The sequence below is a fragment of the Silene latifolia genome, chromosome 9 (genome assembly GCF_048544455.1).
Source record: "Silene latifolia isolate original U9 population chromosome 9, ASM4854445v1, whole genome shotgun sequence".
NCBI classification, from domain to species: Eukaryota; Viridiplantae; Streptophyta; class Magnoliopsida; order Caryophyllales; family Caryophyllaceae; genus Silene; species Silene latifolia.
In genome coordinates, this window is record NC_133534.1 from 55,651,396 (window position 1) to 55,723,484 (window position 72,089).

A 72,089-nucleotide genomic window follows, 5' to 3' on the forward strand; every position below is an offset into this window, starting at 1 on the left:
TGCTGCTCCGACGCCGGTGATGCCGCCGCCGATGCACCGACGCAGCTACTCCACACTGTTATTGCTCCGATGTTGGAAATTCCTTTGCCTGAATACCTTGTTTTCCCACTTACCCAAACACTTTTCCTTCGGCCACCACTTTATTTTGTCGGCGACTTACTCCATTCTATGCTCGCTGTCTAATTCCGACTTTCTTGCGCGTCTTCCTTCTCTAACGATTTATTTATTCCTAACTTCTAAAAAAAACTGTGATTTCGATTCTAGATCTACTACAATGAAGTGAAATTCGAAAAAAAAATAAGCATATTAACAATGAAGTCGCTATATTTTGAGTCAAAAAAGTGCTTGGTCGGCCGTATTTGAGTCCACTGGTGGCGGTGAAGGGAAACCAATGGTCGTGGGTGTTGTGGTGTTCGTGGGTGGTAGATTTGGAGTCAGGTAATGTGCTCCATCAAGGTTGGTATGCTGTCTGTTGAGGTTGGTAAGCTGACACCATCGTTGGTGTGGTTTACGGTGGTTGATGCAGATTCAGGCGTCTTCTAAGGCGGAGGCTCGATCATTGACGGTGTTGTATGTCGGATGGGGGTGGTAGTGGTAGTGGCGTGGTGTGGTGTTAATTGAGATCAACTTGGTAATGGTAGTGGTGGTGGCGGCGTTGTTGGTGGCGGCGGTGGGAATAGTGGTGGCGGTGGTGCATATGGTTGTGTCGGTGGATACACAAAATACCTCCTAGATACACATAATATTGGCCCAGATACACATGGTATTACTACGGGATACATGTGTATCTAGTAGTTATATCATGTATATCTAGAAATACTAACTTGTGTATCCAGAAGTATTATACTGTGTATGTGAGTAGTTCGTACAGTTCGCACCGTACTTTAGTTCGCACAGAACCCCGACCCTATATATATATATATATATATATATATAGGGGCGGGATCAGGTACGAACTGCCTTAACATACGAACCGTACGAACTAGCTTTTTTTTTTTTTTTTTTTTTTTTTTAGATACATTCTATTACCTTCCCAGATACACTTTTTATTCAGTTACATTTTATAACATAATTAGATACACTTTTTCCACACTAAATTTTTAGATGCACTTTTACACTTTTTTGCGGATACATTTTATATTTTTTGCGGATACACATGACATTAAAGCCAGATACACAATATAATCCGGATACACAAATTATACTTCCGGATACACATTGTATTAATATCGGATACACATGGTATTACTACTGGATACATGTGTATCCGGTAGTGATACCGTGTGTATTTAGGGCGGTATTTTGTGTATCCACCACCGCCGCCGCCATCACCACTGCCCTCACCCACCACCCCTACCATCGTCACCACCATTACCATGTGTATCCCGTAGTAGTACCGTATGTATCTACAATACTAACGAATGTACCCGACCCACTACCAACTACCACCACAACACCACCACACCACCCACCACTGCGCACCACCATACGCCACTGTTAACACCGACCACCATGTCCGACGTCGATGACATCACCGATCGCCACAGATATCGCCGGTGATATCACTGATCACCCTCAAACCTCACCATCAGCAGTCGACCCCATCGCACCAACTAAAGAATACTGAAACGGCGACACCGTCGGACCACAAACACCAACACTACTAGCACGACTAACACCACATCTCGCCACCGCTATAATCACCACCAAATTCAGCTTCATCATGATCAACAATATGCGTCGCCGACAACAACCATATTACTTGTCGACTACCCACCACCACCTTCTACCGCACTCTCTCCCGACATCCTCCAGCACTCTCTCCACCACAACTCGTTGTTCTTACCACCGCACTCTCTCCCCACGCCCTCCGACCACCACGATAGAACTGATCCCGTGTCTCTAACTTCTTTGTTGCTTATTCTTGCACCATTTAGTCAACATGGTTCGATCGACGCGCCTCGACACAAACACAATAAATCTCATTTTTGTTAAAATAAAAATTGTGATTTGAATAATAGATCTATGAAAAATAAAGAAAATTTTCAAAAAAAATATAAATCATAGATCTAAAGAACTGAAGAAGAATTTCGAAAACATATTTTTCTTATAACGTTGTCGGCCAATTTGCGGTTCAGATGAGGCGTTTATGACGGAAATCGACTTCATTTATGATGGTGGTGACCGGCGACGAAGATATAACGAAGAGAAGAAGTAAATGGACGAAGATAGGAGATGTGATTTGCCAATGATAGTCGAGTTGAGGTGGCGCACCGACGACTTTGATGCCAGTGCTCCGGCGACATGCCAATGAAGATGGATAAGCATTAGGAAGGTGAAGTGTTGGTATTGGGGTTTACAGGAATAGAGAGGAGAGAGATAATGGGTTTGATTAAATGTTAGGAGTTTGTGTGAGGTAGAGGTTTAATCTTGACCGTATATTACATTGATCTAATGGTATATGTTTAGTTCGTACGGTTCGCACCGTAAAATAGTTCGTACGAGATCCTGATTATATATATATATATATATATATATAGAGAGAGAGAGAGAGAGAGAGAGAGAGAGAGAGAAGAGATCATGTAAGGCCATGATATATATTGAGTCCATAAGGTCTTTTGTGAGCCATTGGATGGAGGGAGATGGAGGGATGAGATGAACCCACCCAAAGTCATTATACAAGCAAATTAACACACTTTACTAATCCATCCTAATTAACCACTAATTTACTATATATTTGTTTTCTACCCACCCATTTCTCTCTCATCTCACACATTTCACTCTTCTCTTCTCTCAAAATCTAAAAAAAAAAACCCAAAAAATCCAAATAAATAAAAAACCCAAAAAATCCAAATAAATAAAAAAAACCCAAAAAATCCAAATAAATAAAAAAACCCAAAAAATACAAATAAATCAAAAAACCAAATAAATCATTCATTTCTCTCTTCCTCATTCACCACCACCCACCACTATCCCACCCGACACCACCCACCGCCCACATCCACCGCCACCTCCACCACCGCCGTCGGTAATTATATTAACTCGTTTTTTTTTTTTTTTTTTTTTTTCCAGATTTTGCGTCTCGGTTTATTTTCGTCAATTTTTTTTTTTTTTTTTTTTCGGTTTTGTGTTAAATTAGTTGTTTGGGGTCGGTTTATTCTATTTCTTAATTTTTGTTAGTTTTTGTTGTTAATTATTCTTTTCAAATCTATTCTTATTATACGTTTTTTAAATAAAAATTTCGGGTTTTAAATATCGTTTTTTTTGGTGATGTACTTTTTTTCAACTAAGATCTACTAAAATATTGACTAAAGTTATACAAATAAGGACTAAAGCTATACAAAAATTGACTAAAGTTATACAAAAATGAACCAAAGTTATACAAAAATAGACCAAAGTTATACAAAAAAAGACGAAAGTTATACAAAAATTGGACTAAAGTTATACAAAAAATTGGACTAAAGTTATACAAAAATTGGACTAAAGTTATACAAAAATGAACCAAAGTTATACAAAAATGAACCAAAGTTATTCAAAAATCGACAGGAGTTATACAAAAATGCACCAAAGTTATACAAAAATTGGACTAAAGTCATACAACAATGGACTAAAGTTATACAAAAAATTGGACTAAAGTTATACAAAAATGAACCAAAGTTATACAAAAATGAACCAAAGTTATACAAAAATGGACAAGAGTTATACAAAAATGCGTGAGTTATACAAAAAAATTGGACTAAAGTTATACAAAAAATGAACCAAAGTTATACAAAAATGAACCAAAGTTATACAAAAATGCACCAGAGTTATACAAAAATGCACCAGAGTTATACAAAAGTTAGTCCATTTTTGTATAACTCTGGTTCATTTTTGTATAACTCTGGTTCATTTTTGTATAACTTTGGTTCATTTTTGTATAACTTTGGTTCATTTTGTATAACTTTAGTCCATTTTTGTACAACTTTGGTGCATTTTTGTATAACTCTGTTGCATTTTTGTATAACTCTGGTGCATTTTTGTATAACTCTGGTTCATTTTTGTATAACTTTGGTTCATTTTTTGTATAACTTTAGTCCAATTTTTTGTATAACTCTGCTGCATTTTTGTATAACTCTGGTCCATTTTTGTATAACTTTGGTTTATTTTTGTATAACTTTGGTTCATTTTTGTATAACTTTAGTCCAATTTCTTGTATAACTTTAGTCCATTGTTGTATAACTTTGGATCATTTTTGTATAACTTTAGTCCATTGTTGTATCACTTTAGTCCAATTTTTGTATAACTTTAGTCTTTTTTTGTATAACTTTGGTCTATTTTTGTATAATTGTAGTCCAAATTTGTATAACTTTAGTCCAAATTTGTATAACTGTAGTCCTTATTTGTATAACTTAAGTCCAAATTTGTGTAATTTTAGTCCAAAATTGTATAACTTTATTTCATAAAATGTATAACTTTAGTCATAAAATGTATAACTTTAGTCATAAAATGTATAACTTTAGTCGTAAATAGTAAAAAAACCAACCAATAAAAAAAATAAAATCAAAACATAACACAAATCATAAAATCAAACAAATAAAAAAACTTGAATAACAATAATAAAAACCAAATAACAATAATAACAATAACAAAACAAAAAACCAAATAACAATCACAAAAAACCAAATATAAAATCTAAAAAAAAACCAAATAACAAAACCAAATTTAAATATCGTGTGTATTAACTCTAATGCACGCAGTGTATAACTTTAATAGACAAGATATATAACTTTAGTCCAAAAAATCAAATAACAATAACAACCAAATAACAATAATAAAAATGTAACAATATCTAAAAACAAAAAAATTATGTAACACTCCAAAAAAAAATATAAAAAAGAAAACAAACAAAAAACAAAAAAAAAACCAAAAATCTCCTAAACAAAAACAAAACCGACAATCTCCTAAACAAACCTAAACAAAAACACTCCTAAACAAAAACAAAAACCAAAAAAACAAAACAAACAAAAATCAAAATAAACAAAAAAGGAAACAGTGGTTGTTGACCCTAAACAAAACAAACAAAAAACAAAAGCCACGAAATGAATAACCAGATTTAAGAACAAATGGTGGTTGACTCTAAACAAAACAAACAAAAAACAAAACAAACAAAAAAACAAAATAAACAAAAACAAAAGGCACGAAATGAATAACCCAGATTTAAGAACAAAAAATTCGAAAAAATCGACCAAGGAGGAAGGACGTGCGGGATCTGGAGGAGGGTGTTGATGGTGGTTGTCGGGTTGTTGGACGTGGAGGGGATGTGGGTGGTGGGCTCGGCAGCTGGTCGTTCGTGGCAGGTGTGGCGGTTGTGGGGTGGTTTGTGGTGGTGGAAGGGTGGTGGTGGAAGGGTGGTTTTGGTGGAGGTGGAGTGGTTTTTTTTTGGTTTTGTTTTAGTTTGGGTTTTTTTATTTATGAACTTGGTTTTTTTTTTTTTTTTAGAGAGGGTGGGAGAAAATGAGAGAGAAAGAGTGAATGTGAGAAATGAGAGAGGATGAGTGAATGAGGAAGTGAGTTGGGAGATTAGAATGGTGGTAGAGTTGTACAAAATTAGGTAGAGTTATACACAATTAGGGAAGGAGATTAGGGAGGGAGAATTGTGACCCTTCAATGAGATGTAATCTCATCCCTCCATCCCTTCCATCCAAGGGCTCTTATAAGGACTTAGGGCCTTATATGGTATGAGGACCTTATAAGAACCCTTCTCTCTCTCTCTCTATATATATATATATATATATATATATATATATATATATATATATATATATATATATATAGAGAGAGAGAGAGAGAGAGAGAGAGAGTCAAGATCGGGTGAGAACGATCACTCGGTGAGAACGGTGAGAACAACCCTCATCCCTTAGATTAGAGTGAATGTACGGCTGATATAATTTCAATTAAACCAAATTTGCATTTAAACACAGCAAACCATCAACTCTCTTCCCCTGCTTCCTTCGTTCACCATTGTTAACAATAAATCAGCCACATACTAACACCATCCACCATCTCCTTCTTCACTTATCACGAAGCAGCAGTCTGTTCAACACGCCGACGAATACCATCGCAAAGACGCCACCAATAAGTTCTGAAGACGTTGTGGCATCACCGACGATGACCGGTATCGTCATCGAGCCCATAAGTTGCGCTGCTCATCAGCCGTTGTTTGCGACCTACTGACGTCCGACATCAAACCTCCGACGGCACCATCAACATCTAATCCGACAAACCTCGCCCCCTTCTCCTACCACTTCATCACCCTGACATTTACACCACAACACATTTGCTTAAGCTTCCCGTCGTGCGATAATTACACAAAGCAACAATGATTTGCCTTGATCTAACTTTATACCAACTTGAACAATAATTACCGTTCCTTGATTTGTTCCCATATATTCAATGTATCTACATTAAGTATTGATGTATATAACAACTATTTTAATGTACCTTGACATAGGTACACAAAATTAGTTATTAGGTACAATAAAATTGATTTGAGATACATCGATATATAAACCATATACACTAATTTCGTTTAGCTCCAACATATGAATTTGATGATGGTGATGGAGAATGCAAAGATGATGACGAGGAGATCTCTTGGGTTGTGACGTGGTCTGACACCGCTACAGATCGTCTTTTAGGCTGACAAGAGTGATGGTGATTGGTGCCAGTTAAATGTTACGGCGTCCGATGAGGATATTATCGGGGCTCCGACAACAAGAGAGTTGAGTTTTGTGATGTGTGAAAGAGGATGATCAGTGAGGTTGGATAACGAAAGAGAAGATGATCTGCTCCGACATAAAACTGAACTTGATGATGGCTAATCTCTCGCCGCCGGTAAGAGATTTGACATCGCCGGTAATCAGAGAACGTCGACGGCAGTCGGGGAGGAGTCAGGGACTGTTGGTGGTGGATGTAGCAGGTTTGGGTTTGTTGTTAATTTGGGAGGTTTAAATGTTTGGGCTGGGCTGATAAAATTTGCAAATGACCCGAGAATTGGGTTTAATTGTATTGGTGGGTGTTCGTTCTCACCGTTCTCACCGAATGTTCGTTCTCATCGGATCCTATATATATATATATATATATATATATATATATATATATATATATATATATATATATATATATATATATAGCATCAACAATAATTAGTTTGCTCCATATAATTGAATAATACCGTTTTTTATGCATGCAAATTTGTCAGAAGAAAAAGCTTGAGAGAGATGGTCTTCATTATGTTAGGGAAAGACTACTCTTACCCTTTTATGTGTTTTTCATTACTTTTTTTTAATGTTGATCGTTACTTGAATTGAATCTTAACCTTATACATATTTCTATAATAAGTGTATCTAATTTACCTTCAAGCCTCATTCAAATCTATTTTATTACTCGTGGTACCATTTTTACTTTAAATTGTAAAACAATCGCACAATAAATTTTTTCAAAACAATTACTCATTTGTCATAATATGATATTTCGATTCGCAAATTAGCAGCAACTTTCTTTATCTTTTAATACTCCTTGAAAAATAGATATCAAACTTTGTACTTATCAATAATTTGTGAATATCTTATTTAAATTTTGATTAATATACTTTTATATAATGACAATTGAATGTAAATAATATAATAATAAATTATCAATAGAAGTTGAAGTGTATTGTGAGGAAAATAACTTTAAAATTAGTAGGAGAAATACATATGACATTTAAAAAATAAACTTCGTATTATGTATAATTAAATATGACATTAGCAATAACAAAAGACGTAGGGGCATACTTCAGCGTTCATTTTACTCTTTGCATGAGTAAATTCCATGTAGTACGTATTATGCATGCACATTTGTCACAACCCTGTTCGGCCTAGGGTCTTTTAGCCTCATAATACCTCATTTTTTTAATCGGAAGTTGTTATAAAATTGGATATTATAAATATATCAAAGGTTTTTTTTCCTTCTAATTTAATAAAAAGTGAATAAATACTAATGAATAATTTTTTAATATTAATAAATGGTAGATAATTAATTTATTTCCTGTTTCTAATAACAAAATTGTAAAATAATTAATTAATTCTCATTTCTAATAGGAAAATCATATTCCTAATTATAATAGAAAAAAATTAAATAATTATTATCTCCTAATTCCAATAGTATAATTAGGAAAAAAAGCCTTAATAAATTGTTAATTTATTTTCTATTTCTAATAGGAAAATTGTAAAATAATTAATTAATTCTCATTTCTAATAGGAAAATTATATTCTTAATTATAATAGAAAAATTGCAAATAATTAATTATTTCTTAATTATAATGCGAATAGTATAATTAGAAACAAAAAAGCCTCCTTTAGTTATATACTAGATTTAATGCCCGTGCGATGCACGGGCCTATTTGTAATATCCTACAGTATTATTTATAATAAAGGATATTATGTTATATTATGTTATATAAACTGCTGATACGTTGCATTATAGAAAATCATTACTAATTTTAAGCCCCTCTTTATAAAAAATTTACGTTGTAATATCCTATTATTTGTGAAAAAGATATTATGTTATACTATGTTTTTTTTAAATAATACCCTCTTTTTTTAATAAAAAAAATTACGTCGTATTTTTTTTTTTAATAAAAACATCAATATAAACTAATGTTTTATAGGTTGACATGTGATGTGACTTTTAGAGTTTAGAGTCGATTATGTCTCTTTACTCTGTTGATGTATGAGGCATGATCATTATATAACCGATAAGTTTCTTGAGAGACCGTCTCTCACTATACTAATAAGAGACAACTAATAAATAAACTAAGAACTAATTAAAAAGAAAAAGATAAAAAGTAAATAAAAATAATAACTACCTATTATGAGAGAGGTTTGTGACTAACATTAATGAAAGACCGTCTCTTTTAAGAATTTGTGTTATACAATACGAAAGTAACTTAAATACTTAAATAAATAAACCATGCATAAATTAATAGAAGTTAGAATGAAAATATTTATTTGAGTTTGACTGCTATATAGAACAATGGGTATGTATAGTTGATAGAGGAAGCTCGGTCTTCTTGGAATCTTTGTACACGAAGTTATTATATCTTTTCTTTTAATAAGTATTTTAGTAGCCACAAAATTACTTGCTCTTTATCTTTATTGACGTATAGAATAACATGAACACCTTATCTTATGAAGTACTTATACATATTTATGCAAGTAAAATCATTTATAGATCCAAAACCAAAGTAACGCACCATGGGTTTTTGCGATGAAGGCCTAGATAGTTAGATGTACATGTGTATTTGTAGTGTTCAATTGTTATCGTTTATAATGTAGTAACTGAAAGATGTTAAAGGAGATGATCCAAAATGTATGCTATTTCGGGTGGTGGTAAACTTGTGAAGAAATTGATCTCGTGTTCAATATTAGATAATTTAGCATATCTTTTATAAGTACTCCGTATTATTTACTTTCTTTTTTAGTCAAGGGTTAAGTTGTATTAATTTTTCCTTTCCATACTCTTTAAAAAACCCAAACACAAGTTACTGTAGCCAGAACAGTAACTTTGTGCATTTCTCCCAATTTTGCCCCCTTTTATTATCATTCTTTTCACTCAATTTCATTGCTCAAATCGCTCCATTTTCATCCTTCATCGTCTCACCAAATTCTCTCCTTCCTGATCCATGCATTTCTTTCTATTACTCATCTCTGCTCTGGCAAATTCGTCTCAACCACACTGGGTTTTCCATTTCATCACCTTTACTCTCTTCTCTCTTCTCTGTTTTGGTTGTTTGTGTTTTTGGTGGTTATTTCCATTTTCTTATTTGCATGCCTACGATCGATCGGAGAGAAGCGGTGTTAGCGAGTGATTTGAAAGTGATGATCCTTTTAGTTGGTTTTGGCGTGCACTGGTGGTTGAGAACAGATGTTGGAGATTTTTGTCCAAGCGCTTCCTTCTCCTTCTTCCACCGCCCATTTACCGATTTTCTCAAAGTCTTGGATTTCATCTTTATGTAAGTTAATAAATGATTTTTAGTTCTTAGGTTTTATGTTGCTTTTGTGTAGCTGGGGTTTAATCAATGTGGTTTACACGATTTAAAGCTTCAATTGATTGTTAGAAGCTAACATAATCGAAGTTACAAAAGATGCTAATTAATTTCCTCTTTCTCATTTACATCTATTTATTTTAATTTTAAGATTTGTTTCCCGGTTGTATTATTTGGAGAACATCTGTAAAAGAAATCAACCCGACAAGGTTAGTTATTTAATTATTTGAAATTCTTATAAAAAAGCTGGATTTGAATCATAAGTCACCAGTTTTGGATATTGTGAGTCCAATTTTGCCTTGGTAGGTCGTACTTGTACATTAACCAAAATAAAAGAGGTTTCTTCCCTAATGGATGAGGCAATAGTGTAATGCCCTTATTTTATGTTGTATACCATGTTTGCATGTGAATATAGGACTACGGGATGACAAGGGATAAATATTTAATCTTATCCTTCTCGCTTTTTCCTTTTCGCTTGATATCGAATGCTATGCGCATGTCGGGAATGCGTATGTATGATGACTTTGGGTGATGTCGGGCAGGCCGGCCTTGGAAGTGGTAGGCGGGTTTTGGCGTTGGGAGATACATGGGGTTCCAAGAGAGACCTCCCCTCGGCCGAAACATTAAATGATTATCGGGTCTTTGAAACAATGGTCGGGCCAAGGTCGGGTGGGCAACGTGGCACACCGGCGAAGATAGAAAAGGGGTTTCCAAGGAAACAGAGATAGAGGATTTGTGAGCGGTAGAGACTTCAACAGGTAATTATTATCCCGCAATTGTGAGTTGAGTTGTATAATGTGTATGTTTGTAGCACACCGATAATTGCCCGCCTTTGTGTAGGGTTATTGCTTCCTTCTATGGTTACACAACATACAATCATTTGCACATCAAGGCATCAAGATTACAAGTATTTATATGAGACGGTCGTACATGTGAAACCAACTCATTAATCATATAATGAGTAATTAATTAAACAATACTTTAGATATTTAGCAGGTTTTGTTGTTGAGTTGGTTCATATAAGACTCTTTGAAAATCTATGCATTGTGCTTTGAATGGTAGATGAATAGTTCGACGGTGGATGTAACTGTTTTTCTTCTTTTTTTCCATTACCCTACTTGGTGCTCTCTTTGGAGACACTAGGGTAATGATAGTGATAATGAACTAAATGAAGTATGTCGACTTTAATTTACATGCCTTTCAGCAGTTTAGTTAATGCTACTCTACTTCGTCATGGTAAGGTTGTAGAACAAATTAAAGAGGAGGTCATGAAGAGAATTAGGACTAAGATTGTTCTATCTGTGAGTCAAAAAGATAGTATTTGGGTGAAAAAATGGGAATGTAATGCTCTAATTGATAGCTTGTGTAAATTGGCATTCCAAATGCTGATAATTTGTCTTGTAATTATTTTTTGATCTATTAATATTACTAACATTTCACCAATAATTGCTGCACAGTACTTTGCCATGTTGCACTTCGTGAATTGATAAGGTCATCTTTGGTCTTATTTAACCTATGGTTGTTTGTTCGATGTATCGTATGCATATCAAAGCCAAGAAGGCATCTTGGAAACTCAAGTCATTGTATCCCCTTAAGGTATCAAAAGGCTTACCAGTGGTTCAGTTTAGTGATGAGGAGATACAATTTCCCCACGGTAAGGGCGTTTATTTGTTTCCAAAATTTTTTTTTTCATCAAATAGTCAATGAAAGTATCTGCATATGGGTAGCATTCGTAGCTTAATGTGTTAATCTCAAATTATTTTAACATGAGATCAACTTTCAAGAAACTCTCAGTTGCTAGCAATCTTGTATTGAGCAAGCACATGAATTGATTATGACATCAAAAACAAGACTACCGAGGCGTAAACAAAGCAATGAAAAATATTTACAAAAAGGTCATGTTGGCCTAAACCTATTCAAAGATATCATATCGTTAAATAGAATGTGTTTGTGAAGAATGGGGACAAGCGAGGTGTTGTTCCTTGTCGTGGCATATGTATATCTGATTAAACCGTGTTTTGTTTGGGTCATTTGTATATCTGTTTCCTAGAAGTGGTTTCTCTTAGGGATTAGTGTATTTTTGAATATGTTAGGTCTTTGATGTTGTCGTTTACTGACTTGGAGTCAAGTTATGGAAGCCGGCTTACTCGAAGAGGGACCTCAAGTGCTCTTTGTCTTTGCAAAATGGCAGGTAGTGGCCGATTCGTCATGTTCATATGTCTTAAATACCGTATTATTACCATAAACCACAGGAGTAGGCCTTGGTTTCAACTAATTATTTTTGGAAATTTCACTTGTGGGGAGTTTGTTGAGGTAGTTAGTATAACACTTGTTGAACAAAACCTTCAGTTTAGGCCAAGAGGCCCAAGATGATACTGTATTTGTTCCAAGCTTAATGAATCTGTGGAGTATTATGACCCATGGATTGGTTAGTTAATGATCTCCTATCTCCAAATTAAAGAATTAATATGAGATTGGCCATTTAGCTTTTATTATTTGATTTCTGAAGCTAGAGTTAATTTCCAACCTATGAAGTAGTGGCGTGACCTTTGCTTAGTGCTTTCTTTTTACTTTTCACAGTGGATTGACCGTGTCGCTTCTTTGTTTGAGAGCGTGGCACTCTTTGAAGTCATTGGCAAGTATAAGTTTATTGTTGTGATGAGCTCGTGTTTTCTGTTGTTAGTGCTATCATTGTTTTCGCATATGGTCGTGCTTTGGTACCTCTTTTAAATTTCTTTGGCTAAATAATCTTTTGTTGATTATACTTCTAATTTCCCAGTCACTTTAGATGAGATGCTCACCACGATTACCTGTTGAATCTTGTTTTGATCGATTGTCCGGACATTTAGCTATGGTTTTCCCCGTGGTTAATGCTCTCGTTTTCCTTTTGGCGGGATTACACTTATCTCTTCACCGTTTGAGCGCTATTCCCCTTAAAGTCATTGACAAGTGTAACTTTATTGCTTACTTTATCGAATTATTTGCATCGCTATGAGTACCCTGTTGATTTTCGATCCGTTCGTTAGCAAATTTTTCACTGTTTTGAAATCTGTGTTTCGATGAATGAAACATTTCGTTTGTCCATAGTTTAATTGATCTTTCGTGTTTATTAGTTTCGATTTCGGTGTTGTGATTCGCTTAAGTAGCACAATTAATTTCGTTTGATTCTTTACGTTTTTTTGTTGTTGTGAGAAGTATTTTAATCAAACGTAAAGAATCAAATGAATTGGAAGAAGTATGATTTTTCTTGCTTTTAGTATGTGATACGAGAGGTTTTTTTTCTTTGAATTCAAAGGATATTTGCGTATATTTTACTTAATTGCCGGTCTTTTTTTTTTTTTTTTTTTTTTTTTTTTTTTTACTTCATTAGAGTGTGCTATTTTTATCAAAGTAGATTGATTGTCGGGACGAGAAAAGTGATGTAATATCTTCGATATGTTTGCGGGGTTGAGAAAATAGAAACAAGTGGATACTAGGTGCTATGTTACTTAACTATATAGTAGTTCAAATTTGGAATGCATGGTAAGCAAATGTGCCTCTAACTCACTACTAAGTTTCTCCAGTTGGTACATCTTCTTGAATACGTTGGACGCTTGTTCCGTGGACTGTGGTTTTGTAGTTCATTTTCAAGTAGCCATGTTTGGAGTAGATAGTGTGATATCTTGCTATTCATGGAGGAATTTATGTTAGATGAATAGTTAGCTATCGTAACATAAGTGAAATGGTCCGAAAAAACTTCTTTGAATTTGAATTGAGAATGAAGTGTTCATCGCTGAGAAATTCACCACTAGGCTGAAGTTGAATTAAATAGTGCTACCCTAGATTTTTTAGAGTTTAACTCGTTACTCATTTAAGTTCTTTGAGGTATGGTACTATGGTGTATTGTCATGTTGGAAATTAAGTCATAGTTTAGCATTTTTGTAATTTGGTTGTGAAAGATTGACCATTGTAAGGTTGCTACATCTCGGCATCTTGCCCGATCTTCACGAGATCATTGAATAATTGAGTCATTCCAGGTTAAATTTGAATTCTAAAGGTAGAGATGATTTCTATAGAGAAGTGGTGTATAATATCTATTCAAATCAGTGTTGCCTAATTTCATAAGTATAGGTATCTTCAAATACACGACACACTTTAATAGAGTATCTGATACATAGATATTTAATCATACACTACGAACAAGTTTGTGATTTGCAGATAATGCAAGGAGGATCATCGGACATTGGTTACACACTTCTTGTCTCAAACGCAAGGTATATATCATTCCTAAACCCTAATTTTAATTTTATCACCATCTTCTATCTTGTTGATTCGATTTTTATAATCCAGATTTACTCAATTCAGATGTATCACCAATGTTAAAGCAACACCAATCACACCAGTTTTCTCACCGGTATATACTCTCATTCTCAATAGAAGAAAATGAGGTGGTTTTGGTGGTAAGATTAATCCACTGTTGTAAAACATTCATGCTTTTTGTTGTACTTATATATCCATGAAGGTTAGACATGGCTGATCAATTACCAACATTAATGTTGCTTGTGTTTCAGGTTTATTTTTAGGTTAATAAATTAGTTTCTTTGTAGATGGCGAATAAATTTAGGTTTTGTTGCTTATGGGGTTTAATTTGTCTCAGCTATTCAAATTTCTTAACCCTAACTTTTGAAATTTGACATTAAAACTATACGAATTTGATTGGTCAAAACTTAAAATCATATCAAAAGTTTCGGGTAGATGGAGTATCCTTTTTCAAAAGGATTGAGTAGAAGTGGAGGAAGTGTATAGGAATCATATTCATATTCCGTTGTAATCAATATTCGATCTTTTCGTCAACTTGTATCTCAATTTGTTGAATTGGACCAATATGCTAATTTATTATTTTTGCTTTGTTAGTGACTTGACTGCCATCGTCTTGTGGTTGCATGGTTGCAATAAGGAAGATGTGGCGATCCATACCGAAAACGTCTTCCACCTGCAAAAGACTCAAGATTTGCTCAGACTTGGTAAGATCAAGTTCAATTTGATGAACTCTTTCTTAATAGTTTGACCCTTGTAGCACACTAGAACACTCAAGTGTTCTTGAAAGATTCTCATAAATAGCCAGATTGTTCGTCTTTGTTATTTTCGTTCTTCCGTTTATTTGGTGCTTTGTTTCCCTTCCCATAACGCAGGATACATTTTCTCATTGATTTATCATGTTGGTACACTGATTCACTAATAGTTACCCCTTAGACACGTGTGTATGATTTCTCTGAAGAGTAAGTTTACTCGGAAAGTGAGAAGCGATTGATCAGGTTTTGAGTTTGTTTAAGGTTTAGAGTCGAGAAAACTGACCGTGACTCGACTAAGTTAAAACAAACCATCAATAATAATGACCAGAATCACCCCAACTGACCCATACCGCTAAATACTTGAGTCCTAGGGTATGAAATTTTCTGGTTGGGTGCAAACCAAAAAAAAACGTTAAATCTTAGAATGGAGAGGTTTTTGGTGCCATGTGGGTTCTACCTTCCTTGAATATCGATTAAATTGTATGGCGGAAACTAGAAGAAAATCATGTGGTCATAATTTCCATCTCTTTTACGGTTTTACATATAGTTCGTATGTGGTGTAGAATTGTAGATAGTATAAATGACTGCTCGCTTTAATCGGCAACTTAACAAAAGCATGTAATGGAAATACACCCTCCATTTCATCATTGTTTTGCATAGTATAATGCCCACAAGCCGCAACTTGTATTTTTTGATTGTAGACTTATCTGATTGTTAACAAATAAGTATAAATCTGTCTAGCTTTAAATGGTCTTATGGTCATAAAAGTTGGCTTTTAGGGTTAGCTCTTTAGCCACCGTCTGTCGGTGTTCGAGTACAATAGTGTTTTTTTGTTATGCTTAGAAAATTTACTATGATTATATGGCAGATGCCACTTACCGAATACATTGGTTGTATATTGATATGTGAATCATTGATACTTTCTGCAGGGCAACAAAGGAGACATTTGCTTACTTGTAGGAGTCACTTTGCGACTTTGACTCCAAAGAGATACTTTGTGATTTCAAAGAGATTAATGACGGGTGATATAAGCATTGTGTTATTACTTTGTTGCTAGGTCATGAGCTTTTTTTTAATCTCTCGTAGCTCATATAAGTTGGTTGTTATTTAGAGTAGAAAATAGGGTTATTGGTTGTATATTGATATAGCAAATGAGATTCACATGGACTATTTTATAATGTAAGTAGTGAAATTCACAATAAGCGATTAAGTTTAGACTATTTTATAATATATGCAATGAGATTCACATGGACCGGCCTAATAACCGACTTTTGGTTTAGTAATATTTGCCCAAAAGTGGCGACTTAATTCTACCTTGTAGCGTGATTATTTTTGTCGTCTTTTCACAACTATTCAGCTTATAATTATATTTCCCAAGCCATCACGCTTCCAAATATCCTCTTTAGTTTGTGTAATCGCTACTATGTTTTAACACACCATTTCAAATACAGTACCAGCCGCTTCATTTTCCTAATCTAATATTTGCGCATACTGTTTTGCCAAATTGGGGCACCGCGCCCGATAGGGCGCGGTGCAACAACTAGTCTACTTAAAAAGTTTATAAAATATCTTTGCACCTATTTTGAGTATAGTCCCTATAATTGGGTTTTAGGTCTTTTTTGTTTAAATTTTCATTCGTCTTCATATATGTGCACATATTTTGTAGTTCAAAGCAACAACAATAATGACGTGTTTTTTTTCGGCCGATCATCAATAATTTGTCATAAGCCTCCCTCATAGTATAAGATTTGTTATACTCAATCTCATAATTATCTTTTAGTCAGCAACCAAAACGTAATGGTTACCGTCCACATAGGACTGAAGCGGCTTGTACTTAGGTTCGGAAACTTGAGCCGAATCGAGTCACCCTCAACTTGTAAGCTGCTTGGTCATAAGCCAAATGCAACTTCTTTTGCTGTCTTAGAGATGCCCGTCCACAGCCTGGTTTGGTTTCTAGGTAGCCAGATCTTGGCTACTCTTTGACTCCAATGGAGTTTTTCAAGCTCAATAACTTCTTTCTGGTTGTAAAAACAACCGATTATATGATCTAATAAGTATCCAAATGTCAAAAGGATGTCTTAATCATTATTAAAAAAGGCTTCAACAGAATAACATTCACCGGTTCACCACATAAGTAATCACCATTCACCATGAAAATCACATAACCAACCAAAGTGACAAAAACATTAAACTGTTGAAAAAGACTGTGACGTTATTAACGTAATATGCATGTAAAAGCTAGGAAATAAAATTTCTTTTGTAGAGGTGAGTTAAGGTGTAAGCAAATCCAACTCAAAAAAACCATTATTAGCAAAAAAAAAAAAAATATTAACCATGTCAAAAGTTGAGTCTTACTTCGTTGTTTTTCAACAAAAGTTGGAGATTTTAATACCACTCGAAAGTCGTAATTATTATAGAAGGGAGTAAAACACCTTGACATACATTCGACATTATTTTACGTTTCTATATTAAAAAAATCCAACTTTACAGAATTTATTTGAATATTTATTCCATAACTAAAAAGTATAGGTATTGAATATTTGAATGCTTACCTTTTTAATAGAGTCGTCTGAAGATTTGTTTCGAGCGGAATTGAAAAGCCATGTTATACATACACTCAACTTCATATTCTACCTCAAATTTTAACCAAATTGCACTATCAATATATTTGTATGACCATATATTATTGGCTAAAAAACACCATGATATAGTGATTATTATAATAAGCAAATACACAATTAGCGATTAGCATAACAATATACATATCAATATCATAAGCAAAGTAAGACTTTACGTATTGGAAAAAAAAAGCTATGAGAGAAATAAGATTTTTTTTTGGTAGAAGGTACGTTCTCATTAAGCTCAAAAAAATCGAGAGAAATAATCTCTTTTATATATACTCCTCTATAATCGCTCGAGAGAAATAAGATTTAATTAAGGTTTCAAGTTATTTACATATTAGATATAATCTCTTTTATATATACTCCTCTACTATTACTTATTTGAAGGCGTATAAAACTCATCTACTATTACTAATTGATTATATTATAATGGAAAAATTGTGATTTACCACCTATTATGTTTTATTTTTTACAAATTACCACCTATTTAGTTTAACTTTACAAATAACCACCTACTTTTTGTGTTTATCCCACCATTTTCACCTATTTTACATCGTATTGACGTGTTTGTGTAATTTTTGACTCGATTTCAGTTTAACGACTTTCGGATATTTATAATGACCAAATTACCCTTACTTATTTCACCCATCTATCTTATATCCTATCTAAACAAAAACCCCAACCTCCAAGCCCAACAAAATAGTCATCTTCAATTGAGTACCTAGGGTTCTTCCTAAATTTCTGGGCAATTTCAAGGTTTGCTTCTAAATTTCTGGGCAATTTCAAGGACATTATCAAAATCACTCCACTTTTTATTCCATTTTTTTGTTTTGTCACAAGACTATTTTCTAAGAAAACATCTAAGCCTCTTCAATTTAGTGAACAATTTAATGGTAGGAGAGCCCTTAGCTAACGACACCAGTGAGATTTGACCCCTCATATTCCAAGCACCAGGCTTCCACTTTGTATAATGATTGGATAACTAAGCAAGCTTGACAATTTAATGGTGCTGGATATTTGCAAACCGTAGATGAATTTTTGCAATTATACGTTGAAAAGAATCTACAAGGCCTTGATCTTAGCTATAATTCCTGTCAGGGCTCATTCCGACCGCAATCGACCAACTGGGTTTACTTCAAAAGCTTGATTTCATAGAGAAGCTAAATTCATTAAATTTTGTTGCGTTGATCAATAATTAAGCTAAAGAGCAACCTTCCTGATGGTTTGACCAAACTGGTTAACCTGCACTGCAGTACTTCATCATGGAAAATACCCCAATGATGATGACATTACATATTTACATTCACAATTTGGTAAATTGGTGAAATTACAAGAATTTGGCTTGCAATTTCCTGCTACTCAGGCACTCTCGTTTTGCCAACTTGTGAAAACTTAATCACATTATCATTGCAAAACAACAGATTAACTGATGAAATTCCTGCAGGATTAAGCTCCTTAATCACATTTAACATCTTAATGTTGCAGAAATTTCTTGGGAGGGTTTTATACCTTTTAATACAAGTTTTATGAGAAGATTGGTAAATGTCAAGCTTAGGAAGTAAGCAAACCTTGGAATTGGCCAGAAATTTAGGAAGAACCTAGGTACTCAATTGAAGATGACTATTCTGCTGGGTTTAGGGGTTGGGGGCTTTGTTGTTAAGATAGATTGGTGAAATAAGTAAGGGTAATTTGGTCATTGTAAATATCCGAAAGTCGTTAAATTGAAATCGAGTCAAAAATTACACAAACACGTCAATACGATGTAAAATAGGTGAAAATGGTGGGATAAACACAAAAAGTAGGTGGTTATTTGTAAAGTTAAACTAAATAGGTGGTAATTTGTAAAAAATAAAACATAATAGGTGGTAAATCACAATTTTTCCTATTATAATATTATATTGTTATTTGATAGAGACACTTTAACCGTGAAGATCCATTGTTTTTTCTTTTTGAGATCGTGTGAAGTTCCATTGTTATAGGGACACCAACTTATTCTTTTTTTTATCTTTTGTCAATTTGCATTAATTTATTTTGTCGAGTACTATATAAAATTTGGACTCTCTATAATCGCTCGAAAAAAGCTTCATTTATTAATATAGATAGATATTGATTAAAGATCTGAAGTACCGTCTCAAATTTGGCAAAGCTTGATCGAGTTTTTCAACTTTTTATTCTCAATAATCTGTCTAATAATGAATACAAAATAACCTATTTATAGTAGCAAGTTACGTATCAATAGTAGGAAAAACTAATAATTTAACAAGACTACTAGTTTTGTCGACTATTAAACTTCTAATGGCAAATGCCCCGTCGAATGAAATATGGCGACCCCTCTATCGTCCTTCTCGCACGCGGCCCTGCCATCCAACTACACCAATATTTCCCACAAATAGTACTTAAGAGCATTGTACAACCATAACAAATCTAATTGAGCTTATATACATTTTGCAATATCCCCACCATTCCAGACCAACTAACAATAATTAATTTGAATATAGACCTTAATTAATAAAATAAAAAATGGCAAGAAGGAGTCTATACTCGAATAATCATTCATAATTCAAGAATTTGAAGGAGATGGCTAAAATTATTTGATGTTTTTTAGTTAAAGGTAGACAAATGAAAAAAAATTTGTTAGAAAAGGTAGTTTGGTGAAAAAAAATTGTAATGAATAAAATGAATATTGCGTGAATAAACTCTTTTTTTTAATAATGTTATTGTTAATGTTAGTGTGTAAAGCTCTAAATTAACAACCCGATCGGTGTCAAGTTCACAGACACGCCCCAGCTCTGTTCCTCCCTCTTCATCTCTCATAATTCATGCCCATTTTCACATCATAAATCTAAGATCCATCTTTCGTACGTTGTTAATTCTCCTTATTTCAATTAGATCTTCTTAATTATTCATTCCTGCTAATCTATAATCCCCTAATTCAATTCAAATTGTTTTATAATCATACCTTTTTGATAATTTAATTTTGTGTTTTCGTGAATTTAGGGTTTTACTGATGATCCGATTAATTTAGGGATCGAATAAGAATACAAAATGGATTGGTTTGGGGCGAGAGTTTCAAACTTGGGGAACTTGGATTTAGCAGGTGCAGTTAATAAGCTTCAAGAGAGTGTCAAAAATATTGAGAAGAATTTTGATAATGCTCTTGGTTTAGAAGATTCTTCTCAATCCTCCATTGATGGTATTTTCTTTTTCTTCATTTTCTGCAAATTGTATATGATTTCATAAAAATGCTCTATTGAGTTTGAATCGTTGCTTCCGGATTTTGATATTTGTGCTGGCTGGTAGAGATCACAATGTCTAGAAAGATAAGCCAGATGTCGCGATTCGATTCTATTTGGTTAGTTTCTTGTTGTTGGTTGGCTGTTTTAGCCGGGGTTGGTTTTGTTGATAGTCAGAAGTAGTAGTAGTAGTAGTAGTAGTAGTAAGGGAATGTGGGAAAATGTGGGTTTTCGAATTGAGGTGGTCAGTGTCAGGCTGTCTGGTGGAGTGTCGAACGGGGGTGGGGGTTGTTGGAAATATAGTATCACTATAGGGGCGAAGATATAATTAGAGAATATTTGTTGTTGTGTCGTGGTATGGAGGCCACTGAACGAGAAACGAAATCGCCCCGACTACGGTACAAATCGCGTCGTCCCCCAAGGTCACAAAACACTCCTAAAAGTTGTGTACTCAACTATTAGGAGTTGAACTCATATGGTATGCTCAAAATTATCATAGAGAAGGTAGTAAAGATATATGAAGATATGTAATTCTCAAATGACTACAGTTCTCTATTTATAGTGGTTATTAGCACCATAACTACAAAGTTAGTGGCCTAACCACCACCATCAACATGGGACAAAAAACATGGAGTTAGTGGCTATAATTATGCAAGTAGTGGAGAAAGTGTAGAAATTTTCTTACGAGGAAAATGGAAGGCTTCTCTATGATGTAATGTATTTAGACAATATTACTAGCCTTTGCATTGCTTCCAACAATCCCCCACTAATGCAAATGATAGACAAAATTCTGAGCATATTAATAAGGATTGATACTTAAGCATTAATATCTTTCGATTTGAATCAACACATAGTGAAATGAAACAATTCTTTCATCACCTAGAGAGTGAACGAATCTTGAACTCCTAGACCCCGGGGTAAATTCCAAACACATATCTCACCTTAAGTTCCAGACGAGTTCCGCGATACAATTCAACAAATTTATGGCCAAATGAACCTTGGGATTCTCACGAGTGCTCTAGAGAGATAACCTAGTCTCTCATAGAAGGAGGCCAATCCTTCACACTCACGTAGGTGATTCCAACAAGTCTATCTCCATATAAACCACTCAAGCATGAGCTATAGAATCATTAAGAGCTCTAAGGCTCAACCTCTCAACATAGCGGTGTATCCATCAGGTCCTTCTCAATAAGACCACCCAAATAAAGGGATATAGATTCATTAAAAGATCTAAGGCTCAACCTTTCAACATTGCGGTGAATCCATCAAGTCCTTCTCAATAGGACCACCCAAATAAAGGGATATAGATTCATTAAGAGATATATCTCAGCCTCCATCATTACGGTGATCTCATCAAGTCCGTCTCACAAGGACCACCCAATTTTGGGTTATAAGACCATTAAGAGCTATATGCTCAACCTTCCAAAATAGTGTACATGTCATAGGAATGGGATGTGTACACAAGTATGAGTTATCTATGGCTTCGTTAGACCACCCTTGCATAACAAGTTCCGGTATCCACCACAAATTCCTCAACTAATAGGCTTTTGCCCCATTCCCCTCGACAATTCTAGGACTTCTTTCTTTCTTAGTCCATTCGCTTAAATATGCTCCACTCAAATTTCACAAAGATAATAATATGTGAGCATATTATTCTCAATCAATTTTCTCAAATCTCAAATCTGTATAAAATGTGTAAATCTGCAAGTCATTATACACATTATTTTAGCATTATTGAGTTGATATTAGCATTATGCTAAAGATAAACATTAGGGAAAACTCCATGCCCCCACAATTAAGTAGTAGCTAATAATAGCTTCACAATCACCCTGCATCTTACCCAGCAAGATTAAGAGCAATATAATATGCTTACACAACAGACAAGGTTATAATAGTCTTCTCAATAGACTTAAAACAAGATCCCCATTAAAGGTGGAAATGTATAGTACTCACCATAGTACTCACCTTGACGATCGTCATTACCATTTGGTCGATCCAATATCTTTCTAGACATCCAACATAATGCAATTCTTAATATTGCACATTAGGCACTTCACCAAATGTGAATGATAACTTTGGTGATGAATACACAAACAAAATGTACGTAGCTTCATAAGCTACATTGAAGCAACTATAATTATACATATTAGACTTCTCACAATAGTCAAAACATGCTCTCTTATAACTCATTAGCATCATTGTTCTAATTAAATATAGAGCTCGTACTCTCATGTCGTTTAAAAGAACAAATAATCTTCTTTATTATTTTCTCTTTCTAATAAATTGACATAGAATAAAGGATACACATAGTGTTTGTGATTTTGCACCCAAAATCATATTATTTACCAAAGCTCTATATACATCATCATTCTTATATTAGAAAACAACGAATCTCGATGATTGTTTCACTTATATTTACTCTTTGCAAATCCACAATATTTTACAAAAAGAATTTGACTTCTTACCAACATAAAATCAATCATCATAATCTCGTATAGTGTGGTGTAAGCAAAATGTAACATAAATAATTGAACCTTACGCAACCATTATTTATTGATTATAACCTTTATCCAACAAATTAATACTTCTAATTTTGGTTCAATTAGCCACACGTATAAAACATACGATCTAATTTTTGTTCAATTAGCCACGTATAAAACATACGATTATCATTTTCTCTACACCCCCACAAACAAAGATATACATACTCTTCACAAATTATAAGATATCAACTCTAAAATTGATGAATAAATTTATCAAATAAGTTGAACGTCTTCCCCCACATGTTGTCACGCCAGAAATTAGTGACAAACATAATCGTTGAAACAAAATATACACATTATTCATTCATCATTTCAACTTTTAGATATCATATAATCATTGACAAATTATGTTCTCCATAATCTACTTTTATGAAGCTTTGACAAATAATCATTTCCAATTTTTTGTCACATGTCCAAGATACTATATAAATTTAAAACAAAATATTTAATCCCCACATTTGGTTCATAACTCAAATATCAATTTTAGTTTGTCTCATAATCAAAACTAAATAACCAATCCAAATGTGTGAAATATTTTGCTTGATAAACATATTGTACACATAACAATATCTTGGACACGCAACCATTCTAGCTACTTGTCATTCAAAATCTTGGAACAATTGCATTCACATAATCTCGAAATCAATTATTAAAAGTAATTTTACCAAGATTATAGACATGTCTTACTAAATAAAGTAGTAGCTTGAACATATGAATGATTAAGGCATATATAATTTGACCAAACCTTCATATTTATCATCATAAATATTTGTAAAGGAAATTCACGGGAACATACCTTAATCACAAGAATGAATTGAGCAATAAAATTATAGATAATACCATTCTTTTATGAATCTTCATAAACTTTTCAGCACACTACCATGACATTACTATCCATTTTAAGGAAGCTAAATGACAGAATCTGCTCACGGCTTCAACTACAAAGTTGTAGCCCTTCTTCTTAGCTTTCCAACGCCATATTACACGCCTCAAACAAAGGTCTAGAGGCCGAGTTATGGCCAAAATACCGACGTTCTGTCTCACTCCCAACGGGCTGAATCTTCTAGACGAAAATAAATATTTTCTCCAATCAAATGATTCTCAATAATGAGAACACAACAACAATAATAGTGACAAGATTTCGTTTCTCAATTGTTGGAAATATAGTATCACTATAGGGGCGAAGATATAATTAGAGAATATTTGTTGTTGTGTCGTGGTATGGAGGCCACTGAATGAGAAACGAAATCGTCCCGACTACGGTACAAATCGATGTAGGCGTCGTCTCCCAAGGTCACAAAACACTCCTAAAAATTGTGTACTCAACTATTAGGAGTTGAACTCATATGGTATGCTCAAAATTATCATATGAGTTCAACTCCTAATAGTTGAGTACACAACTTTTAGGAGTGTTTTGTGACCTTGGGGGACGACGCCTACATCGATTTGTACCGTAGTCGGGGCGATTTCGTTTCTCATTCAGTGGCCTCCATACCACGACACAACAACAAATATTCTCTAATTATATCTTCGCCCCTATAGTGATACTATATTTCCAACAGGGGTTGTCTTTGTCTTACTTCTACATTGCCCTTTTTAACTTGGTAGAGGTTTGGTTGCGTACACTTTGGACCTCTCTTGTGCCATGCAGGACAATTCTTACTGGTTACTATCGCCGTAGAGTAGTGGTCTTTATTATTACTTTGACTTTTCTTGTGGGGCCATATACGACCTCAGTTCTACACTTTTCCTACCATTAACAGATGGGGAGGCTTGCATGACAAATGTGAAGGAAGAGGCTGGTTTTATGAATCACGGATTATATATTTTGACGATCTTAAGCCTTGTGTCCCAAACAACTTCTAAATTTCTAATTTATTTTGTGTTTTTAAAGATGTTTCCCTGTACCCATATCGTCATCCTAGGATAAGGTCCCTGTGTCTCAAATTTTATGTCATGGACTCATGGCTACTCCAACACTTAGATATAATCATACGTGCACGTATAGGCCCATGCCGGACACGGAGGCTGAGTAACATAGGTAGTTATACGGCTTGAAGGTTAGGATTAGACTGTAATATTTGGGACTTTGGGGACAGGGAAGTGCTATTGTTTGTGAATATGTTATGATGAGACAAAAGGAGGGTTTTTTTTATTTAATTGTCATTTGAATTCACGCAATGGCCAACCCGACTGTCATTTTGCCTGAATGCTACTCGCTTGGGTGAAGCTCTATTATCAAAACTCTCAAGCACACTATACCTTTGGAATCCAACATTTGAACATTTGACTCTTCATAGGATGATGGTTGGAGATGCAAATCCGAGTTGTCATTTTCTGATCTATTTCTGCTGAATTGCATGTATCAGCTTCTGGACAGCGGACCTCTACTAGCAGGAATGCGCTATTTGATCCTGTTATGGCATTTATGGGGCAAAAAGAAGAGGAGAGTGAAGATGAATCAAAGGCAAATGAAAGGCCACAAGATGATGAACTAAGCAAAACCAACGATGATTTGCCAGTAAAATCAGAAACCACTGAGGGCCCATCTTCTGTTGATGGGCAGAAAGATGATGTAGTTGATGATGATGGGAACCCTGCAACCGAGAAACTTTTGCCTCTTGAAGTAGATAAGGATTTAAAAGAACAAAAGGATCATGTTGACTCTGAAACTGTGGAGGAAGCTAGTTCTGCAACTAAGGACTCTGGTGAAGCCAAATCCGATGCACAGGAGCCTGATGACTCACCTGAATCCACAAGTCAAGATGCCGTGACAATGGAGTCATCAGAGGAGTCCTATATCAAGGAGCAGGCTGATATGAGATCTTCAGAAGAACACGAGTCATATGAAACCACGGTGCAGGCTAATCACACAGATGAAGAACATAGTCATAATGGTATTACTAGGGAAGTGAGCAATGAGTTTGATATGCAAGAAGCCATGCAAGAGTCAACTGTGGGCTCCACTCTGACAGTGGAAGGGCCAAGTGATGACAAGACTGGCAATCAGATTGAGGATTCTGAGACCAGTGATGTTACTGCTGTTGTTGTCGAATCTGGCATCCCTACTGAGTCCCAAAACCATACCTTGCTGACTGAACTTTCTAATGTTCATGGTAATGAGATTGTATCTAATGAAGTAAGTCAGGAGAATGATGAAAAGATTGAAGAGCCGAAGCCATCTGGCAAAGATGTAGCTCATGGGAAGGATGATAGACTTAGCCCCACATTCGATGCTTCTGACTCGGCACATGCTGTCCTTGAGCTAGACAAGGTTAGAAAGGAGATGAAAATGATGGAAGCTGCATTGCAAGGAGCTGCTCGACAAGCTCAAGTACGTATGCTTTCAGTCCACTTGTGGAATGACATGGAATTTGTCATTGATACAAGTCTTAACAGTTGAAGTTACTCATTACTACACACTATTGGGTGACTAGCTGTTACAGGTATCTTTTTGTTATTGTTTTCTGTTCTCCAGACCAAAGCTGATGAGATTGCTAGGCTGATGCACGAAAACGAACAAATGAAGTCGATTGTCGAAGAATTGAGAGTAAGCTGTTATTTCTCTTAGCCTTCCTATTCCGAAATGTTTTCAATTTTGTCCTTTCTATATAGATATTATGTAGGTAATAATAGAGCTTGCTTTATAATGTACATGGCATGTATTTTGGGGAAGAGAGGTTCATACTAATAATCAATTACCCTTTTCATTTGGGTTCCAATCACCCCGACCAGCAAATACCACTGTTTATTGTTTAATCTATGAATCTGGTTGATTTCTATGACAACCATGCTATGTGCTGACAAGGATTCTAAATGTCTATCTGATTTAAGGAAAGTGTGATTAAAAGAAAAGTTTTTGTGGTAAGTTTCTCCCGTTTAGTCGTGTGCACCAGTACTTTATCCCCATTTCAATTTCCTTCGTAGGGCTTTTAAGAACACAAAGAGTAGGATTTCTTTCTTTTCCCCCCATTCGTTGGTACTTCTTTTCCTCCCATACACAAACGCACATGACCAAGAAAGAAACAGTAAATTTGTTTCATGGCAAAGTTGCAGAGATAATTTCTTCTGGTTTAAACTGTCTAGGCTGGTTGTACAGTGGATCACTTGGACAGAGGAGCATTGTGATTGACATGCTATGTTTTTCAATTAAGACCTGTGACCTTGTAATTTGGTTATTCGTTTGCTGGGTGGAACTTGGAAATATCCAACATGGGTATATGTCCATGTGACTGGCTTGCCTATTTATGAAAAATCTCATATTTTTGGCTTAAAATGAAGTGTGCGAGTGCCATAGACATTGGTACGCATGGTAATATAAAGAGTCAAAATAACATACTGTTTGACGTATACCGGAGAAATGCAGGAGTGTTTGTAAACAAGTAATGTTGTGTACTTACTCAGCTTGTTTGTCTTGAATGTATAACACTTCATACGATGTGCCAAATTGTATTGAATTAATTTTGTAGTACCATTCTATCCTAATAGTTTTAAGGCATTCCGGACCCTTAATTCTATTTCGGTTTTCAAAATCGTTTTAATCTTTTTTTCTCTCGATTTAAATTTTAAGTTTTTATAAAAGCAATCCGGAATTCGATTTTAAAACCTGTAAGTTTACCTTGACTTTGTATTACATTTTCGCTCTCCCTTTTGTTTTTCATTTTTCCCTTTTCTATTGCATTTTGAGGTGTGCGTTCACCCATGGACGGTTCTAAAGGAAGATTCATGTCACCCGACCCCAAATCATTTTGGGATTAAGGCTCTGATGTTGTTGTTGTTGATTCTATCCTAATAGTTGAGCGGTTCTGGGGTAATGCACATTTCAGTTCTAATACTGCATTACTTTTGTGATGTCATTGTGGTGCAATGCACTTTGTCTTTCTGTATACTGGAAAGTTGAATATGAACTTACAATTCAAACTCTTTGCTTTTGAGCCTTTGTCGTTTCTAAAAAAAGCGCTAATATCTATGACAGAGAAAATCCAACGACGCAGAAGTTGAGTCATTACGTGAGGAATATCATCAAAGGGTTGCAACTCTTGAACGTAAGGTATAATTCATTTCTTTCTTTGTCATTTAAGCCCACTTTGTCATATCTTTTATAGTTTTATCTTCCAAGCACATCAAATTCTTTACATTGAGCAATTTAACTTCCATTTAAAGAAAATGTCGGTGAAAGAGGTCATCTTAATGAAGGTTTGTCCATCTAAGCAAGGTTTCTTCTTCTTACTTGACCGTGGCCTATTTCGACACATGTAATGTGGCACATTGAATATAGTTCTGACAGGGTTACTGGATTCGCTCCGGATTCGCTCGAGTACCCTACGAATCGCGAATTGTTAAGAGCGAATTCTATTTTGCCGCTTACTGAAAATACATATAACACACATTCTATAAGAGCAAATCGCGAATTGGTGAGGGCGTATTCATAATGAATCCGGCAACCAACTTCTGAGGATTTAGTTGTCTTTCCAAATAGTTTGATCTGTGTAAAGAATACATATTATATTTGCTGGAAGTCTCTTGTTTTAGTACTTTTTTGAAACTTCTTTGGCTTTTAGGTGTATGCTCTTACCAAGGAAAGAGATACATTAAGACGAGAGCAGAACAAGAGAACTGACGCTGCTGCTCTTCTGAAGGAAAAAGATGAAATCATTACTCAAGTCATGGCCGAGGGTGAGAGCTAAATGAGTACCTGTTCTTATTTTATGGTAAATTTTGTATATATAGTTAAAGCGTAGAACTAGATGAAGTTGAGTATACTTCGTGATTTTGAAAGGTGTGCATCATAAACTTGAGACACATGGTTCACAAACAAATTTGTACTCCCTTAATAAAATTTCATGTAACAACGCTTTTTAAATTTTAATGACTAACAATTAAACAAGTAATAGCTGGAGATAATGGGGGCAAAGGCAGGACAAAAGAAACTAGAAGAAAGATATATGAAAATTGCACAGTAGCATGACTTCTCCATCTCCTGTACAAGTTTCATCTAAGGCACCTTGAGATGTTTTGGCCTGGGTTTCTGGAGTCATTTGACCCTCAGCGGTCTCAGTATATCATGCTACCTCTCCGAGCCTTGCACCCAAGCACAGTTTTGCAAAACTAGTATATAGTGCTCATCTTGGTTGATATTCTGGGTTACTCAGGTTGTTCATATTACCATGTGTAGACCTTGGAACACGGATATAACACGTGGTCACCTGATTTTAAGCCGATAACATTTAGATTTAACATTAACACGCGGATGTCAAACACTCACCCGTATCAGATGTTTCTAATCGAGTCTGAGTAACATAAACTCATTAAGGCCAAGTCCAAGTTTCTAATGTAGAAGCTATTGATTAGAATGAGAGAGGTATTACCTTTCGTTGTTTACTTGATTTATCTCATGTAGCTTTTTTCAGAGCGGTGGTAGGTAGGGATCTTTAAAGTTCAGTCATCACATAGTGACACTATTGTGTATTATACGTAGTGACACTATTGTGTATTATACTGAACTGCTGCTCAATACCTTATTGATTCTATTACAGGGGAAGAGCTCTCAAAGAAACAAGCAGCTCAAGAAGCTCAAATTAGAAAATTAAGGGCTCAGGTTTGCAAATTGATTTTCAACTCCCTACCAAAAGCTAAACTATTTCTTTGAGTAATAACTTTATATATTATTTTCCTTAAAATCCAGGTTAGAGAAATGGATGAAGAGAAGAAGTCTTTGATTGCCAAGCTACAGGTAATTGATCTGAGGGTATATCCTTGTAAGTTGGTCTGAATTGATTAATCTGATGCGCTTTTAGAAGGGGCATAGTTGGAATAGTTAGTTCTCATAATGCCTGAAGAAACTGAATTTGTACATCCCCTGAGCATGAAACAGAAGATGTGCTTCCGTTATTGTTTCTTTACTTTATATGATAGCAAAATATTATTTTTATCGAAACAATAAAGGCGCAATAGTGGACAAGGAACCCTCAGTTGCTAGCATAAAAAAATGTCAACCCTGTTAAATAAATGTAAGGGAAGTACCCCTGCCTTGGGCCCAGAAACTAGAGATATAGTCCTCATCGATTTAGATATTTATTGAATGTCACACCTGAAAACAAATACAAATTTCAAAGTTTATTTCTTAATCTAACTACTGTTCTTTAGTTTTTCAAACACTTGGATGCTTTGGTATGAAATATCTATTTCAAAAGTTACAAAGCTTTTTTACACACTTTAAAGTTCCATAGCTCAGGGACGCTTTTGCTTTCAATTACCTGGTGCTGCTTTCTGGAGTTGGTTAATTTTGATTTGTTTTTTGGGCTATGGGTATTTACAGTGGATAATGGGTAGTGTATTTTACAAATTTGTGCTTTATATTCCAAGAAAAGTTGTGCCGATAGATCAGCCTTTATTATTATAACCACAATCCTCCATTAGTTGTTGCCTTAGTAAATAAGGGATGGCCAATTACTGTATTCTGGTGTTCTTAATTATAGTTAATTTGACTTTTTTCCCCCTTCTATATCAATACATTGATATTGGATTATTTCGTTAGTTTGGAGAAAATATTATTGGTTCTCGTGTTTAAAACTGATATAGCCTGTAAGTCTGTCTATATTTTGTGTATCTTCGTTGTGGGATCATGTTGATTTGTTGAGTTTGTTTCCTTTCACTAAGTAATCATCTTATATCTTTTAAATATTGTGTATTGAATTCTAGCTACTCATTCAGGTGTTTATATTTCTTGTTCAAGTTCACCTGGTATTAGGTCCGTTGTTATTTTGTTATCATTGAGCACTTCTTTCTGTATGCGTAGCTTGAAGAGAACAAAATTGAGAACATAATGAAAGACAAGGCAGCAACGGAGAAGGTTCTGCAAGATACAATTGAGAAGCACCAAGCCGAGCTTGCTACGCAAAAAGAATATTTCACTAATGCCCTGAATGCAGCAAAGGAGGCTGAATCATTAGCAGAGGCACGAGCCAATAATGAGGCCCGAGCTGAGCTGGAGGGTCGTCTAAGGGAGGCCGAGGAACGGGAAGGAATGCTAGTCCAAGCACTTGAAGAATTAAGACAAACTCTAACCAGACAAGAGCAACAGGTTATCTTCTCATGATTGGCATTATGTTACTCATTTAAACTGATGATGTCTTTTTAGTTTTTCAATTTTATCTGGAAGTAAGGATAATATGCTTGACAACATGATACTGGATGCATGCTCTTTGTAATTCACAGGGAATTGTTAAGGAGGACATGTTACGAAGAGATATAGAGGACCTTCAAAAACGATATCAAGTATGTACTCAATTGATAGTATGTCTATTTGGTCACTCACTGTTAATTGATAGTATGTCTATTTGGTCACTCACTGTTATTCTAATGGCTCATTGAGCTCTCTATGTTTCTTGTACTGTGAAGTAATAGAGACTCGGTGCAATTTATTACGCAGATTTCATTATAAGTTATCTGCCAGCCTCACTATGTCTTTGAATTAGGGGTAATGTTTTTGTTTGTAATTTTGTATAGTTATTCTAATGGTCTTAACGTCTTTGATACCCAGGAAAGTGAGCGCAGGTGTGAGGAACTGGTTTCACAACTTCCTGAATCCACTAGGCCTCTCCTTCGCCAAATTGAAGCTATGCAGGTTGATTCTGTAAAATGATAATTGTCAAGTTTTGCATATTTTCTGGTTTCTGATAACAGCTGTCCCTTTCTGTGTTGCAGGAGACATCTGCCCGGAAGGCTGAAGCTTGGGCTACTGTGGAGAGAACTCTTCAATCACGACTTCAGGTATCTGTTTGTTCTCTAGTTTAATTGTGCATCACAACCTTCAGATTGATGTTTACACTCCCCTTTGTGTTAGCACTAATTTTTGTAAAAGGAGTTTAGTGATCGGCAAGAGGGGTATAAATCCTACCCCAATCTTTTGCACTTAGTTTTTTTGGGTTTTGTAAACAGGAAGCAGAAGCCAAGGCTGCGGCTGCTGAGGAAAGAGAGCGATCTATAAATGAGCGCTTATCGCAAACGCTCTCTCGAATAAATGTTCTTGAGGCTCAGGTAATTTCCTTGATGTTTAATTGCTGTGATCCTGGTTTCAAAACTTTTAACAGGAAAAGCCTTATATTCAAAAAAAAAGTGGGTCAGCTAACTTGAACAGTTAGAAGGTGTAGTAGTTCTATGGTGAGGCTTCCACAGTCTACAAGGCCTTATTTACTTCACTCCTCATAACCCGCATAGACCCAAGCACACCCACTCACCATCTTTTCAAATTTTATTCTTTAATTTCTTGCTCATCACAATCCACCGCACTCTCTGACTGCCTGCCACTACGAACCCCACACGACCACCATTCCACCACCACCCTCCACCTAAACCACACCATCTGATCCCCTCAGACCTTCACCCCCCGTTTTTTTGACCGTCTCCTACCACGTAGATCCCCACCTCCAACCAACCTCAGCTGTAGGCGTAGCCTACCCCCATTCCCCCACTCGACAGTTAATGTTACAATCCCCCATCTCCCAAGTCTCTTTTTGCTGAAGGTAGTTGACTAGGGGTATGAGGGAGAAAGATAGCCAGAGGGGAAAGAAAATGGTAGCTTATGCAGATTGTTTTTGTAGATTTCATGCCTCAGAACGGAGCAGACACAACTAAATAAATCCCTTGAAAAGGAAAGACAAAGGGCAGCTGAGAATCGGCAAGAGTACCTTGCAGCAAAGGAAGTAGCTGATACTCATGAAGGCCGTGTACGTCAGCTGGAAGAGGAGATCAAGGAACTTAAAAGAAAACACAAAAGTGAATTGCAAGAATCACTAGCCCATAGAGAACTTCTTCAGCAGGTTGGAAGCTCTTCAAATTGGGCATATATTGTGACTGCATTTCAGTTCAATCATTTTTGTCCTGGCATTTTAACAAAATGTATAAACATAGGATTTAGAGCGGGAGAAAGCAGCTAAATCAGATTTGGAGAAGGCAGCCAGTGCACAGTCTGCTTCTTTGGCGGAACAAAGTCCAACGTCGAAGAACAAGTCGGCCTTTGAAAATGGTACAAAGTGTAATGTTAAGAAGTGTTACTTCGAGTCTTCAACACTTCACGTTGGATGCGTCTCATGTCCGACACTCTTGACTTTCGGACATGGCAAAACACCTCATTTAAGGCCAAAACAAGAATCTGTCAATTGATACCATGCCACGTCCAACACTTGCAAGAGTCAGATTAATGTTTGTTTTTTAGAATAGCAATATTAAGAATTTTTGGCCCCCTAAAATATGGAATGCTTGTGTAGGGATGTTAACCCGTAAACTATCAACTGCAAGCAGTGTGGGCAACATGGAAGAAAGCTTCTTCTTGCAGGCATCTCTTGGCTCTTCTAGCACTTTTCTGGAGCGGAGGAATTCTGGAGAGGCCACCATGAGCCCCTATTATCTAAAAAGCATGACACCAAGTACATTTGAAGCTACTCTTCGGCAAAAGGAGGGTGAACTTGCATCCTATATGTCACGGCTGGTATGAATTTCCAATATCTGTTTACTTAAATAGAAAACCCTGAACCCTTATAGGCTTTTACTCAATTTTGCTGCATTGGTTATTTGATTAGTTTTAAATAGCAGGCTTGAGGGGTACTTAAGCCAAACTCAATTAAGTGCTAGCCAAAACGCCACTTCTATGCAATTCGCCTTTTTTACATCTAATTCTTTAATTATGCCTGCTCTTTGCCACATTATCTTTAGCTTTCACTCCTTTACGTGTTCGGCCAGTTTACAATCCTAAAAAGGGTATTGTTTCACATAGTTCTTACTTTGAAAATACAATTACCCCACTGCCTCAATGGCTCCCACAATTTTTAGGGTTTTGTAGGGTCGGTTGTACGCAGCCTTACCCATGGGTCAACAACACAAAGAGGTTGTTTCCGAGTGACCCAAGATGAAAATTGAGAACTGCATCGAAGGACTCCTACTTTACAATAGAAAAAAGCGCAGCCACACTTTGTAAATACAACTGTGTTTACAAAAAGGGTGCACCTTGTGTCGACAAGGCACTGCCTTTGCCTTGCGCTTCGTTGCCTCGGCGAGGGTTACTCCTTTTCAAGCTAAGCTGGATGATAACATAACTGTACATTGCTTACCACGTTAAAAGTGTGTTGTCAGGCCCCTTTCTTGTTTAGTTTACCTTTAATACTGCTGCCTATCTGTAGACACTAAAAACAAGTAAATGTGGTTATTTGAAGTGCTTGACTAACGTGCAAGTGGACATGTGGGAAGCGTGATCTTGTCTGGTCGCCTTGCTGTAATTACAGTGTACTGTCTGAATAGGGACATTAATAAACAATTAAACATGCTAGAGTCTTAGGGACGGAGGGAGGGAAAAGGCGTTGAAAGTCGCATAAGAAAGTGACTATAAATTCTCGTGTTTTTCAGGCTTCATTAGAATCAATTCGTGATTCACTTGCGGAGGAGCTAGTTAAAATGACGGAGCAGGTTTGGTCTCTGCTCTTTTTTCTATTCATGAGATTTAGTTCTTCAATCCTTACTTGAATGCATTTTACAGTGTGAAAAGTTGCGAACGGAGGCTGCCATGCTTCCTGGAATCCGGGCAGAGTTGGAAGCTCTTCGAAGGAGACACACTGCAGCTCTAGAGCTTATGGGCGAACGTGATGAGGAGGTTTGTTGATTTTTATACAATTACAGCTTGTCTGGTATTGGGTAACAAATTTAGATAATAGTTGAAATTTCTAAAGTATCGTTGGTAATCTTGGTATAAAGTCGAAAGGAAATTAGAACTATGGAGGAATACTTTGGAAGCTCGTGGATTTAGACTAAGTAGAAATAAAACCAAATATTTGGAATGTAGGTTTAGCAAAGGTGGAGGTAGAGAAGCGGGGACAATCACTTTTGATGGGAATATCATTCAAGGATCTGAATTTTTTCGATATTTAGGGTCTATTATTCAAAAAGATGGAGAATTAGATGGAGATGTGGCTCACAGGATTAAAGTTGAGAGACTAAAGGGTAAATTCTAGACATGCATTGTTATATGGCTCGGAGTGTGGGGCTATGAAACAGTCACGCTGAAAAGATGAATGCGACAGAAATTAGTATGCTACGATGGATGTGTGGCCATACAAGGAAGGCTTGAGTTAGAAATGAGGTAGTTCTGGCCCGGATAAAGGGATGTCGAACAGATTAAAGATGGTTTTGGCATGTGAGACGGAGATTGATTAATGTCTCGATTGGGATGCTCGAAAATTGGGGCGGAAAAGATTGTGAGAGGTAGAGTATTGGTGTAATGATTGCCAACCCCAAATCATTTTAGAACTAAGGCTCTGATGTTGTTGTATTGTATTATCAAAGGCCGGCTTGGATTGAAATTTGAGTGTAATAAATTAAATCCTTTGTGTAATGAGCAAAATAAGAAGCTCGAGTATTAGTAAAGATGATGGTGGTTGGTGGAGAAAAATGGTGGATCTATGACCCTCATTTGGGGGTAATCTATGGTGTAGTAGTAGGATTAGTGTTATGATTGCCTTGGGGGAAGCCACATTATATTCTCTCCTGCACAACAATCATTGCACCCAAACATACATTTCCTTTTTGTTTTAGCTCCTTTATCCCCCTTCAATTATTAACGCCAATCGAAACAAAGCCTCGAGTCCAAATGCCATGTACACAACAACAGTAACCGTCATTGGAGCTTTGTTTATTTATTTTACTATCTAGTTTCAATTGTATAGTAAACCATCACAATATTTACTGGTTTCTGTGAATCATTATATTCTTCAGCTGGAAGAACTCCGTGCTGATATTGTAGACTTGAAAGAGATGTATAGAGAGCAAGTTAATTTACTTGTTAACCAGGTAATGTTGCATCATTTTCGCTAAACATTCATTCTAGGCAATGCGTTTATGAATTCATGTTGCTCTTTTGTCTTATATAATGTATATCATCAGATCCAAGGACTTGGCTCACGGACAACCGCGGCTTAGTTGACCACCAGTTTCTGTTTTGTCGTCGTGGTATCGGTCAAAAAACTCATCAGAAAAGTCCAGCCAGTTGAAAGAATGTCAATGATGAAGAAAAGTCATCCCTGATGATGGAGAGTATTCCATTACCATTAGACCTTGTAAATGGGTCAATCTGGTTGAATTAGTTTGTGAAGTCTAATACCATCAAAATGTGACAAACTAAGATTGTTTTAGGAATTCTCTACATTTTTGACAATTTGTTATAGAAAAAGTGAAAAGTGAGGTATGGTGTTGTATAGGAAAAAATGATGATTGTTCCGGTCCCTTCACTTCTTTTGGTTAATCAGTCTTGTGTATTTATGACTTCTTGTAATTTAAGCCGTGTTTCATAAGTATTGAATGCAACGATGATCTCATTCTTTCGGATCACATAAGAAATCTACAAATGTTTTTGTCGTCTTTCCTTTACAAGATTGTAAGGCTGTAAGCCCGAGTATCGTGCCCATCTCTGATTGTATTGTACAATGTGTAAGACACCTTACTCATCGTGCCTATTAGACATACGGGATAAATTACAAGAAACCGGTTGAAAAAAACCTGTTGCAATCCTTGATGCAAATGGAGTTGTGATTGCAATGCTGCGGACATGTTTCAAACACGGTTTGCTTGGAAATTGGGTGCTTATAGATGTTTTGATTACGGGTCTGCGCATTTGCCATGATATTCATTAGCCTCATTGGCCGAGTTTCAATTGTTTTTATTATATTACACCTATCTCATGAACCCACAGTACATCATCGTTATCCCATTCAACGGTCCATCGTATGGAAGTTGCATTTGCCTTACCAAACACGTCAGAACAGTAACAGGCAAAAAAAATGTGCATGTGTTACATTTTTAACCCTTGACATCCAAATAGATGCTAAACAGAACAGGGGATCATCATCTCTCAACTGAAGGTATAAATATTATCTATTTCACAATACAAAAGTGATGACCAAGAAAAATTGGCACAAAATAACACTTACAAAGCATTACCAACTTCATCGTTAGTCCCAGACAACTAAAAAAGCAGTAGATCAAAATAACAGACGTCCAAATAAATGCGTTTTATGAATACATCATCGTTAGTCCTGTCCGAGATACAACGGTCTCATCTAAGTTTCTAGTCATATGAAAGATGGAAGTTGAAGTCTTGCTTTAACATCGCTAGTCCTACTTTTTTTCTTTTTTGCTGTAAATCAAAACAAAGGCTAAGCAGCAGAGAGAGGGATTGGCTTAACAGCACTGTGAATACGTCGGAATGCGGTTCTCACTCTTTCTTTGAGCCCTTCATTCTCGCTCTCGACATCGCCACTCTCTTTGTCAAGATAAGCCACATTGTTGTCAACAGTAATCACCAACTTCCCATTTTCTCCAAGCTTCACATCTCCGAACAAGGAAACTAGAAGGGCATGGGAGACTTTCTCCATCTTCTTCTGGTTTTCCTCTTCTGATTTTAGTGACTCAGACTCATCAACCACCTTTGGCATTTCCCGGCTCATATTAAGAACCATAGCCACAATTGAATCAGAAACCATGTCACTAATTGGGTCTGCTGCCCAATGTAGAGATATATGCTTCTCAGACTCCTGCTTTACAGTCACACAGTTATGAACCCTAAAAGTTTGAACATTAGAATCTTCATCGACGCCAGATTCAACGCTTTCATATATTTGCTTGAGTCGATGCTTCAAGACACCAAAGGCACCCGAGTATGGGATGGTGATCCTTTGGTTAACATTAGCTGTGCAAAGTTGAGAAAATACATGAAGATCCTCGGGTGCCATTATTTGATAAGTGAAACCCTTTTTTACCAGTAGGCCACTCACAGTCTCACCGACTTCTGGGGTCTTCTCGGCTAGCCGTCCAATGGTTTTCGCCATTTTCTCTGAACTAAAGTACATTTCAACAGACTGACAGTTTTTCGGAGTAATGATTTTGGTGTTTCCGCCAGCAAACATGGTAATAAGGTTTTGCTTAAGCCTTCCCATCTCATTAGCCTCTCCATGGACTAATATAATGTTAGGAGGCATAAGTTCCTTCAAGAAAGCACTTGTTTGAGCAGAATCAGCATGAGCAGAGAAGGATATGTAATGCACCTGCATGTTGAGAGGAGCCGAGAGACCATTCATAAGGGTGACTTCCTTGGGTTCATTAATGATTGTTTTAGCCAATGTCCCTTCGACTACATATCCAGGAATAACACATGCATTTCTCTTGTCAGAACACCACTTGTCAAATAGCTGTCTAGATAGCCCACTCTGGAGCCCACCTGGGCTTGCCATCACCACACAGGGGCCAACATCATCGAAATTTTCAATGCTCTTCAGTGGAGATATGTGCTTAAAGTCGAATGGGTTTGAATCAGCAAACTGGGTGCGAATTCTATCGTTCATAGCATTTATGTATGTTTGATAGACAGCCATGCACCTTTTGGCAAGAGGAGAAGCATAATATATGGGAATGTGTTGAATTTCAGGGTGATTTGACCAAAACTCATCAAGAATCAATAGTAGTTCCTGTGCACGACCAAGGGCAAATGCGGGAATCAGAACACGACCCCCCTTATCTACAGTCGAGTAAATGACATCAGTGAAGCGTTTTTCTCTTATGTGCCTAGGCTGATGGAGTTGGACACCATATGTCGATTCTATTATGCATACATCTGGAGAGAATTGAGGGGTCTCTGCAGCACGTAAATGTCTATCTTCTTCGCGTGAATAGTCTCCTGTGTATAGAATTCTCACTCCGGCAATGTCCACCATGAACATGGCTGCACCAAGGACATGACCGGCAGTGTAACACCAAAAACGAATGCCATTAACTTCTAGAGTCTGATGGAAATCAATAACCTAAAAATAGTCACATGTATCCAAGTACCGAGTCAATTTTCAAGGAGTAATGACACTTTAAGAGCTGCATATGAACAAAGTAAAATATTGCTCGAAAAAATGAACCGTGGGACTACAGTGAAGAAGCACACCATAACAACAGAAGGCAATACCAAAACAATATCTCAAAGGATTAACTGCGAGACGCTGGCCTTGTCTCTCACTTGGAAGAAGCAGTTTTAGATAGCAGATTATAATTAGCAGATAATAATTCATAATAGGTTTGACCATCACGTTCTATTAGCAGGATTAAGAAAACGTGTTTGATAAATAGGAGATACAATGATATTTAAGCGAAACAATGTGGTGTTGAATATGTTATCTCAATTTGATGCTAATATCAGCATATTATAAATAAAAATAAAAATACACGTAATAAACATGTTCATTGATTATTCTACTTTTTAGAATAAATCTACTAATTTTTATCAATATGTTGTTTACCAAAATATGTGGAGTACTCTTAATTAATTTTTCATGTAAACTCACCCCTAAAAATCTATTTTTATGTCACACTATCCAAATTCTTTTTCCGGCACAAAAGGTTAACTTCTTAACATTCCAGTCATTGACCTTCGTGGAACGTGAGAAAACACGATTTTCTTAAATAACAAGGAGTTCAACATGAAATAGACTTTCACATATTTATCAGCCACTGTAGTTCGCATAGTTGCGCTCAAAAGCATTGTATACAATTATCAACACCAAGTAGACCATGCATCAACTAGCACAATTACTTAATTATCAAACCCTGGTGATACCACATCACCATAAAATTCAAAGTTCTTAAAAGATTTTTGGGAACTACAATTTCATTTTGAACTCTTAATTCAAAATATGGAAACCGGAGTTGTGAGTTTTAAATCCCAATCCCTTGTCCGGAGAACCTAAGAATCTTAATTACAAAAATACAATATAGAACACGTTGTTTGGCATGCATCAATTTCGGACTTTTTTTTTTGGCAGTAAATGACTTTGGGTAGTGTCTTACATAAAAAACTAGATTTATATAAAAATCAAAGGGAGTGTTTCACAAGTCGAGTCTATTAAAAGGTAGTGTATAGCAATCAATCTTGTCTTAGATAATCATAAATTAGACAGGTCATGAAAATAAAAAAGATGAACTGCAGTGTTCACAAACATACAAGGATTCGATTGTGAGGTTGGATAGAAAACGAACCTCGATTTTATCCATAGAACGAATAATATCTTGTTCATCAAACAACATGTCCTCAACTGAAACTTTGCTTACTTTGACATAGTCAGACAAAAGCAATCTGTAAATAGCTTTAGTTGCATGGGTCATGAAAACTCTTCCTTTGAAAGTTGTCTGATAAAAGAGGTAGAAAACGTAGGCTTAAGGCGTAGAAGGCAAAAAAGGCAGGTTAACAGAAAAAGAGTGAATAGAAACACAAACCTTCTCCAAGAAATAAGGTAGAGAGGCAGCATGATCCAAGTGAAAACTGCAGAAGTGAATAAAGAATGTAGGAATTTGAATAGGAGAGTAACAAGGGGGGGAAAGTAAGGGAAAGCGAACATACTGAGTAACAAGAAGAACATCAATAGTGGAAGGATCAATCTCATCAAAGTAAGGCAAAGCAGACATGCCAGAATATCCAGGGTGAATACCACAGTCAAACTGGAAAAAGTAAAACCACATTAATTTGTATTGAAAGATAAATGGGGTATTCAATTCAAGAAAAAGTAAAAGTATACATACCATAACAGTCTTGCCCTTGTAAGTCATGTAAACACAAGAACGACCGACTTCACAACCAGCGCCTAAAGGAGTGATTACGAGTTGATCCCCTTCCCTGTTAGTAGCGGAAGAAGAAGAATCACGCCTCTTGGTTGATGATGATGGTGGTGGTGGCCCAGTAGATGCCATGCTTCAAGTAAAATCCCTTAAATTGTTATGATTATGATTTATCAAATAAGATTAGTAAAACCCTAACTAAACCCAGAAATAAATATTGAAATTGAAAAAAACCTAGTTCCTTCAATTATAAGAAAGAAAGATAGATAGAAGCTTTTAAGTAAAAAAGAAAGAATACCTTAAGTAGGAGGTAGGAGGTAGGAGATAGGAGAAGAAGGAGACGCCGCCGACTTGACGGAGGAAATACACTCTACTTTATTACTTCACTCTCTCTTCCTGATTCCAACTCTTTTATGTGTCACTACAACCCAAATACCTAAATTCTCAACAAACACTTAAATGATAATCTGAAACATTATCATTAGCTCTCGTAGCTCAGTTGGTTAGAGCACCCGTTTAGTAAGCGGGAGGTCTTGAGTTCGACTCTCAACGAGAGCAGACTGTTTTTTTATAGGAGATGATTACCACACTTTTCCGTACCCATGTCATCCTATATTTTATTTTATTTTATTTTATTTTATGAGTTGTACTAGTATTCATGCACCGACTATGACAATAACAAAGTTTGGTAAACTATAATTTATTTTATTATACAAAAATATTCATAAACTTTCCATGTTTGATGACCAAAAATTACGCGAACCGTGGTTTTTTGGTTGAAATATGTAATAAACACCCCTAACTCTTTGTCGGTATTTGAAGTGTGAATTTCACAATATAAATATAAATAGAAATATTTGTTCGATATGAACTCATGTTGGTCTGATGCTCATAACCATCTCAAGTAGCTAAATAGGAGTATCAAAGCTGTTTCTTTTTTCAACAATCATATCTATCTATCTATCTATATATATAAAAGAGGATTTTTTCAGACAATATAAAAGAGTCTAAGTTTTTTGAACCACTAAAAATAAAATAAAGTATATTTCGTAACAGAAGATAATGTACAATGGAATATGATATACATAATATGTAAAAAGATAAGAATCAATATGTGAAGATAAGAATCAACTAGTATTGGTGTCCGGCTTCGCCCGGGCTACATCTACTTACTATTAATTTTTTTTTCATTAAATAGAATTACTTAAAGTTGCATAACCCATAAATTTATTATTAATATATTTTTCTATGATATATCCTAAAATTACGATGAAATAAATTTTGAGACAAATTCACTACTCCCGCTATTAATATTTTACTCTTATTAATGAGAAAATAGTAATAACATTTCACTACTTGTCCGTAATCATTGTTACTTTCACTACTCCCGCCGTAGTTATTGTTAGTGTCACTACTTCCGCATTAATATTGATAATTTCACTACTTCCGCCGTAATTATTGTTATTTTCACTATTGCCGCATTAATATTGATTATTTCACTACTCCCATTGTTTTTCTACCACTTTTACTAATCTCGCTGATAATATTGTTACATTTACTACTCAAATGAATGATTCCTATCATATAATTATATTTATATCCAATGTTGCTACAATTCTTTTCTTTACTGAAGAAATTACTTTTACTACTTAGGCATGCAATTTTAAGAGAATTATATATTTATATAAATATATTATATATATGCATTAAATCAAATCGAAAAAATTATGCAATATTATATATTATGGAATCTAACTTGAATTATTTATAACCTATTTATTATATTTTTGTATGTTAAATAATTAACATCTCTATACATCTAATAAACTATAAAGTTTAATAAAATTGCATAGATTTTAAATTTAATATATATTTTATGATGATAATAATAATTAATACCATAAGTGTGCATGTTTATTGTGAACCCCCGCAATAACGCGGAAATATAACTTATAAATTCAAGCGGAAATTTGGAAATTTTTGAAACTTTTAAAGTTTAAAGCGCGGGTTCATTAAAATCCAAAACACAAATAAAGAATGCGGAAACAAAGATTAAATCATACAAACGTGATAGTCAAGGTGAGGGAAAATATATCCCTCGAATGACAAAATGATAAAAGGTGAGTCTAAGCAATCCTACTAAACCGACTACTAGTCCAAGGTGCTCGCTAGCTCACACATGTCTTCACCCCATAGATGCACCAACTAATACCTGTCATTCATGTAAACATGAACGCCACAGTCAGTGGGGAGTAACTCAAGGTTCTCTCAGCCACAAAATGTCAAAACGAACATAACAAAATATTAGATAAGATATGAGTAAATCGGATTATAACTAAACATGGGATCATACGTGTTTAAACCAACAAGGATAAAAGAAATGGTAGGATAAACAAGTAAGTAATGCATAAGCAACAATAAAATAATTAGAATAGAAAGACGAGGAAGCAGACACGACCACTTAGCCACGAGCACGTATTTCAAGGAGATATGACCAAAGTAATCATCCAAATAATGCAAGACATTTATCACTCTTAGACTATAATTTCCCCGGGTAGGACTACGATAATAATACGGTCCTAGTCTAAATCTGCAGATTCTCGGGTGTACATCCCGATTCGACGTGCGCCAAAGACAAAGACGCACCCAAGACTCGACTACTAATGAGACCGAGTACCCCAATCGCGTAACAAAGACGAAAGTGGCGGAAAGACTAAGATAAGACTCACTTGCCGTAACAAAGACAAGTGGCCAAAAGCCGTACTTGCTGTAACAAAGACAAGTAGGCCAAACTGTACTTGCCGTAACAAAGACAAGTAGGTCAAACCCGTACTTGCCGAACAAAGACAAGCGGGGCGGAAATGTATGTCAAGCATATACGATGGTATTATGGCATTTCTACAAGAATACGACTCTTTTCAATTAATCATGTGGAATAAATTACTCGTATTTGCAATACGATAAATAAATGAGAATAAATGAATTAAAGCTCATATAATAGATAAATGAAGATATTTCATATAGTTATGACATGAATAAACAATAAGTTCCACATTTAAGATTCATGTGAGAAATATATAAATAAACGGCAAATAATGAATTTAAGATACATAAAACATGTGACGGAATTCAATTTAATTAAACCCGAACAAAAATATTTCACGGATAAAAATTAACCCAATTTAATTAACATGTAGAATAAATCATACGTACTTGAGGCGTGATAAATAAATGAAAAAGAGCAAGTACAAAGTCGTAAATGGAGTATTCCACGTCATTTCATACTTTTATAACGAGGACTACCATTTTATTTCATATAACTAAGCCATCTGAGCAAAAAGAAAACAAGCGGGAATGAACAATTGCATTATGTAAAACATGAGATGAAACGTAAATAATCACATGTGAGCCATTCATAAGCATATGCCGCAATATACGAGTGACCCAACAACCACAAGGCATGTTCAAAACTTAACATAGGATATGGGAAGGCATAAAACAAAGGAGGAAAGACGGTCGCGAACTGCACAAAAGACGAGATGGACACACACGGGTTAAGGCCGTGCTGCCCAGCCAGCCTGCCCACCCTTGCCCACTGCCCAGGCCATGGCATGGCCACTGCCCAGGTGCTGCCAGGCCGTGGAAAACCCAACCCAAGCCGTGGACAGCCCAGTCCAAGCGTGTCCAGCACAAGGCAAGGGGACGAGCTCAAAACTTCAACAACTTACCCAATTCAATGAAATAGGCAGATAACATGTTACAAAGGAGTATAGCATATACGGATTACGAAGTTGTAGTATAAGAGCATGAATGAACGACAAGGTATTATCGGAAAGATAAATCATGTATTTCAATAACAAAATATACGCGTTGATTATGGAGTGTCTGACTGCTAGACCCGACTAGAAGTAATCATCCAGAAACCCAATTCGTTCCCGAACAGAAATGCGGAAACAGACCGAGTTAGACAGTCCCATTTCAGTCACTCTTATGTCCCCAAAAACAGTCCCGACAAGCACCATTTTACCCGCCCCAAACAGACTCATACACAGTCCCAAAACGGCACTTCACAGTCCATGAGTTCAAGAGTGACCTGCACAAAGCGACTCAAAACAGTCCTACAAATGCATACAACCAGTACCCATAACTCAACATGTATCCGTCTCAATTTCAGCGTTTAAAACTCCTATTTCGGCTGTCCATAACATCACACAAACCGGACCAAAGATGGTATCCAAAACAGACTTTAAGACAGTCCCAAAACGGCCTACTCAACACGCTACGACAATCCCAAAATGTCCCGAAGTACCCGCAAAAACTGACTCAAAACCGTCCCAATTTCTGACTTTAAGACAGTCCAATTCGACTCCTATAACTTCTATGTAAAGTGCAAAAAAATGTAACTCAAACACCCCCAGTTCAGCTTCATTTTGAGACGGAAAATTTACATACAAATGAGAAAAACATAAAGGTTCAAACTTTGACAAACAAGAGCATAAAAACGACACAAAAGACAGAAATGTCGACATTTGTCGAGTAACCTATCACCGTTACCTCTTGGCTATTCACACTTCCGACTCAAAGCTACTCCGAGTTGTCCGAGATAGAATCTACACACAAAATACATAAAATTAAAGAGGAATTTCGAACTGAAAAAGGGACGGCAGACCTGAAACGTGAAGAAAGTCAGTCCCTTTCTTACATAGAAGGAAGGAGGACGGAAAGAGGAAGAGTTTGGTGTAAAGTTTATCAAATTTGGTTGAGAATGGAGGCGGGATCTGGGTCTCAAGCTCGGCGAAAAGATGGAGTTTGGCTCTGTGTCGATGTTGTTGCATCTGGTGACTTCGAAAAAAAGAAAGGAGATGAGGGGAGGTGGGGACGGAGTGGTGAGAGAGGGAGTATGTAATAATAATAATAATAATAATAATAATAATAATAATAATAATAATAATAATAATAATAATAATAATAATAATAATAAGATAATAATAATAGAAAGGTTATTTAAGTTAGAGTGTAAGTGAGTAGGTGACGGTAACAAAGACGGAAATATTTTTATTATTATCACCTATTATTAATATCCGAATAAATATATATATTTTTTTACCGACTAAACTTTTAAAAATATAGTTTCCATAAAAATTATGTTTAAAAATGAGATTAATTAAATTGAGCAATTGAAAATATAAATAAAGCGATAGAAAGATTAGTTAATTTATAACTGCTAAGATTGAAAATTCGCGGGTGTTACATTTATACTAATTATATATTTTATTTTAAAGAAATTGACCATCTTCTAGTATTCTATAAATATTTAGGAAAATTACCAAGCATCTTCTTTCTATTAGTCTCCTTGAAATTGACCATCTTAATTAATTATTTTATTTTAAGGAAATTGACCATGTTTTAGTCTCTTACAAATGTTTAGGAAAATTACCAAGTTTCTACATAATTTAATTTTAACCCAAACTATATAATATTTGTATTAAGATCCCTTAATCGGGTCCATCACACGGTGCTAATGATTTAAAACTATATAGTATAATTAATTTGTATAACTTTCTTTGATTACATTGAAGTCCCTTGGTTTCTGGAATTAATATATAATATTGATTGATTGATATGTGATGGTAAACAGACTGAGGCATCATATAAGAACAAGGACTTTTTCTACTATATAAATACCATACATACAGACTTTTACCATGAACACTATAGCTCAGTTTCTTTCAACTCATAGTTAAACTCATACGGAGTAGTTTTTAGAATTATAATAAAGTCCATGTAGTATACGTCTAATTTTATTGTTGTTGTACCTTTGTTGCGTATTTCTAATGATCAGTTTTTCATGTGTTCAGGTGTTTCAATTGGATTTTCAAATTACATGTACACCAAAGAATCGATGTCATACCTTTTCTCTAATATTTGCATAAATTAAAGGTTTGTAAGTCGATTCTCCCTTTGTGTCAATCATTTGTATGTTTTATTTTCTATTTTTTGTGAGAGTTATTATAATCAAAGGCAAACAAAATGTTTGGAACGGTGGAGTATGTAGAGAAAGCTCATTATCTTTTGTTGGTTTTGCTTAATTTACAGTTTATTTTCTTTAACAAAATCTAATTGTGTTAATTTATTTGCAGATTGTAGTCATACTTTGATTAAAGATAAATAAATGGTTGTGACGGAGGGAGGGACTATCACAGAAACAAAAAAATCGATATACAACAAAGTCAGTTTGATTCCCTGGTTTGATCAATAGGATGTATCTATGTTTTTTTTTTGATAAGGAAAGGAAACTAGGTCGACCGAAATCGACTTATAACATCCTCGCAGATGAGACCGATAATTAAAAGTCAAGAACATTCAAATTACCCGAATCATAGCAAATAAAGGAAACAAAAGGACAAAAACAAAACTCTCAAAGAAAGTCTTGCTAAACTTTGCACCCAAAAGAACAAAAAAATAATAAAAATTGAATAAAAATTGACTCACAGAGGGAGAAGAGAGGCAAGAAAAGACAGATCCCAAATGCAAAGCTCTAGATAAAAAAAAATGAAACTTGCCTCTTTTCTAATCAAAGATCGGTAGAAACTACCAACAAAACTTCTTCATTAATGGTGACTAGTCATCTTCCACAAACCAACATACAACAATCGCAAGTCTTCTTTATCAACCAAAAATTCGGATCTCTATTCCAAACCAACACCGAAATTGGAGAAAGAAACCAAAAACCATATACTTCCAAAAAAAATTAAGATCAATTCATGAGATTAAAATCTCATAAAGTTTGTCTATTTAAATTCCTGTTTATCTTAAACCTTCAAGCTAAAGATGTATTGATTGTATGTAATTCTCTGGTGCTAAAATAGAGAGTTAAAACAACCAAATTTTAAAGAAGGTAAAAAATAAACCAAGAAAATGGACTGGAGAAATCTTTTCAAGAGAAAAGAGATAAAAATTGCTGGGAAAGATGGGAATCAAGAGAGACACATCTTATTCTGAGTTTTTAAGACTTTTAGAAAAACTTTTCTCTCTCTAAAATTTTAGAGAGAAGGAGGAGCTTTTGCCGGATGGATCTATGTTTGATAGGCTTATTTGTGCTGTATTCTAGATGCATTTTCTGTGGAAAATACCAACAAGCTATGGGAATGGCAATTGAGTGCAGAAGACTTGATAAACTAAAAGAGGGTATTATGAGGAGTGACAATGCTCCTGGATGTTTGGCATACTTTATTAATGTCTCACACTCCTACGTTAATCAGTATTTAAAGAATTATTTACTATTTTTATGTATTTATGATTAATAAAGTCGTTCTAAATTCATATTTTACGAGGTTAAAAGTTATATCTTTTCGAAAGAGTTCCTTTGTGATCAACAAGAGGCACTTCCATGTTTTACAAAATTACCTACTTTATAAAATAAGCATTCGTTTTACATAAATCCTATCAATCTACTAAAACAATATGGAAGAAAAGTTGAACCACTTATAAAAGATAGATTTTGAATTTTAGACGGCTGTTTGAGTTTGGCCATTATTAGGACTCCTTAGAACAATCAATCATTCAATTTTAATAGGCATTGATTTTATTTATTTCCTATATAGAGCGATCAACTACGCAAGAATTGTTCCGCTACTGAGATAAATGCATAAACTGATACGAGAACTTATCATATCTTATCTATTTATAAAAATATCATATCTTACCTACTATATAAAAATAAAAGATAAAGATTTGAATAAATAGTTTACTAAATACATAAATTTGGGTTGATATGAGACTATAAGACATGTTAATTATACTCTAACTGAAATCCTAAACTCTTAATATACTTAAAAAACTACAAAGCATAAAAAAATAATTTAGTTTGTGATTGGTGTTTTAACTTTTAAGCAACTAGAGTCAACGTATTTAACGATGTAGTGTGTAGCCTAGGGGCTACGATATTAAAACTCGCGAGAAAATGAAGCATGCATCAAACTTTGAACCATCGACCCAACAAATTCCATTAATTATAGATTGCGCGGGTTATAGATATTTCATATTTTACCACTTCAGTTAAAAATAAAACATTATTTAGAAACCCGTGCAACGCACGGGCACAAAATCCAGTATTATATTAAAGCTGAAACCATCAACCTAATAATACGACAAGTGTCATCAGCCAATCTATATGCCATGTGTCATAAGTTCAATTATTTAATAATATTTTATTTAAAATATAAGTATTCACAATTACCAATTACCAATCAGACCTAATTTGAAACATACAATCACCTACAAATCTTTTCCACGGTTAGAACACAAAATCAATTTAGAAAATATAAATTTATAAACCTTGCCTATAATATATTCTGAAATCTTGGCAAAATTAATTAATCTATTAATCATTGTCAAATTTTAATACACAAAATATGGAAGGTATTTGATAAAGTTAACCATGCACATACTCCGAAAACCTAACCTCAATTATTTGGTAATATTATGTATTATCTTCTGCCATATTTTATCACTAATTTTCACTTTTGCATTTGATATCACCATCAATATCAATATCAATATTAATATTAATATTAGTATTATTATCATATGTTTAGAGGAGGAATTAATATAAATACATAGTAACTTTCATAAATTTCTCATGAATTCACTTTAACCTTTCAACATTGACATGTTTGACGCATACAAAAATTATGAAGTTAATAATTATTTACATTAATTCCTCCTGTAATGATAAATCGTTTAAAATCGTCGCATATAATTAAAAAAACTAGTTTTGAATCCCGTGCAACGCACGGGTTAGCTTTGGAGATTTGCATTTGTTATATACTTCGTATATGGGAAATTAGTTGTAGTACTCATATTAAAACAAATGATTCTTTCACCTAGCTAGCAACACCAAAATATTTATTTATAATTCTTTCACTAATAATTATACTACATCAATTAGCACATTTTCGTTCATTACATAATCAAAAAAATCATATTTGTTCACTGTAAACATCCACTTAGTGACCTTCACACCATCTCATCGGGTCATGAACCACCAAAGCTTGAACTCTCTTTATGATTATCAAATATCTTAAATCTTCAAGATTAGAATAGTATCAAAAAAAATAATATCATAATGGTAATAAAATAATGTTGGGAAATGGGAAATTGAGAAGCTACCTTGCTGTTATTGGAGTAGATTCAATTTGCCTTTCTTTGGCTCGAATAACCACTCACTCGGATGTCTTCATGTCCGTGTGTAAACTGAGGCACATTCTTGTTCATCATAAAATTTAATAAAATAAAACAAAAAAGTTTTTGTTAGATAACAATAAAACAAAATTACAATTAGTGATAAATTAGAAAAGAAAAAAAGTGCAAAAAAAAAATCACAAATCACAAAGATTTATATATAGAAAACTCACAAAACAAATATTTCATGATGTTGTGAACTATCCAATAGTCACTAAACACAAACAAAAAATAATAAATTTTGCTCTACCAAATCGAGAAGTATCAGAGGATTTCTATGCGTTGTATACCATAGGATTGTCAAATTTTAATGGTTTGACGGAGGATTTATGTAACTAAAATATTAAATTAGCATTTGAAGTTGAGGCATATGGATCAAAGTCTCCATTAATAAAAACGGATGTGAGAATAAATATATAAACTATTATTTCATCCATTGAGCTTCCCCAAATCAATATTTGCTTACTAAATATTACTATTAATTAATGAATAGAGCCTAATAATTTTTTTTTTAAGTTGGGTAATAGATAAGGTTAATTATATATGCTAGGTGGTTTGGATTTAGAGCATGACACGTGTCACTTCAAAAGGCACTCAACATGCCTTTTTATGTTATTATATAGATTAGGGTATCATCTCTATCGATTATAAAGGTAACATTTTATATTCCTTACATTTTAATTGTTATTAATGAATATATAAATTACAAAATATTTTGCACTCTTTTATTTACTTCGAAGTATTTATAGTTGTTTGTTTCAACTTTTTTGCAGAGATCTACGTTGAGTTAAGTGTACGAGTACATTAGATAGATAGAAAGATAAGAATCGATCATCTGCTCGAGTACATTAGATAGAAAGAAAGATAAGAATCGATCCTCTATCTACTCCTTACTTACTCGCAGTTTGTTTAATAATACATTTTTGCACCAACATGTTTTGCACTAACATAGTTCAAGTTCGTTTGGTCATATATATTTTAGTTCACTTTTAAGCTATATAACTTTTGTTTTTTCGCCTACCCTATTAAATTAGGTCAATTTTGCAAGGATAATCAATAAAAGGTAAATATTATTTGAAGCATTGGAAAAGTATTTGACTTAGACAATGTTGTACGGAGTACTTAACATCACCTTAGCAATGAAGTTGAAAACAAATACTATAGGGCAATTAAATGCAAATATCATGTGTACTACTTCCTACATTCTACTTTTATTGTCCCTTTCGATTTTGGCATGATTTCATAAAAAAATAATGAAATACCACTCCTACCCCATGAACCAAAGGGAATGGAGACAATATCTTTGGGTTGAAGATGATTGTGTAGATAAATTATATATATGAGCAATATTGAAGGTTTACAATTTTTCCTTACTAAATTTAGAACAGTAAGTCTCCCTTAAAACGACATTATCCGTTTTAAACTTAAAGGATCAAGTACTTATCATTTGTGTATAAAAAAAAATATATTTGTCTTATATACACAAGTTGTATGATACTTGACCCGTGTAAAGCTTATAACGCATAGTGCCGTCTTGAATGAGAATTTGTGAATTTAGAAAGGGTACAATAATTGTGGAATAAATTTTGGGGAAAAAAGGACAATAAAACTGGGAGGGGTATTATTTTAGAGTACTTAATATAGTATAATAAATAAACTAAATTGAAAACAATTAATATATGGATAACAAATAAAATACGAATATTGTTGTACTACAAAATAAATTAAAATAGTATGAGTTTTTCGGAGTGCTTCATAGTATTATAAATTAAATAGAAAACAAATAACATGTAGGTAATAAATAAAATACAAATGTTGTTGTACTACATAAGTACATAGTAAATCGAAAAAACTTCGTAAAAACCGAAGGGTAGACATGGAAATTGGTCATTCGGGTCGAGTTAAAGTGTAATGTATTTTTGGGTTAAGTAAGGTTGACTCATTTGGTATTGGGTCTGATTTCGATTTGTTTTTATGAGTCATTTACGCCCCCTCGGGTCAGGCCAACTCGAGTCGGATTATTTCTTGGCAAGGGAGTAAGAAATATTTATTCGTTAATTAGGCAAAAACCTTTTTCTATATTAGGGTTAGTAATTGATTTTCTATTTTTTATATAAGTAATTGATTTTTTATAAGTAATCTTGCTAAATTAATTATTTCAAGTCGTTTTAGGCCCATTTAGATTCTTTTTATAAATATAATACCAACTATCATTAATTCCTCTCATCTATGGAGTGAATGCAAGGCAAGTTTGGTGAACATCAATTTATATTTCTTAGAAAATTTATAAGTGGATAAAAAACTAATAAATTTTTTGAAGTCTTTTTTCAAGGTGTTACTCTTAACGAGAAATATGCGCCTTGATTTGGGAAGGTCTGATATCAAAGTCAAAGATGTAACACCCGCAATTTTCTAATCTCGCTTATTTTTTGTTTATAAGATTTAAATTTTAATACTTATATTTACCGGTTTTGTACCAATCGTTAATTAAATCCGTTTTAGTCTTATTTTCAATCTGATTTCTTCTCGGACCGACTTTTTATTAAATGACATTTTTATAAGCAAATGGGAAAATTATTTTGATCCCATTAATTTGTGGACCGAGTATTTGGTTTTAAATAAGCTAGATATTAAACTTGATTTATTCTTATTTTCTTAACCTTAAGATGAATATCATTATCTTATTTTTTTTTTTTATCCTCTTCACCATTAAAATGGAAATATATTTTGGACCTTAATCCCTTGCCAAAAACCGGTGCACTAGTTGGTCAAAGAGATATTATTTTTCTCTTATCTTTTCTCATTCACTTCCTTATAAACTCTATTTGTTACTATCTTTTCATTATAAGATAATAAGAGAAAAACAAACCCTAATAATATCCTTTTATACACTCATTGTGCCGAGATTCCCCTTAGTGTATACTAACCATAGCTGTTGCATTCTTGTCATTTACACATCCTTTTTCTCAAACTCCATTTAATTTCCTACGTAAGATTTGAGGAGTTCTAAGCCTTACCATAATTCATTTCTGTACATCCTTCATTTGCACCATTATTCTATCATTCTCTCTTTATACAAAATAATAAGGAAAAACTCTCTTGCCTCTCTTCCTTTTGGACGGATAAAACAAGTCTCCAAGTGTACCAATTGTTCATCATTTTTCTACTTGATTCATTCAATGGTCGTCCCTATTTCAAGGGTAAGACTAATTACTCTTTAATTCCTCTTTTTATTTAACGATTTATATGGTTTACACCATATGTTCATAAAGTTTTGTAGGTTAAAAAAAAAGGAATCTAATTGAAGACTAGCATACTTTTGATTCGGATACGGAATAAGGTAACTACGACGTTACTCGGTATTGCATTGATTAATTGTTGCAGTTGTATGTATTATTGCATTTTTGTGGTTTTATAAAGATTTATTCATTAATATGATTTTCGAACCATATGATTTCTGATCCCTTGATGTTTATAAATTATTTTGACCATGTATAAATTTTATTTTGTCAATAGGAATTTATTTGGTTGATTTGCAAGTTTTATGATTAAACCGATTAATATGATATAAGGACGGTATAAATTCGTTTTTTATGATTTCCAGGAGGTACAAATTATTTTTCTAGGTTAAATGATATATTTTAACATACCATGAATTTTCGTGGTAATTGTTTTGGAGTTTTAGTATTTATTTCGTAATTTAAAGTATTGATGGAGTTTCTGCGATTATAGTGATTCTATTTGGTTTTAATTATGTTAAAAATACTAAATCAAATTATTAATTCACGAAATTTTAATATGTGGCAGAGACATGGAGTATTAGGTTGTGTATAAAATTTTAGGTCTTGAATCATTATTTTCGATTTATGGTGTATTTTACAAGTTTGATGAAAACCGTTGTTAAATATGTCAAATATGTTCGTCTGTTTGTAAAAATCATATCACCCGTGTTTATTTCGAATTTGCAAAAGTGTAAAGAATAGACTCCTATTATTTTCAAGTTTAGAGTCTGCATAAAACATTTCATAATATTTAGACTTACGGTTTGGTCAGAATAAATTACTTGTGAAGAGCTCGCCCGTAAAACGGGTTTATGACTTTTCTCAAAGATTCATTTTTAAAATATATTTCCTTTTGATACAGTGGCTAATATTTTTCTCAAAGAATCTTTATAATGTCTAGTTATATTTAAAATTTTGCATTGCCTTAAAATGTTTTCTAAAAGTGGATTTTTGAACTAAAACATTATGGGTGACGTTTTCTGACAGTTTTTAGAAATGAATTTTAGACCCCTGATACTATTGTCCTTTGAAGTTCGTCTTAAAATGAAGTTGTAGCCAAGAGCTACAGTAAACCATGAGAGTTGGCCTTACGTCATTTCAATTTTTCTGTATTTAATTATGAATTTTACAATACTACTGTTCAGTTTTATAAACTAATATAGAACTCCGTCTCATTAAAGTCTAAGTAATAAGTCTTTACTAAAGTACCTTAAGTCAAGGGATGGTCTTTAAAGTTTAATTACAGTGACTTATCTATTTTAAAGTCCTTGAATTAATTTTTTACTTTTGGAAGTAAAGTTTAAGTTTTTTGTTTTGAAGAAATAAAAGTGTGGTTCACTTATGAACATTCGAATGATATACAATGAATAATATACTATCCTTGGGATATCTTTAAGTTTGGAATAATTAAAGTAAGGGCAAAGAATAATGAACTAAGGCATACGAGTTCTTATACAGCTATATGATTGGGTACCCTTGTGGGAGGTACAGATTGTTGTAGAGTCATGTACATGTACTTAGACTGGGACTACGCACTACGTGGTAAGACGAGTCCTGTTATAGTTTGTTGTCTATTGAGTGGACCTGGAGTTGGTCACCTTTGCATGACACCGGGTTCCCGAAACTAGTGTAAGATGCTGCGGTGTCAAGGAGTATAGCTAAAGTGAATATCTAGCCTGAACTAAATTATTTACATTCTGTCTTTTGAATATTTTGCTTTTAAGCATGCATCACGTTGGTTTTAACGTGATTTGGTAATCATATTTTGTTATTTATGTTTTATAACATTTTAATTTACTTTGATATATTATTTCATCTGTAACATTTATATCATGTGATATGGCTGGGAGAACGTTGAGTTACTCCCCAGTGATTGTGGTTGTTATGTTTATAACATGACATGTGTTAGCTTTGCTGGAGATTTCTGTATGAGCTAGCGAGTAGTTTGCAGATCCTACTCTGTTTTTCTGCTTTCTTTTATGATTTTAGTTTGAACACTTTGAGGAATTTTATTTTCGCCCTTTTTATAAAAGTGGCAATTGTTTAAACTTGACCCTTTGTTTTTATTTTATCCTTAAGAATTTTATACATTCTCAATTTATAACAGTTAGAACTTTTATCTTTGTGTATTTAAATCCATTCGACAGTGTTTCTGCCACTGTTTTGCACTAGATTTTATAGGGGATTACAATTGGTATCAGAGCATCACTGCTCCCGACGCTCACACATTGATCTTTAGAAAAATGCCTAATAAATGATTTGACATATTAAAATGAGATAGAGAGAGTTGGGTAGAAACCAATAAGGACTTGGATGTTAGTCTATGTGTTCTTGCAACTCAATGACTAGCATTGATTCTGTGTTTCGCGCACATCTCGTTGATGAGTGGACGTGGACGTGGCGCTTTTCCAAACCAGAACGTGGTCAACTGGGCAAGCTTGAACTCAACACCTAGATGGCTAAAGTAGACAACATGGCGCTACAGGGAAGAAGAAAGGGTGGTTATCAATCAAAAGTCATACTTACTCAAGCTGCCGGTCAGATGGCGAAGAGCAAACTTACTTTCCCAGGAAGAGCTATGGATCCAGAGGTGATGACATTGTGGCTCAGGCAGATGGAAAAGCAGTCGTAAGGTGCCTTGCTGTTTGTTACCTAGTGGTTGTGGCTGATCACCGGAGAAGACTAGTGGACACTACTGTTTTTCTTACACGTAGATGCGCCCAAGTTTTTACTATGTTGGAGACTCGTTCTACCTTCTGGAGCTGAGGCATAGGAATACGGAAGAGTTCGTAAAGTGCAAGGAGAAGACTATGGCGATCCAAGAGTGCAGACACGCTTCATCAACTGGTTCACCTTGCTACTGAGATGTTGTTTGGGTTGAGAAGTCCTTAGATCGGATCTAAGAGGAAGATGATGATGCTCATGTTGCTGCTGCTCCTAAGAGATCCTTCTTTTCTTTCTTTCTTTCTTATTTCCCTTTCCTCATTTTCTTCTTCTGGTCATGCCTTGAAGTTCCGATCCAGTGGAGTCCTGATAGTCTATTTCCCTCTTTTTGGAATACCTTAAATTCTTCTGGTGGTCGAGGAACCATCCTTTCATCACTCCTATATCTTTGGTTACTCTTAAACTTCTTTAAAATTCCTCTCTCTTGTTTTTAGGAGAGAATTATCATTTCTTTGTCTTATATTCTTGGGAGTGAATCTTTGTTTGTGATTCTTCTACCTTGCTATGTAATCTCTTGAGATTCATTGGTTAGACTAACCATTTCCTTGTGAACTGTGATGGAAGTCAAGTGCGTTTGAGGTTTAGTGAAGCATTGCTACTTATGGTTTGAGGATAGTGAGTTTTACCCTTAATGTCTATCTTGTAAGAGCTTTTATTTATTGAGGATTAACTTGATGGTGAGTAGGGGATTATGGAGTTAGGAGTTTAGCTTATCAGTTGGATTTGGATTATAGATAACTTGCACATTCTCGACATTAGAAGTGATTGGGACTTTTATAGTAACCATGTGTAATACTACAGTTTTATGAGTCTCTGGGTACTCTATCGAGTAAGGGTGTCTTGCGTTTTTAAAATAGTTTCTGACCTGTTGGGTACTCGATCGAGTAACGTAGATACTCGATCGAGTAAGGGGGCACTCGATCGAGTACCTTAGCTACTCGATCGAGTAGCCGGTTTATGGGAGATGATTTCTCGGGTTTTGTTAATGAAGTGATTAAGTATATATTACTTCCGTCACTATTCTTTAAACACTTTTTAAAACCTAATTACTGTGAAAAGAGAAATCAAACTACGTCATTCGCTTTAATCGCATTGTTGGCAAATCCCGGAGCTTGGAAGGTCGAATTTTACCTTTCTTGATACCTTTGTGATCCTTGCGTCGAGGGTAAGACCTACGTACCGTTTTTATAATGTTTCCTTAAAATTGGTTAAACCCTAATATTGGGATTTGGGGGTTTTGTTGTTTTGTATGATTGGTAGTGATTATATGTTTGTATGTTAGGAGGAGGATTCGTTGAGGAAGTGTTTTGATATCAGCTGTGAGATCGTCTGATTGTGTTGTGCTTTCCAGGTAGGGTTTCCCTACTCATTATTAGTCCCATAATGCATTGTTGGTGTTGTGTAATTGCTGATTATTATCGTATTAGTTTTATGACGGTTGTTGATTGATTGCTGTTGATGGTTGTGATTGCTTATCTCTGGTTCTCGAGATGCGTTCTTGGCTGAGTGGAGTCACTTGCGGGAGTGGCTTCACGCCCTAGTTTCGCCCTCCGTGGAACCCGCCACGGGAGGGGATGTGCACATTAATGGGACAAGGTTATCGCTCGGTATGATGAGCGGGGATTTGGTGGGTACGGTGCGGCGGTCCCCTTTGGCGGGGCTGGCTGGTCCAGTGGGTAATCGGTGACGGAGATTGATTGGAGTGGGTGATTATGTGTGATTTGTTTGATTTGTGTTGGTTCTTATCTTGTTGGTTATATAAATTGTGTGATTAGTACTGACCCCGTTTAATGTTTTAAAAACTGTGGTGATCCATTCGGGGATGGTGAGTAGTTATTGAGCAGGTATGAGTCGAGTTACTGGGATAGCTGGGATGTGCCACGGTCTGATGATAGAAGTCTTCCGCTGTAGCTAGTAGTTTAATAAACTTTTCAGTTAGCTGATTAGACAATTGGTTTGAAACATGTATTCGTATTTTGGTTTGGGTTTTGAGATTATAACCTTTCGCTAAAGTATTTCTATTTAAATGTTGTTTCATTATTGTTTATTTGATTATCATTGCCTCGGGAACCGAGATGGTAGCACTTCCATGCCTTAAGTGGTCCTGGTAAGGCACTTGGAGTATGGGGGTGTTACAAAATGGTATCAGAACGACGATCCTGAAACCTGTAACCAATGAACCTAATGAATATAGGGAGTCAAATTAAAATGAACCCGGGGTAAAAGTTGTAGGAGCTAATGCAAAGGCTTGGGAGACGTCCAAAGTCGCGAACTCGCCCTACAATTTTGAACCGGTCACCATGGGATATGAGTCAGGATCGCTATGTGTTTATTTTGTGAATTGTGTACCAATATAGTGATGTGTGGCATGAATAAGTGTGATTTTGTATGTTGTTGGTTGAAAGCATGTTGGATGATAGTTGGTTTACCATGTTGATTGGAATAGTTGGAAAAGTATGTGAGAATGACGAATGATGTGGTGGAAAAAGGAGGTAGTTCATATGTGATAAGATGTGATGAATAATGATGTTGCAGGGTGAATGATTTATAATGTGTACATACTAGTAACTTGTGATTAAGGGATTTGATATGATTTTACATAATTCTGTTTGCGTAAAGTTAGATAATAAGTTCATATAATTGTCTATTGTGGTATCATATGCACTTGTAGATGAAGGATGTGGTTGAAATAGATGAACTGATTGGAAAACATGGAGTGTCAATTGCATGAGAATATGGATTTTGTGAATATGAATATGTTTAGATGATGAAATGGATTTATAATATTGTTGCGTTAGTAACATGGAAATAGGATTTGTAATGTATGGGTATGATTTGTGTTATGAAAGTTATAAAGTTAAAGCATGCGGGTAGTACGTGTGTGATAAGTTGAATGTTATATGAGCATGATAGATATTATTGTTTAGTTTTGATAGGTAGTAGCATGTGTTTATGGATGGTGGTTTTATAAATATCGAGTCGCTTTTGTTCACCTCGTTGATGTTTAAGTTGTTTGAAAGAGAAAATCAAATAGCTATGTCGTCTGATTAAAGCAAAGTTGTCTTTAAACTGTTATAACTTGAGATTCATAAATGATTTTAATGTGATTCCAATTGGAGGTGATAACTTGTTCTTTTACGATTCTAACGATAGGTCACACGCCCAAAACGACCAAGAAATGAGTGAGTTACGACTGTTTTACGAAACCTGAACAATGCTGAGAATTGCGTAGGGTACTCGATCGAGTAGTCTTGGTACTCGATCGAGTAGGCGGCACTCGATCGAGTACGTTAGTTACTCAATCGAGTAGCCCTGGTGATTTGTTTTACGTGCTTCTGACCTTCACCTACTCGATCGAGTAAGTCCCTTACTCGATCGAGTGGCCTGTACTCGATCTAGTGACCCCTGTTTTGGGTCATATGCTTATCTTTTGACTTCGTTGCATGTTATGTTTAATTCAAAGGAGTTATTTTGCTTCTTTATGCATTGTTTTATATGTATGTTAATCCTGATGCGTAAGTTACCCAATCATATGATCTAAGGAGTGGCACCTGTGGTGATTATGAGTTCGGTGGGAGGACATGAACTTTATGTGGTTGTGATAGATAGTGGAAAAAGAAAAGGAAGATCGTTATGGCTTAATTGAGACATAGAGCATGTTTTGTGAGATGAGATGAGTAATATGTTTGTGCGTTGAGTAATGTAAAAGTAAATGAATGTGGGCAAGGGATGATGTGAGTTTATGGAACGTGAGAATAAAAGATTGAAAGTAAGGATGTGGATAGTGGCAGCTTGAGATGTGTAAAGAATTATGGAGAGAGATGGTTAGGAGTCGTATGGGTTATGGATATATGTAGTGAAAGTTCGTTTTAAAGGGGTTGAGAAGAGTGGTATACAGTGAACTTTATAGAGACATGTCGCGAGGTAGATTTGTACACAGTGAGTGAGTTTGGGAGATTTGGTTTATTAAGAGATGAAACTACTGTGGGATTTCCTTGGGCAATTAACGGTATGAAATGAATTCTGATTTCTAGAGAGGTACAAAGGAGATACAATTGTTTAAACAGTGAACGCTGATTTTATGGATAGATTAGTGGCAAGTGTGAGTGATAGCATAATACGAGAAGATCCATGGTAAGAAAAAGTGAGGTGATATCGATATAAAATAATGGGATTTGGGTTTTAGAGCGATGAGAAGGTAATTGGAGCAATAAAGAGTTAGGTAGAAGTATTAAGAAGTTGAGCTATTAAATGGTATTGTTGAGTATAAAGAGAAAAGAAGGATAAAAGTAAGTTGAGAAAAATGTTCACCGGAGTTATGTGACATAAAAGTAAGGAATCATCGAGATGTATGATACTATCAAGAGTAAGTAAGTTAATGGTTATACAGAAGTTTCAGGACAACATGATTAATCATGAGTTTAGAGGAATTAAGGGAGTATGAAGTTGGTGGAGTATTTGCACGATACGAGATTTTTGGTGGAGAGTTAGATGATGATACAATTGAGGATAGTATTGGGAAGAATGTTGAGGTAATTTTGTTGATGGATTTGATGTTCGTTGTTTGGGATGTTAACCAAAGATAGGAAAGAAATCGTGATGTTTAGAGATGAGTGTAAGAGGTTTGATGTCCGGACAGTGGTAGTGTTATGATTTGTGACTAGTGGTTAAGGGTGATGGTATATTAGAAGGGTAGCAATTCTAAAGAGGTTGATTTTGTAGGGACCAGATTGATAAGTATGGTTATGAAAGAGTATAAGATGTGGTTATATGAGGCGGTTGTTAGTAGTTGAGTATTAATGGTGTGGCTACATTTGGCAGAGGGTGATGGATATGCGAATGGGAGAATATGTTATGAGGTGTATACGAGTTAAGCTCGGGTGAGAGGTAACTTTTATCAGGTGGTAACTTACGTGATCAGGATTGACTGGTTGGATGTGATTACGGGTCTGTGATATATATATAAATGTTTGTGTGAGGTTTTGACCTCACAAGACGTGATATGGTGTGATTATCATAAAGTTGTTATTTGAATGTTCTGTAATGCATGTTGGGTACGCTAATCTAATTGAATGATGATTAAAAAGGTAATAATTTGAGTGATCTGGCATGACTGGTTATACTTGTATGTATTCATGATACATGTCAATCTGTGATATGGTAAGGGGATGATATTCATGAGATTATTATCTGTTTAATTCATAAAATATGTTGCGTTGTGATTTAGTAAAGTGGATTTGAGTAAGTTTTCCTTGTCTGAGAAGTTATTCTGAGTCAGTGTTTTTGGGAATTATATGCAGTTGTGATGTCTATCGATGTGGTTGTTGTGCCTCGGGTGGTGATCCGGGCACGGTACATAGTGTTGTGATGCAGGTATTTTCGCACTGCGGTGTGGCTGTTGGTGGCGGTGTTGCGATGCCGTCACCGGTTGTGGTGGAGTAGGCGAGATGATTATGATACGAGTTCTCAAAAGTACATATCAGTTATACATAGTTGTTTTTTTGTTTGTTGTTATTCCCTGTGAGTTTCAGTTTGGACACATAGATTGTTGTTTTGTTTGCTACTGTTCCTTGTAAGTTTTGGTTGAACAGGTAGACGGTTGTTTTGTTTGCTGATGTTTCTTACCAGTTTCAGTTTGAGAATGAGGGTAGAGTATGATATGAAAGAGAGTGTCTTTGTTTCCGTGGTTGTCATGGCATAGGGATATTCTGTTGATGGGACACAGTTGTCAGAGGTTGTTACAGTACATTTGATCTTGTTGTAGGTGAGACATCGGTGCACATAGTCATGGCAAGTGATTCGTAGAACATGTGTGGTAATGACCTGAAAGATGCAGGTGGTTCATAATCCTTTGTTGAGACAGTGAGTGTAGGGTGTTGGGGGAATTAGTGTCATGTTAAGTTATGTATGAGTTTTGCGGTAATCAAGGAAAGAACTTGAGGATCTAGTGTGAGTGTACATAGCGAGTGTGGATCGTGAGTTATGCTTTTGGGAGATAGGTGCTTTACATAGAGAGGTATGTTGCTTTGCAGTAATAATGGAGAGTTAGTATGGTGATTTTGCTACGAGTTTTATGGTATAGGTTAGGTGATGTGCCGAATAAGTTGAGATATGAGAAATGTTTAAGTAAGAGAGCTTTGGATATATGCATGGCGAGTGTTTAGATTATAGGTGGCTATCTTTGACATGCGGTTGTGATGAGGATAATAAGACGATATAGCTAGGATTTAGTATTAGTGAGTTACGAGGACGTAACATTTATCTTAACAGGAGTAGGATGCGATAAAAGAGATTTTGATGGTTGTACATATGGTAGTATATTTGGAAGTAGAGTGTTGGTGTAGCATAAAGGACGAATATTTGTTTTGATTTTATTAAAGGTCATGACAGTTTGATGATGATGTTATGAGTGTGAGTAAACTTCAAGGACGAAGTTCCTTTTAAGGGTGGTAGAATGTAACATTCCGTTTGTTGTTTATGAGTATCTTGATATTGGATTTTCTAGTGAATGATATGTTACGGAGCTAGCAGCGCTTGTGGACGGTAATTGGTTATGTATGGAGTTGGTGTCGTGAGAGATATATATGTGGTAGATACGATATCGTGAGTCATATTGTGGAAGTAAACATAGGTTGTGGAGTGGGTGTTAAGAGTTCATGTTTTATGTTTGGTCGAGTTCTTGAGTTCTTAGCTATGTTGTTGTGTCTTGGTCGAGTTAGTATGGTTGTTTTTATGTATGGGTTGAACTTCGGGGACGAAGTTCTTTTTAAGGAGGGAAGACTGTAATACTACGGTTTTATAAGTCTCTGGGTACTCTATCGAGTAAGGGTATCTTGCGTTTTTAAAATAGTTTCTGACCTGTTGGGTACTCGATCGAGTAACGTAGATACTCGATCGAGTAAGGGGGCACTCGATCGAGTGCCTTAGCTACTCGATCGAGTAGCCGGTTTACGGGGGATGATTTCTCGGATTTTGTTAATAATGTGATTAAGTATATATTACTTCCGTCACTATTCTTTAAACACTTTTTAAAACCTAATTACTGTGAAAAGAGAAATCAAACTACGTCATTCGCTTTAATCGCATTGTTGGCAAATCCCGGAGCTTGGAAGGTCGGATTTTACCTTTATTGATACCTTTGTGATCCTTGCGTCGAGGGTAAGACCTACGTACCGTTTTTATAACGTTTCCTTAAAATTGGTTAAACCCTAATATTGGGATTTGGGGGTTTTGTTGTTTTGTATGATTGGTAGTGATTATATGTTTGTATGTTAGGAGGAGGATTCGTAGAGGAAGCGTTTTGATATCAGCTGTGAGATCGTCTGATAGTGTTGTGCTTTCCAGGTAGGGTTTCCCTACTCAGTATTAGTCCCATAATGCATTGTTGGTGTTGTGTAATTGCTGATTATTATCGTATTGGTTTTATGACGGTTGTTGATTGATTGCTGTTGATGGTTGTGATTGTTTGTCTCTGGTTCTCGAGATGCGTTCTTGGCTGAGTTGAGTCACTTGCGGGAGTGGCTTCACGCCCTAGTTTCACCCTCCGTGGAACCCGCCACGGGAGGGGATGTGCACATTAATGGGACAGGGTTATCGCTCGGTATGATGAGCGGGGATTTGGTGGGTACGGCTGCGGTCCCCCACGCGGCGGTGGTTCGGTGGACGATCGGTGACGGAGATTGATTGGAGTGGGTGATTGTGTGTGATTTGTTTGATTTGTGTTGTTTCTTTATCTTGTTGGTTATATAAATTGTGTGATTAATCGACCCCGTTTAATGTTTTAAAATCGTGGTGATCCATTCGGAGATGGTGAGCGATTATTGGCGGTATGAGTCGAGTTCTTTGGGATAGCTGGGATGTGCCACGGTCGATGATAGAAGTCTTCTTTGTAGCTAGTAGTTTAATAAACTTTTCAGTTAGCTGATTAGACAGTTGGTTTGAAACATGTATTCGTATTTTGGTTTAGGTTTTGAGATTGTAACCTTTCGCTAAAGTATTTCTATTTAAATGTTGATTCATTATTGTTTATTTGATTATCATTGCCTCGGGTAACCGAGATGGTAGCACTTCCATGCCTTAAGTGGTCCTGGTACGGCACTTGGAGTATGGGGGTGTTACACCATGTATCATTATCGATTGACCTAGATTAATCTCAGTTTCTATTCTTATGGACTTAGATCATTGAGTTCTAATGACAGGTTGTAACCTATGAACTTTTGGAGGTATGACTTAACTTTATTTGGGTTGTTTAGTGTTAACTTTGAGAATAAGGAATGTCTTAGCCCAACTGCAGTTTGGATTGATTATATTGATTTGAAGAATTATGAACCTGAAGTTGGGAATTATGTATATCTATCATATCTTAATGTCTTAACCTTAGTACAAGTATTTCTCTAAGGAATATTTTGGTTCGAATTACCTTAAAGGAAACTGTTGTTTGATGACCTTATATGATCAAAATTGTTGCTTGGTTGAGTTCTTAACCAACTAGTTGTTGCAGTGTTATGATTGGGAATTTAGTGGACTGCTGAGAGACCTTTATATTCATTTGATGGACTTCTAAGAATTCAGCTTTGGATGTTACTATGTGGATAATAGTAACAAATTAGTGTGTTCAGTTGAGAGGTGCGTTGTTAGATGGTGGATTTTGGTTGGTGTTCCATAACTCGAGAAACCTTATAAGTTTAGTAACCTTGTTTCCTTGGTAGTGATTTCGGAAGAGTAGAATCCTTTAAGTGTGTTATGTCTATTAAGTTATTCTGAGTTAAATTATATCTCGAGTGCGAACTTGATGAGTTAACTGGATTAGTCTTATTTTGATAACCTATGGAATTTTGGTCAGTAAGAGTGGAGTTTTGGACTACTTGATGGATTTTTACCATGCTATTCTGAGAGGTTACGCAAATATGTAAGGTTTTGGATGAATGTTGTACCTATCGATAATCTTGGAGGATGTAGACTAGGAAGTTTGGCAACTCTGAGGTTGACAACTTAGTTGCATGCTTTTAATAAGTTTAGTTTTGCTTTCGATGTATATATGAAAGCTTGAGTTCCATAGAGGAGTTTTATCAAGAATCTCCAGATGATTATCCCCTTTCATAACCCTTGAGAGAGCTATATATGACTCTTAAATATTTCTTTCCCTCTCCTTCTCACGAGCATCTGATTGCTCGAGTTGTTATCAACTTCCTCTCCCTTGCTTTAGTTTTAAAGATTTTGTTTTGATTTACCGTTGACCTTTTTCCTCGGATATTTCCATTTTATACAAGAGTTTTGACTATTGCAAAATTTTGATTATTTAAGAAATTTTAACATTTTGAATTATGATTTCAAAGCCTTAAGTTTCACTTTTGATTTACTCTTGGTTAGTATTTAAATTTGATTTTGTCCCGAAGTTGCTTAAAACTCGTTTGAAGTATTCCAGAATTATTTCAAATATTTGGATGCCTTGAAAAACATTCAAAAGTAATGTTGTATTTACAAATTCGATTTCTCCAAAGGTTTTAAGTAAAATTTACACAACTTATTTTGGAATTTGACGTTGGTTGGATGCTAGGACTTGTCATTAAAGACGTCTAATGACTGCCTAGTACTTGCTAATGTTTGGTTTTGAGATTTGATTTTTCAAATGTTAGCTTGCCTTTATCTTGGACTACAGAATTCTTGTTCGCGACATGTATTCTCTTGTACCAAGATATTAGCTAGACAAGTGATTTCGAGACAAGTAATTTCTAATTGTTCAATATTGAAAATTGGTTTAAAGACTATTTTGATCTCACCAAAGAGTTTTCAAATATATTTGTCAGCTGAAATGTTTCAAAAGTCTTTGTTCTTCAAATCTTATATTTCTACTTTCAAGTTTCGAGGACGAAACTTTTTCTTACTGGGGGAGGTTGTAACACCCGCAATTTTCTAATCTCGCTTATTTAATTTTTGTTTATAAGATTTAAATTTTAATACTTATATTTATCGGTTTTGTACCAATCGTTAATTAAATCCGTTTTAGTCTTATTTTCAGTCCGATTTCTTCTCGGACCGACTTTTTATTAAATGACATTTTTATAAGCAAATGGGAAAACTATTTTGATCCCATTAATTTGTGGACCGAGTATTTGGTTTTAAATAAGCTAGATATTAAACTTGATTTATTCTTATTTTCTTAACCTTAAGATGAATATCATTATCTTATTTTTTTTTTTTTTATCCTCTTCACCATTAAAATGGAAATATATTTTGGACCTTAATCCCTTGCCAAAAACCGGTGCACTAGTTGGTCAAAGAGATATTATTTTTCTCTTATCTTTTCTCATTCACTTCCTTATAAACTCTATTTGTTACTATCTTTTCATTATAAGATAATAAGAGAAAAACAAACCCTAATAATATCCTTTTATACACTCATTGTGCCGAGATTCCCCTTAGTGTATACTAACCATAGCTGTTGCATTCTTGTCATTTACACATCCTTTTTCTCAAACTCCATTTAATTTCCTACGTAAGATTTGAGGAGTTCTAAACCTTACCATAATTCATTCCTGCACATCCTTCATTTGCACAATTATTCTATTATTCTCTCTTTATACAAAATAATAAGGAAAAGCTCTCTTGCCTTTCTTCCTTTTGGACGGATAAAACAAGTCTCCAAGTGTACCAATTCTTCATCATTTTTTTACTTGATTCATTCAATGGGCGTCCCTATTTCAAGGGTAAGACTAATTACTCTTTAATTCCTCTTTTTATTTAACGATTTATATGGTTTACACCATATGTTCATAATATTTTGTAGGTTTAAAAAAAAGGAATATAATTGAAGACTAGCATACTTTTGATTCGGATACGGAATAAGGTAACTACGACGTTACTCGGTATTGCATTGATTAATTGTTGTAGTTGTATGTATTTTTGCATTTTTGTAGTTTTATAAAGATTTATTCATTAATATGATTTTCGAACCATATGATTTCTGATCCCTTGATGTTTATAAATTATTTTGACTATGTATAAATTTTATTTTGTCAATAGGAATTTATTTGGTTGATATGCAAGTTTTCTGATTAAACCGATTAATATGATATAAGGACGGTATAAATTCGTTTTTTATGATTTTCAGGAGGTGTAAATTATTTTTCTGGGTTAAATGATAGATTTTAAGATACCATGAATTTTCGTGGTAATTGTTTTGGAGTTTTAGTATTTATTTCATAATTTAAAGTATTGATGGAGTTTCACCGATTATAGCGATTCATTCGTTTTTAATTATGTTAAAAATACTAAATCAAATTATTAATTCAAGAAATTTTAATATGTGGCAGAGACATGGAGTATCAGGTTGTATATAAAATTTTAGGTCTTGAATCATTATTTTCGATTTATGGTGTATTTTACAAGTTTGATGAAAACCGTTGTTAAATCTGTCAAATATGTTCGTCTGTTTGTAAAATTAATATCACCTCTGTTTATTTCGAATTTGCAAAAGTGTAAAGAATAGACTCCTATTATTTTCAAGTGTAGAGTCTGCATAAAAAATTTCATAATATTTAGACTTACGGTTTGGTCAGAATAAATTACTTGTGAAGAGCTCGCCCGTAAAACGCGTTTATGACTTTTCTCAAAGATTCATTTTTAAAATATATTTTCCTTTTGATACAATGGCTAATATTTTTCTCAAAGAAGATTTATAATGTCTAGTTATATTTAAAATTTTTCCTTGCCTTAAAATGTTTTCTAAAAGTGGATTTTCGAACTGAAATATTATGGGTGACGTTTTCTGACAGTTTTTAGAAATGAATTTTTAGACCCCTGATACTTTCGTCCTTTGAAGTTGGTCTTAAAATGAAAGTTGTAGCCAAGAGCTACAGAAAACGATGAGAGTTGGCCTTGCATCATTTCAATTTTTCTGTATTTAATTATGAATTTTATAATACTGCTGTTCAGTTTTATAAACTAATATAGAACTCCGTCTCATTAAAACCTAAGTAATAAGTCTTTACTAAAGTACCTTAAATCAAGGGATGGTCTTTAAAGTTTAATTACAGTGACTTATCTATTTTAAAGTCCTTGAATTAATTTTATACTTTTGGAAGTAAAGTTTAAGTTTTCTGTTTTGAAGAAATAAAAGTGTGGTTCACTTACGAACATTCGAATGATATACAATGAATAATATACTATCATTGGAATATTTTTAAGTTTGGAATAATTAAAGTAAGGGCAAAGAATAATGAACTAAGGCATACGGGTTCTTATACAGTTATATGATTGGGTACCCTTGTGGGAGGTATAGATTGTCGTAGAGTCATGTACATGTACTTAGACTGGGACTACGCACTACGTGGTAAGACAAGTCCTATTATAGTTTGTTGTCTAGTGAGTGGACCTGGGGATGGTCACCTTTGCGTGAAACTGGGTTCCCGAAACTAGTGTAAGATGCTGCGGTGTCAAGGAGTATAGCTAAAGTGAATATCTAGCCTGAACTAAATTATTTCCGTTCTGTCTTTTGAATATTTTGCTTTTAAGTATGCAGCACGTTGGTTTTAACGTAATTTGGTAATCACATTTTGTTACATATGTTTTATAACATTTCAATTTACTTTGATATATTATTTGCATCTGTAACATTTATATCATGTGATATGGCTGGGAGAACGTTGAGTTACTCCTCACTGATTGTGGCTGTTATGTTTTTAACATGACAGGTGTTAGCTTTTCTAGGGATTTCTGTGTGAGCTAGCGAGTAGTTTGCAGATCCAACTCTGTTTTTCTGCTTTCTTTTATGGTTTTCGTTTGAACACTATGAGGAATTTTATTTTCGCCCTTTTTATAAAAGTGGCAATTGTTTAAACTTGATCCTTTGTTTTTATTTTATCTTTGAGAATTTTATACATTCTCAATTTATAACAGCTAGAACTTTTGATATAGAATTCGTAGGTTTGGATATTACGAAACTAGGGTTTGAGAAATTGCAGCGGAATTATCGATTGTATTGTGAAAGTAACGTGTGATTTGATGATATTGTGTGGATATTGTGATTAAAGAATCGTAAATAAGGGATAGAGATAGCTAAATCTTGTTCTAACCTTGCGAGGTTATAGCTCGATTTGTTATAACTCAACCTCGCAAGGAAGAGTCCTAAAGTAATCTCGCAAGACTAATCCTAGTTGCTTACAAATTGTAAACTTTATTGAAATCTGATCGTAATCTAAAAATAATCTGAAAAATAAGGTCACAATCGGTCCTTATTTATAGTCCTACTTGAAGTCAACAATCAAACTATAACTCTAATTCCTTAGCTTGCTAATTAAGCTATCTAATTCTTTCCTAATCTAATTAGGAAACTTATTTAACTAATAATTAAAAATACAACTAGAATTTAGAAATCCCATAACAACTAGGATTAGGAAATAACAAGTTTTCCTAACTTCACTAGGATAAGCTAATTTTCCTAATCTTATTCGAAAATAATAACTTATATTCTAAGTCCTATACGGTTTAGGATACCGTTTCTTCTAGTTGGCCTAGGAAACCATGTGTTTCCAGCAGCTCTCATTTGTTCCCTCATTGAACCTACATCATTCTCCCCTTCTTCAAAAAAGAATTGACCCAATTCTTGGACAATCGATTCCCGGATCAAATATGAACCATCCCATCTTAACCATGTTAGTAGCAATCCGTGTGCAGCACATAAGACATTTTCTTTTGTTCTTAAACCTATTTCCCTTGGACTATCTGATCTCGTGTCTTCCTTTTTTGTGCCTGCCTCTTTCGCGCCTCTTGAACCATCTTTGCTTGTGCCTTCCACCCCACCGCCCTCCATGCACAAGTATAGAAAAATCAAAATAGCACTTGCTTGAGCTAATCAGACCACTGTGAACAACTTCAGAAATCGATCTCATGAAGAAATAACATTGACATTCATCACCATATAGTTTCTTATCAATTGATATTTCAAGGGGCGATTGATAACGTTCTTTGTATTGAAAGTTTGAACAATCATTACCATCTAATAATACCTTACCCAACATCAGATTAGCTTTGTTGGGTTCGTGAATAGACAGATTTGAAAGTTCATGAAACAAGGTTACATTAACCTTATCCGAGGTTATAGTACCCTTGGTTGAGGTTATAGTACCCTTGGGTGAGGTTACATTAACCTTGGCTAAGTTTACATTAACCTTGAGCTGTTCATCCACGTCTTCTATATGCTCCTCTTCTTCATGAATATTAGTAAAATTTTCAGTCTTTTCTTTTTCTGTAATACTCCGTATTTATAAGTCTTGGGGTACTCTATCGAGTAGGCCTTACTCTGTCGAGTAAGGGTAAGTTGCGAAATAAAATAGTTTCTGACCTGTTGGGTACTCGATCGAGTATTTGGGGCACTCGATCGAGTAGGGGGTACTCGATCGAGTACCTTGGGTACTCGATCGAGTGTCCGGTTTTACGGGGAGTTTTCTCGGGTTTTGTTAATTATGCGATTAAGGTATTTAAACATAGTCGTCATTGTTTTAAATCACTTTTACAAAACCTAAAACCCTGTTTAAGAGAGAAAGCAACCAGTTCATCTTCCTAATCGCATTCTTAGCAATTCCGGAGTTGGGACGGTCGAGTTCTTGTCATTATTCGTATCGTTGAGTTCCTTGCGTCGAGGGTAAGATCTATGTACCCTTTTTATTGTATTTCCTTTGAATTGGTTAAACCCTAATTTAGAGATTGGGGGTTTTTGTGTAGATTGTGATTCGGTAGTGTTTGTATGTTTGTATGATAGGAGGAGGTTTTGTAGAAGAGCCTTTTTGATACTTTTGTAGAGACCGTCGATAATTATGCTTTCCGGTAGGATTTCCTACTCGTATTAGTCCCATAATGGGATGATTGTTGATGTGTGAGATTTATTGTTTGATATAGTAATTGTGTTGTGACTATTTGTGATTGTGATTGTACATTGTTGATAGATTCAGACGGTTGTTGATGTTGTGATTGTGATTGGTTGTCTATGGTTCTCGAGATGCGTTCTCGGCTGAGTGGAGTCACTTGCGGGAGTGGCTTCACGCCCTAGTTTCGCCCTTCGTGGAACCCGCCACGGAAGGGGATGTGCACATTGATGGGACAGGGTTATCGCTCGGTATGATGAGCGGGGCTTAGGTGGGAACGGCTGCGGTCCCCCATCGCGGTGGCTGGTCCGGTGGACGATCGGTGACGGAGATTGATTGGAGTGGGTGTGATTGTGTGTGTGATTGTTTGAGCTATGTTGTTTGTTGTGTTGTTGGATCATATAAATTATGTGATTAGTATCGACCCGTTTAAATGTTTTAAAACTGTGGTGATCCATTCGGGGATGGTGAGCGGTTATTGAGCAGGTATGAGACGATGCGTATGGGATAGCTGGGATGAGTCACCACGTTGCAGTTTAGAAGTCTTCCATTTGTGTCGACGCTTGATAGTATTTTGATAGTAGATAGTTTTGAGAACTTGTAGTTCCTTTTATCAGTTTTGGTTTTGAACATGTAATCACTTAAACTGTAATTACTTTTAAAGTACGTTTCTTTATTGTCTTATGATATTCATTGCCTCGGGCAACCGAGATGGTGGCATCCTTATACCTGAGTGGTCCTGGTAAGGCACTTGGAGTATGGGGGTGTTACATTTTCAATCTGATCACCTTCATCTAATGGCTTGACAATACATGTAACAATCTCGTCTTCC

General features: G+C 35.0%; 2 protein-coding genes, 1 long non-coding RNA gene and 1 other non-coding gene across 7 annotated transcripts; 3 read left to right on the forward strand and 1 right to left on the reverse strand.

Annotated features, from left to right (window-relative positions):
* The first annotated feature begins 13,481 nt into the window (after positions 1 to 13,481).
* Positions 13,482 to 16,119, forward strand: LOC141602697 (uncharacterized). 2 transcript variants are annotated; one of them, XR_012524619.1, is made up of 5 exons: positions 13,482 to 13,588; positions 14,264 to 14,319; positions 14,411 to 14,505; positions 14,960 to 15,069; positions 16,047 to 16,119. It is a non-coding gene; the product is annotated as an uncharacterized LOC141602697 (long non-coding RNA). The 2 variants fall into 2 exon arrangements; XR_012524618.1 differs by lacking the exon at positions 13,482 to 13,588 and having other exon boundaries at positions 14,029 to 14,319.
* Positions 16,120 to 20,454: 4,335 nt separating this feature from the next.
* LOC141599786 (golgin candidate 5) lies at positions 20,455 to 36,897 on the forward strand. 2 transcript variants are annotated; one of them, XM_074419896.1, is made up of 20 exons: positions 20,455 to 20,596; positions 20,736 to 20,931; positions 25,884 to 26,848; positions 26,993 to 27,064; positions 28,490 to 28,564; positions 29,076 to 29,190; positions 30,051 to 30,112; positions 30,200 to 30,247; positions 31,313 to 31,597; positions 31,732 to 31,791; positions 32,057 to 32,140; positions 32,221 to 32,286; positions 32,455 to 32,553; positions 33,117 to 33,335; positions 33,427 to 33,541; positions 33,783 to 34,003; positions 34,915 to 34,974; positions 35,045 to 35,158; positions 36,277 to 36,351; positions 36,445 to 36,897. In XM_074419896.1, the coding sequence occupies exons 2-20, from the start codon at positions 20,784 to 20,786 to the stop codon at positions 36,478 to 36,480; spliced, it is 2,919 nt and encodes a 972-aa protein (XP_074275997.1). In that variant the 5' UTR covers positions 20,455 to 20,596; positions 20,736 to 20,783; the 3' UTR covers positions 36,481 to 36,897. The 2 variants fall into 2 exon arrangements, with proteins under 2 accessions (XP_074275997.1, XP_074275998.1); XM_074419897.1 differs by having other exon boundaries at positions 20,486 to 20,596; positions 20,764 to 20,931.
* Positions 36,898 to 37,383: 486 nt separating this feature from the next.
* LOC141599787 (cleavage and polyadenylation specificity factor subunit 3-I) lies at positions 37,384 to 48,217 on the reverse strand. Of its 2 annotated transcripts, XM_074419898.1 has the most exons (7): positions 47,712 to 48,217; positions 41,447 to 41,584; positions 41,113 to 41,281; positions 40,934 to 41,031; positions 40,810 to 40,855; positions 40,573 to 40,722; positions 37,384 to 39,353 (listed from the first exon to the last, which is right to left on the reverse strand). In XM_074419898.1, exons 3-7 carry the CDS (start codon positions 41,278 to 41,280, stop codon positions 37,713 to 37,715), a joined length of 2,103 nt encoding a protein of 700 aa, XP_074275999.1. In that variant the 5' UTR covers position 41,281; positions 41,447 to 41,584; positions 47,712 to 48,217; the 3' UTR covers positions 37,384 to 37,712. The 2 variants fall into 2 exon arrangements, with proteins under 2 accessions (XP_074275999.1, XP_074276000.1); XM_074419899.1 differs by lacking the exon at positions 47,712 to 48,217 and having other exon boundaries at positions 41,113 to 41,296; positions 41,447 to 41,578.
* TRNAT-AGU (transfer RNA threonine (anticodon AGU)) lies at positions 41,633 to 41,706 on the forward strand. Its single transcript has one exon. It is a non-coding gene; the product is annotated as a tRNA-Thr (tRNA).
* Positions 48,218 to 72,089: the final 23,872 nt, after the last annotated feature.

Bases quoted from the DNA above. Each gene is read 5' to 3' on its own strand.
- LOC141599786 (XM_074419896.1), top strand. From the start codon at position 20,784: ATGGATTGGTTTGGGGCGAGAGTTTCAAACTTGGGGAACTTGGATTTA. The intron at 27,065-28,489 runs GTAAGCTGTTAT...TATCTATGACAG, and splicing joins CGATTGTCGAAGAATTGAGA to AGAAAATCCAACGACGCAGA. The intron at 33,542-33,782 runs GTACAAAGTGTA...ATGCTTGTGTAG, and splicing joins CAAGTCGGCCTTTGAAAATG to GGATGTTAACCCGTAAACTA.
- LOC141599787 (XM_074419898.1), bottom strand. From the start codon at position 41,280: ATGGCATCTACTGGGCCACCACCACCATCATCATCAACCAAGAGGCGT. The intron at 40,723-40,809 runs GTTTGTGTTTCT...CTCTTTTATCAG, and splicing joins TACCTTATTTCTTGGAGAAG to ACAACTTTCAAAGGAAGAGT. The intron at 39,354-40,572 runs GTTCGTTTTCTA...GACTATTTTTAG, and splicing joins GTTCTATGGATAAAATCGAG to GTTATTGATTTCCATCAGAC.